Source organism: Peromyscus maniculatus, chromosome 20 (assembly GCF_049852395.1).
Source record: "Peromyscus maniculatus bairdii isolate BWxNUB_F1_BW_parent chromosome 20, HU_Pman_BW_mat_3.1, whole genome shotgun sequence".
Taxonomy (NCBI): Eukaryota; Metazoa; Chordata; class Mammalia; order Rodentia; family Cricetidae; genus Peromyscus; species Peromyscus maniculatus.
This window is the reverse complement of record NC_134871.1, coordinates 44,529,934-44,599,351: the sequence shown is the minus strand read 5'-3', so window position 1 is coordinate 44,599,351 and position 69,418 is coordinate 44,529,934. Positions and strand designations below refer to the sequence as shown.

General features: G+C 47.6%; 4 protein-coding genes and 1 long non-coding RNA gene across 8 annotated transcripts in view; 4 read left to right on the top strand and 1 right to left on the bottom strand.

The window, feature by feature from the left end:
* The window catches only part of LOC102924048 (cytochrome P450 11B2, mitochondrial), a 5,629-nt gene extending 207 nt beyond the window's left edge, over positions 1 to 5,422 (top strand). Inside the window, exons 1-9 of one of the 2 annotated variants that reach the window (XM_042265049.2) lie at positions 1 to 32; positions 430 to 585; positions 2,078 to 2,277; positions 2,397 to 2,600; positions 2,866 to 3,020; positions 3,887 to 4,053; positions 4,291 to 4,369; positions 4,456 to 4,644; positions 4,872 to 5,422. The exon at positions 1 to 32 is cut by the window's left edge and continues 207 nt beyond it. In XM_042265049.2, the coding sequence (XP_042120983.2) occupies positions 1 to 32; positions 430 to 585; positions 2,078 to 2,277; positions 2,397 to 2,600; positions 2,866 to 3,020; positions 3,887 to 4,053; positions 4,291 to 4,369; positions 4,456 to 4,644; positions 4,872 to 4,985 (1,296 nt within the window). In that variant the 3' untranslated portion in view covers positions 4,986 to 5,422. The remainder of the gene's footprint in view (positions 33 to 429; positions 586 to 2,077; positions 2,278 to 2,396; positions 2,601 to 2,865; positions 3,021 to 3,886; positions 4,054 to 4,290; positions 4,370 to 4,455; positions 4,645 to 4,871) is intronic. The other variant, XM_042265050.2, reaches the window with a different exon arrangement.
* Positions 5,423 to 12,517: 7,095 nt separating this feature from the next.
* On the top strand, positions 12,518 to 18,368 carry LOC102923554 (cytochrome P450 11B1, mitochondrial-like). Of its 2 annotated transcripts, XM_006989272.4 has the most exons (9): positions 12,518 to 12,756; positions 13,154 to 13,309; positions 14,816 to 15,015; positions 15,141 to 15,344; positions 15,603 to 15,754; positions 17,124 to 17,290; positions 17,525 to 17,603; positions 17,691 to 17,879; positions 18,255 to 18,368. In XM_006989272.4, exons 1-9 carry the CDS (start codon positions 12,518 to 12,520, stop codon positions 18,366 to 18,368), a joined length of 1,500 nt encoding a protein of 499 aa, XP_006989334.1. The 2 variants fall into 2 exon arrangements, with proteins under 2 accessions (XP_006989334.1, XP_042121044.1); XM_042265110.2 differs by lacking the exon at positions 17,691 to 17,879.
* Positions 18,369 to 35,715: 17,347 nt separating this feature from the next.
* Positions 35,716 to 38,920, top strand: LOC143269764 (uncharacterized). Of its 2 annotated transcripts, none has more exons than XM_076556096.1 (2): positions 35,716 to 36,166; positions 36,982 to 38,920. In XM_076556096.1, exons 1-2 carry the CDS (start codon positions 36,009 to 36,011, stop codon positions 37,235 to 37,237), a joined length of 414 nt encoding a protein of 137 aa, XP_076412211.1. In that variant the 5' UTR covers positions 35,716 to 36,008; the 3' UTR covers positions 37,238 to 38,920. The 2 variants fall into 2 exon arrangements, with proteins under 2 accessions (XP_076412211.1, XP_076412212.1); XM_076556097.1 differs by having other exon boundaries at positions 35,770 to 36,166; positions 37,714 to 38,920.
* Positions 38,921 to 41,755: 2,835 nt separating this feature from the next.
* LOC121824326 (uncharacterized) lies at positions 41,756 to 49,435 on the bottom strand. Its single transcript, XR_013046447.1, has 4 exons — positions 48,745 to 49,435; positions 47,371 to 47,442; positions 45,889 to 45,987; positions 41,756 to 42,198 (listed from the first exon to the last, which is right to left on the bottom strand). It is a non-coding gene; the product is annotated as an uncharacterized LOC121824326 (long non-coding RNA).
* Positions 49,436 to 55,916: 6,481 nt separating this feature from the next.
* On the top strand, positions 55,917 to 62,834 carry Gml (glycosylphosphatidylinositol anchored molecule like). The gene is made up of 4 exons (XM_076556095.1): positions 55,917 to 57,749; positions 57,880 to 58,022; positions 58,603 to 58,701; positions 62,392 to 62,834. The coding sequence occupies exons 1-4, from the start codon at positions 57,625 to 57,627 to the stop codon at positions 62,679 to 62,681; spliced, it is 657 nt and encodes a 218-aa protein (XP_076412210.1). The 5' UTR covers positions 55,917 to 57,624; the 3' UTR covers positions 62,682 to 62,834.
* The last annotated feature ends 6,584 nt before the right edge of the window (positions 62,835 to 69,418 follow it).

Here is a 69,418-nt window from a genome sequence, read left to right as displayed (position 1 = left end):
CAGGCCTTCCAGGAGCTGGGGCCCATTTTCAGGTGAGGGCCTTCCTGACCCATAGCTGAGCACAGACACAGCTTCCTGACCCTCTGGTTGCTCAGGCTCTGCAGAGTATGAGGTGCTGCATTCCCCAGTAGGCACCAGGCACTCCCTCCTTAGGAAGACAGGGAGGGAGCACAGGAGGTTATGGGCCTGATTCATGGAGACCATGGTTCTCCATGTGGACAGAGAAAGGCACTGCTCATCGCTGAGAGGACAGAGTGCCAGGAGTGCTGAAGTGGAGAGGAGTCAGGCAGAGAGTGGGAGGGCCCACCTGAGGGGAAAGCAAGGGCTAGAGAGGCTGAGGTGAGAAAGCACAGAGACAGGGCTGGCTTTGCAGGGTGCTCAGGTGGAGGGCATTCCACCCTCAGCAGGGCTCTGTTCTCCACCCCACAGGTACAACATAGGAAGTACACAGGTTGTGTCTGTGATGATGCCAGAGGATGCTGAGAAGCTGCATCAGGTAGAGAGTATGCACCCTTATCGGATGCACATGGAGCCCTGGGTGGCCCACAGAGAACAGCGTGGCCTGAGACGTGGCGTGTTCTTGCTGTGAGTGGACATTGAGAATGGGGAGGGAGGTGATTGGTGGCCCAGACATAGGATACTGGTCCTACTTGGGTAGGGGTGTGGAGACCAATCACACTCAAGTGTGGGTCCGTGCCATGCCATGTAGATCCTGGGCCTGAGAAGGCAGGTGGCAGAGGAATGCCTCCTGTCCCAAATTCCTAACTAAATAGGCTTTTTTAGGATGGGATTCTCACTCCTACCAGTTTCAAAGTTGGCCCAGAAAGAGGACCTGGTTCAGGGCCATAGCTAGCTTCTGCCATAGCCTGATGTCCAGCATTGTAGTCTCCATTTAGTAGGGGCAATTTCTCTCAGAGAGATATGTGGTAGACAGTTCTGGGGATGAAGGAGTGGAGAACAGGAAGCTGGGACTCGTGTGGGCTCACAATCAAACATGACCCGGGTAAGAGAGGGGCAAGTTCCCTTCTGCAGCTGGATACACATCTGGAGGGCTAAGCAGGGGTTCCTGGTGAATGCTTGTAGTGAATAGGCTGCCAAGAGGTCACTAGAGGGTGTGGAGGAGCCTACACAGGGATTTCAGGCTGTACACAGGCACACCAGCCCATGTCAGAGTGAATCTGTTTGTTAATAAAGTAGTTTTGGGAAAAGGGCGTATTGGTGAGGCACTTATCTGAGGGAATCTGGCAGGGAGACCCAATGCAAATGGCCTCTGTGGGCAAAGTATGAGCATGTGCCTCTGAGAAAGCAGGAAGCCCGTGTGTGTGTGCATGTATGCACCTGCTTATATTCTTGCATGTGTAAATGTGAGGCCATGTTTTTTGCCTTGACATGAAAGTGGGTGTTGTTTGCATCTGTGACTCTGTGTGTATCTACATCTTTGTGCATGTCTGTTGCCTAAGTATTGTGCACACAGGGACTTGAGTGTTTTTGAGGTTTTGTATGGGTACATGTATGTATGTGCATGTGCATGTGGTCACTGTCCATTGTTGCAGGCTTTAGCACACCAATGGATAGGCATTCTGCATGTGTGGCTCAGTGTGCAAACTCCTGCCTTTTATTCATTGGAGAACCTCCATGGGAGGCCCGTGCCCTGGGCTGTGGTTTGTGCATGTTGTGAGTGGTCCTCTGCTGTGGATCCTGCCCTAGGGAAGATGGGATCCCTTAACTGAGACAGGCAGATGCTGAAGACTCAGAGACCACACACTCTACAGGACTGACAGGGAGGGTGAGCTCAGCTGGGCCTTCTCCTCTGTGGGGAGGTGGTATAGATCAGCAGAGCTGACAGCAATCTCCTTTCTCCCTGGGTGTGGATGTGCCAAGTCCACCTTAGACTTAGTGACCTCTGTCCTACACATAGAGGCTCTATTGGAAGAAAGAAGTGGGCACAGGACCTGCAGAGCCTGCTTCTGAGCCTGACACCCTTTGCCCCAATTTCTTTGAGAAGCAGAAAGATGGGCACAAGCCTGGGCCAGGCCTTTCCTGGGAGGTGTCTGTAGCCCTGCTCTGTGCCCTGCAGAAATGGGTCTGAATGGCGCTTCAACCGACTGAGGCTGAACCCAAATGTGCTGTCACCAAAGGCCGTTCAAAAGTTTGTCCCCATGGTGGACATGGTAGCAAGGGACTTCTTGGAGGCCCTGAAGAAGAAGGTGTTTCAGAATGCTCGTGGGAGCCTCACCATGGATGTCCAGCAAAGCCTCTTCAACTACAGTATAGAAGGTATGTGACTGGAGGAAGGTCCCAATTTAAGGAGTCAGGGAGGGGATTGTAGGGAGGGAAAGATGAAGCAGTTTTGAGGGAAGGGGCTGCCTTGTCTCAGCGATACCATTTTTCTGCAGCGAGCAACTTTGTTCTTTTTGGGGAGCGGTTGGGCCTCCTTGGCCATGACCTGAGCCCTGGCAGTCTGAAGTTCATCCATGCCTTGCATTCCATGTTCAAGACCACCACACAGCTCATGTTCTTGCCCAGGAGCCTGACTCACTGGACAAGCAGCCGGGTGTGGAAGGAACATTTTGAGTCCTGGGATATCATCTTTGAGTATGGTGAGGGTCAATCACCTGGGCAGTGCCATGGGGTAGGGGACATCGGTCAGCTAATTGCCATTCACCTTTACTCATGGCGACACTGGGGTCATCTCAAATGATGGTGACTGCTGCTTCCTGTTCTTTTTCATGTTCCCACTAACCCTATGGCTGAACTGACCCAGAGGTTGTGGGAGAGGAGCAGGGGTTGTCATTGGCCATGAGAGTGGGGTACAAACAAGACAGTGGACCTGCCTGTTCTCAAGCTCCCATGTCACATCTCCAGCCAGCAGATGTATCTGGAAGGTGCATCAGGAGCTCAGACTTGGCAACCCTCAGACCTACAGTGGCATCGTGGCAGAACTAATATCCCAGGGAGCTTTGCCTCTCGACGCCATCAGAGCCAACTCCATTGAGCTCACCGCTGGGAGTGTAGACACGGTCAGGCCAGCCTGTGGGAATCCCCTGTGACTCCCTCCCTGTCTGCATCCTCCAAAGCATTTCCTGTGCACTGCAATCCCAGGCTGTTTCTGTCAGGAGACTGTTGCTCTAGGCTGTACCCAGAGGTACAGGAAGAGGGAGATCCTCAGGTGAAGGTGCAGGATCGGGTGCAGAGATCAAGGGAGCTCATGAAAGGGGACCCTTCAGGGCGGAGCCATTTGTAAGCAGCAACACAAAGCTCCTGGGGGTGGCTGGCTGCCTAAGGCAAGAGACAGGGAGGATAGATGAGGCCAGCAGGGGTGAGGGTCGCATCAGGAAGGGCCATGCATCAGGCTGTGGAGAGATGATCACAAAGTCAGCATGCCCAGGTGTAGCTCGGGGACAGGTTGGGGACATCAGCAAGAGACTTAAGAGGCTGTTTCTGTAGATTGGGTCATAAAGAGGCATTCTGGACATAGAGGCTCAGGACTCACGCCAGGGATTCTCACTGATGTAGGGAGGAGGTAGCAACGGGAACTAGGACCCATTTCAGGCTTGGGCAGTGAGGTCAGTACTGAGTGGCCTAGGGATGCCAATCACTATGAGAATCTAGGTGTGGGTGGCAGTGTCCCTAAGTGATGCTGAAGGTCCATCCCAGTAGGTACCAGAGCAGGCTGTAAGCAGCAGACCCTGCAGGAGCTGAGAGAGTGGCCAGGAATGGGATGTCTGTGGCCTGATCCTCAGGATTTAGGGTCATGGTTCCCAGAGTCCTACCCTGCTCTGGCCATGTACTTCTACCAGAAGGGGAAGGGGGTCATCCTTTTGTAGAAGGGCTTCCCTTTGTGGAGGACTAGGGACAGTGTCTGAGACTTCTCTGGCTCCCACAGACAACCTCCCCCTTGCTAATGACCCTCTTTGAGCTGGCTCGGAACCCGGACATTCAGCGGGCACTTCGGCAGGAGAGCCTGGCCGCCGAGGCCAGCATTGCTGCAAACCCTCAGAGGGCTATGTCCGACCTGCCCCTGTTGCGGGCTGCCCTTAAAGAGACCTTGAGGTAGGTGCTGCCTGCCCTTCCCCTGCTCTTCTGTCCCCTCTCTTTTCTGGGGTCTGAGGGCAGCCATGGTCTCTGCTCTTCTTCCTATGGCTGGACGCTAATGTTCCTCTGGAGGTTGGCTGAGCTCAGCGTAGGCAGGAACCACACCCTCCAGGGACGTGAGGGAGAAAGGTGCAGATGTGGACAGGAGAAGCCCTTCATCACTGAGGCCTCTTCTATTGCTTCCCCCACCTCCAGGCTCTATCCTGTGGGTGGCTTTTTGGAGAGAATTCTAAGGTCTGATTTGGTACTTCAGAACTACCATGTCCCTGCTGGGGTGAGTGATCCTCATATACCCACCAATTGCCCAGTTCTGCATTACCCTAGAAGGCAGTTGAACTTGCCCTTGGCATTTCCCCACAGACATTGGTACTACTCTATCTCTACTCCATGGGTCGAAACCCTTCAGTATTCCCGAGGCCAGAACGCTACATGCCCCAGCGCTGGCTGGAGAGGAAAAGAAGTTTCCTGAACCTGACCTTTGGCTTCGGGGTGCGCCAGTGCCTGGGGAGACGAGTGGCAGAGGTGGAGATGATGCTCCTGCTGCACCATGTGAGTGGCTCTGTGTGGGGCCTGTGGGATGGGGGTGCCAACGGGCAGTAATTGGACTAACAGCATAGGCCATCTGGGCTTCCTGTGGGAGCTGGGCTCTCAGGGCCCCACAGGAGGTCCTCTTTGCAGCATGGTGGCAGCACTGAGCAGCTTAGCTGGAGCTGGGCCAGTGCTCTGCCCTGCTGAGGAGGCCAGATGGAGCGCCCCTCCCCCCGCTTGTGTTCCAGGTGCTGAAATCCTTCCAGGTGGAGACACTCAGGCAAGAGGATGTGCAGATGGTCTACCGCTTTGTTTTGATGCCCACCTCCAGCCCCCTCCTCACCTTCCGGCCTGTCAGCTAGTCCCCTTTGCATCTGGGGTCCCAGTCAGGCCACCAGCCTGCCTCTGTCCTGACACCCAAGGTCTCGCTTCTTTGAATCGGGATGTTTGGAGGCCACCCTGTCATCTTCTGCAATCATGCAAGGATCACAGCTAAAGACCTCCAGGGTCAGGGACTGCAAGGCCAGGGAAGGGACTGGGGCGATCTTGGTGACAATAAGCAGTCCCTGCTGATGATTTTCCTCATCCTTTCCAACAGTCACTCCATGCACCTGTGGCCTTCCAAGGGCCTCAGAATAGTCAGAAGACATTCCCCTCCTTATGTTCCCCATTATTATGCCACGAGCCACAAAAATACAGGCTACATTTTTCACACATTACACATTCGAGCAAGCAATGAGTTTGTGGGGGCCAGATAGATAAGTAGACTATGTATAGACAGAGATATATAGATGTAGATAGACAGATAAAAAGCTGTTTCTGTGTTTTTGTTCAAGTAGCTTGACAATGGAGTTGGAGCATATGAACTGGTAACTCAGTAAAGCATATATAGTGGAGGGACATATGCACTTGCTAAGGACCAGGTAGTGGTGAGATCAGAGATGCAGGCAAGAGGACTTGCTGGACCCCTGATCATGTGTGAGGTCTCTCCGGGGATGGTTGTCTTCTTTCAGGAGGTCAAGGGCCAGTGTCCTTGGAGAAAGCTTTTATCTCCTGAATTGTCAAAGTGGCTCAGAGCACAAGCCTCTTGGGGGTTTCCTCAGAGCTGTGAGAGTCTAGGGAAAAAAGTTTTGTCCTAAAACAACTATTTCACGGAATATCCTGTTCTCAGTACCAAAGTGTGTCTACCTGAACTTTGTGTGCCAAACTCCAAAGTCCATGGCCTTTATGTATGAGTCACTGTGGAGACGGGGCCTTTAACCAGGAAATTCGTGTGAAATGAGGCTACTGGGCTGTGCCTAATCCAATCCCCCAGAGTGCTTCACAAGACAGTGTGGTCACGGGCACAGAGACAGCCTTTCCAGGGAAGACAAGACGTTGGTCTTCTGCGAGCCGTGGAAAGAAGTTGGGCAGTTACTGTTCTCTTAACTCCGTCACCTTGTCTTCTCTTGGTTGTGACATGTCACTTCTGTTGTTGAGTCTTTTGCCGTGATGGTCAGAGCCAAGCAATGGGACCTGCTAAGCAGGGAGCACCTGTGGCTAAGAGTCGCCTCACACCGAGGGAAAGGGTTCTGCCTCGTGGCACTACTGTGAGGTGGTGGGATTTTATGGGGTATAGCTCAAGGGAAGGAAGTCTGGGCATCAGGGATGTGTTCTGAAAGGGGCTGTGAGGATATGGGTCTCAGGCCTCCCATTTCCTGAGAGTCGCAAGGTGAGCCGTCTTCTCTGGCTGCCCTCGGCTTCTGACATGCTGTCTCACCACAGGCTCGAAGTGACTGGCCTGCGTGTTGTAATGATTCATTCTTTCATATTAATATTTTTTAAATTAGTGCACAAAACCTGGGTTCCATTGTGATGTTCTCATTCGAGAGTTCCTCATGATGGTTCATCTTGATTTCCACTTATAGATATGGCTCTACACCTGGGAACACCTAGAGACCTTACAAAGCACGGAGATTTAAAAGCTCCGAGTTTAAGAGAGTGACAAGAACATTGAACATGCTCAGACAAAAATTATAAATTCTTTTCATTCACAGTCACTCAAAATACCCCTTAGCAATAAATTAGCCAAGGAAGTGAAAAGTGACAATATTAAAAATTACAAAAAAAAAAAAATTAAACAGGATTCAATGTGACTGAACTGTTTTCAGAATTTCTCTCTGTGTGCTGATTTTGCTGCTTAGGCAGTGTTGCTGTGTCGTGTTTTGATTTTCTTTTGGATCAAGGCCTTTGCTGATCCCCCGACTCGTACTCTAAGTAGTGGTGTTCACTATGTGTTTAATATACTGTTTCCTTTTGAGAAACTCCACTCTAACTTGCACCGGTTACTTCCAGCCTTGTTTTCCTTTGCATCTATAAAACAGTTTTCATGAGGCGCTGGCGTTCTTGACCTTGGACTATGCCGCCTCTGGAGCTGTCACCCACAAATGTCTAATTTAAGCCTCCCGGGCTGTGAGCTTTGAGAGGCAGCTTATGCAGGTGACTGCACTGACTGACAGGCATGTTGTGTCGTAGGGGAGCGGGAACCCAAATCAGTCATTACTCTTCATCTCTTGTCATCCACGGCTCCTCACCCCATCGACGGTCTCTAAATAAAAGTCACATCAGGTTCCTACTTCTCCACAGCAATCAGGTCATGACACAGCTTTGGGTTCACCAACAGAAACAGAGCAAACTAAAGACACCTATAGGATCACAAGGAACCGACCAATGGCTGTAGAGACAATCTAGAGCCTGGAAGAGGGAAAAGAGAAGCAAGCCACACATTGTATAAGTCCCATGTCCTCTTGTAAGACACAAAAGTGGCCGGGCAGTGGTGGCTCACACCTTTAATTCCAGCTCTCAGGAGGCAGAGGCAGGTGGATCTCTGTGAGTTCAAGGCCAGCCTGGTCTACAGAGTGAGCTCCAGGAAAGGCTCCAAAGCTACACAGAGAAACCCTGTCTCGAAAAACCAAAAAAAACAAAAACAAAAACAAAAACAAAAACAAAAAAACCCCACAAAAGTGGCAGGATCCTGAAGTTTGGGCTTCTAGTCCCCTTATATCTTGATGGCACAGGAGACAGAACACGGGTAAAAGACAGATGAACCAGGCTATAAATCTTAAGTCCTTTCCTCCAGATGGTCTCCTTAACTTCCCAACACTCTACAACTTCCAAATCCAGAGCCATGAGCTGGGGACCAAGTGTTCAAAGACATGAACCCGTGGGGACATATCACAGACAAACCATGGTGTTCTGTCCCTGACCCCACCTCACAATAAGCTCATAGCCACCTCACAATCCAAAGATTTTCCAGGTGACTTTAAAAGTCCCTGTGACTTAGCTGTTGCAACACTGTCCAAAGGTCTAAAGTCTCTCCTGGGACTCAAGGCAATCTCTTAACTGTAACCCTTAAAAATAAAACACCAAGTAGTGCATTCCCCACAAAGGCTCAGGGTATCTGTCGCCATTCTAAAGGAGAAATGGGGGCTAGTCCTAGGTTCATCTCTGTTGTTGTGATAAAAACAGCCCAATTTAAAAAAAAAAACCTAGGAGGACAAGGGTTTGTTGGCTGAGAATTCCAAGTTACAGCTTATCATTGAGGGGACACCGAGGCAGGAACTTCACATGGCTAGTCACATCACATCCACAATCAAAAGCAGAAACATGTGCCCAGTTGTTCGATCACTTTCCGTCAGCTGGATTTCATTTGTAGAAAGTTTAGGCTCCTTGCCTAGGGAATGGTGCTGCCCACAGCAGCCTGGGCCTTCCCATGTCAATGAACTTAATTAAGACCTAGTCACCCATAGACATGGCCACAGACCAACTAAATGTCCACCATCCCTCATTGAGATCCTCTTCTCGGGTGATCCTAGGTGGTGTCAAGTTGGCAACTGAAGCTAAGCGTCCCAGGAAACAGGAAGTGAAGATCAGACCAAAGCAAGAGTGGAACTCAGCAGGGTAAACATGAAATGCTTAAGTTCGATGTTTTGTTGGCATCTTGAGCTCAAGATGGCATCATCTGGGCTCAGTGGGCTTGGCAAGCCCTACCTCTCCAGCTCTATTGATTGCAGAACGTTATCTTTATCGACCAAATTCTACTCAGCACCTGTAGCTCTTCTTGGAAGACATCCACATTTCTGGTATCTCCCATATCCTGAGGTCTCCATTGCAGTTTAGGATTCCTCCTCACTGCTTCCTTCATACCCCATTCAAGAGTTTCACATTGTCTGGCTTTCGGTCAGCAGCTTTCTGAAAAGTTGGCACGAGTTCCTTTTACCCTGCATCCCTCCAAAATCAGCATCATGTGGATGATGCCAGAGTCCTACTTCCAGCTTGAGGTACTGCCGAGGGTCCCTTCTACCACAGCTACAGTGGTTTCTGAACATCTCCCCGTATAAAACTGGGAAAACTTCCCCCTAGATGGACCTGCTGGAGACACATGCCCTGGGAGTTCTCTGTAAAGTCCCTTTCTTTTGGAATGGAAGTTTTCCAAATAAGTTTGCATTCTGTCCTGCATCTCAGTAAAGACTGGCTGTATAAGCGCCCCACAAGCATGGGGTCTTAGCCTGTAGATGCTGTTCCTCTTATTCAAGTGCTAGTGTGAGGGTTCCCTGATGTGTCAGTCTCTCTAACGGAATACCTTCCACTGACCTTCTATCCACTGTGTACAACATTAACTCTATCATACCTCTTTTTTCACCAAACCACAAGTTTGCACATCTTTCTGCATCCCTCACTGTAAATCTAACAGCAGCCAGCAATCCACACCAGCTTGAATGTTGTGCTCTCTTGAAACTGCATCACCAGACAACTTAGTCTATTACTTTTCATTTGGCCACATTCAAATTTCCAAGTCATGCATAGAATACAGCCAGAAGCTTCCTGGACTATAGCCCACAGTCTCTAAACCCAGTCACAACAAAGTCCTCGCTCTCCTCTAGAGCCTTACAAACCTGGACCTCGCTGCCGTGATACAAGAGAACATGAGACAGGTTTTCTTTTAAGACTCTGCAGAAGTGAGTCTCAGGGTGGAGAGAATGTCAAAGTGGCAGGTATGAAACAGTGCTTCCTATAGTCCCTAAACTAAAATCTACACCTACTGTCTTCCCCCCTCACAGGCTGGTACTCCAGAGGGTTACAGTCTTCCCACACTGAGCCAGCGCAGCCTCCTACCCAAAGTCCCTGTCGTCCCAGGCCAAGATTCCCCTCCCTCCCCTTTTTGGACACATGGATTCAGTCATGCAGCCGACTGTCTGCAACTCTTCAGTCCTAAAATGAACTGAGAGTGACTAGACAAGCAGGCACCAGCTGCTAGCCAGGGGAAGACAGGAACCTACTGCCTCCAACTGATTTGTAATCCTGATGGACTCTAAACATACCTCATCTTGAAAGCAGACCATAAGGATGCATTTCCTTTATTAACATGGAGAACTGGGTACCACAATGGTCTTGAGTGGGGTTGAGGTGGGAGATTAATTGGGAAGGGACGGAGATCAGGTCAGAAGATGAGAGCTGACGACATGACCAAAACAGAAAGGGAAGTGGAGGCTTCCCTCAAACACCTGGAGAGGGGCTCCATCAGAAGTTTCAGGGAGGTGAATAAGAGAAGGAGGTGACACACAGAGAGGCGGGGGTGGGTGGGTGGGTCTGGAGGAGAAAGAGAGCCTTCAGAGATAGCTCCGAACAAAGGGAGTACCTGACTTCTGTGGCTTTTCAGACACGGGGAGATGGGAAATTCCTCTTAGGCCCTCAGTGCCAAGGGCTCAGAGGCTGGCCATGACCACACATTCATCTGTCAGCTCCCGGAGGTTGGGGGCGCGCAGGGCTGGCTTCCATCCTCTATGGGATCTATGTGTTTTCACAGCAGGGACCTGTCTGCTGCAGGGGCACAGCTTGACTTCTGGGAGCCAGGCAACCATAGCACCTGTCATCTAAGGGAGCTTGGGAGCAAGCAGCTGTGAAACAGGAAGCAGAAGCCTGGCCCTTCATCTCCTGACAGGCGTCAACACAGGACACACAAAGCTGATATGGAAAGAAATGGGGCTGAGTGAGAGACCCAAACCCTCACCACTGATGTCCACTGTCTTCAGCCAAGCCCCACCAGGCAAACGGTCTATAGTGTCTCCAAACACACCAGCTTGTGTTCAAACACACAAGCCGGTGGGGGGAGGGGTATTTCTCATACAAATCATAACAGTGTGTTATTTAGCTCCGCTTAGTCATAAAACGATTTATACACGATTTAAAAAAATCTTCCTCTGTGCCCGACCACACCACCCCTTATCCCCTGTGGCACGTGAGAGAGCTGGCCCTGGGCGTGGGTGAGCGAGCCCTGCCCCTCACCGGCTGCAGCACCCATCCTGGGAAGCACACTAGAGCTGACCCTGTTGTCCTGGGAGCAGGTAGGTCAGCCCCGAGGGTTGGAGAGCAGGAGAGCTGATCCTCTCCCTGGAATTTCCCCTGCTGCAGCAATCAGGTGGGAGGGCCCTGTATCTTGTCTGGGCAGACAGTAGAGCTGGCCTTGGTGTTGTGAGTGTGGGTGAGCCAGACACGAGGACCTGAAAAGCAGGAGGGACCGTCCCCACTCCTTGCTTCAGGCTGCATTGGGTGAGCTAGCCGAGGCAGTTCTGGAGAGCTCGCACAGGTAGTGACGACCAGGGAAAACTGGTAGCTAACAGCCAGGCCCAGAACCAGGGCTACAAGTTAGCCCACCCCAACGCCCACCTCATCTTTGAACTGTTAGAGCACGTGAAAGGACAAACCTACAGATCCAAAACAGCGGGATCTCCACGACACAGGACAACCACAGGGTATTAAAGAGGAGCCCCAGTGAGAATCCATTTTCCCTGGTGTAGCAGAAGCCAGAGGCCTTGAGCCAGACAGATGAGTCCAATGATTGGTGGCAATGAACAGACTAAAGGGTAAACTTGGGTGAATCAGCAGGCCCCACTACAGCTTCCACAACGAGATTCTTCTCCCGCCCCCCCTTTTTGTTAGATTTGGTTTTCCTCTTTTAAATTTTGTTTTATTTTGTGGGGAAATTTGCAAGAGCAGAGGGAGGATTTGAGGGGTCAGGGAGATAAGTGGGATCAGAATGCATGGTGTGAAATTCACAAAGAATCAATAAAAGTAAAAAGAATTTTAAAATATCCTCTACTGCATGAGAAATATGTACATAAATATATACACATGTATACACATATGCACATACATCTGTGGGGGAGAGGTTTAAAGGTGTGTGTGTGTGTGTGTGTGTGTGTGTGTGTGTGTGTGTGTACAGGGTCTCGTACTAAACCTAGAATATTCACATTTGACTATATACTGGATGTCTAGCAAGCTCTGGCATCTTCCGGCCGTGGCTTCTTGAATGCTGGGTTACACCCTCGCACTGATGGGCCTAGCTTTTACCTTGATCTCAGGGCCCTGTACTCAGGCTCTCATGCTTGACCAAGCAAGCCACCCTTCTACCCTGTGATACATACATTTAATTATTAGTTTTCGGTTTGAAGAGAAATGAGAAATTTTCAATGTGAATCAGGGAAGCTAGTAAAAACCCACCTTCCTATTCAGGCTAGCGATCTTCAAGGCAGGGTGACTCATTCAAGGCTCCACAATAAGGCAGAACCTGTCCATCTGACTGCTGTCAACTTGGGGAGGAGAAAGAGGGTTGTGCCAACCAGTAGGAATTCTTCAGATGTCCGTGTAGACTCTGGACCTGGCCTCAACTCCCACCTTCCAGCAGGCATTGCAGAGACAGGACCAGGCAGAATGCCACCTCCTTCCTCTACCTCCAGCAGAGCCTTCAGCTCTGGATAGATTTCTAGGGCAAGTTCAGGGACTTTTGCAGCAGCGACCTATCAGTCAGCAGATCAAGGCAAGATAAAAGGACCTGGGCTGATCAGAGGAGGAAGCCATGGCACTCAGGGCGAAGGCACATGTGTGGCTGGCAAGACCCTGGCAGTGCCTGCTCAGGATGAGGGCACTGGGCACCACAGCAGCACCGGCCACCGAGGCACTGCAGCCCTTTGAAGCCATCCCCCTGTACTCCAGAAACAAGTGGCTCAAGATGATACAGATCCTGAGGGAGCAGGGCCAGGAGAACCTGCACCTGGAGATGCATCAGGTCTTCCAGGAGCTGGGGCCCATTTTCAGGTGAGGGCCTTCCTGGCCCATAGCTGAGCACAGACAGAGCTTCCTGACCCTCTGGTTGCTCAGGCTCTGCAGAGTATGAGGTGCTGCATTCCCCAGTAGGCACCAGGTTCTCCCTCCTTAGGAAGACAGGGAGGGAGCCCAGGAGGTTATGGGCCTGACTCATGGAGACCATGGTTCTCCATGTGGACAGAGAAAGGCACTGCTCATCGCTGAGAGGACAGAGTGCCAGGAGTGCTGAAGTGGAGAGGAGTCAGGCAGAGAGTGGGAGGGCCCTCCTGAGGGGAAAGCAAGGGCTAGAGAGGCCAAGGTGAGGAAGCACACAGACAGGGCTGGCTTTGCAGGGTGCTCAGGTGGAGGACATTCCACCCTCAGCAGGACTCTGTTCTCCACCCCACAGGTACAGCATAGGAAGAAGGCAGGTGGTGTCTGTGATGCTGCCCGAGGATGCTGAGAAGATATTCCAAGCAGACAGCACACAGCCCTGCCGCAATGTCTTGGAGCCCTGGGTGGCCCACAGAGAACAGCGTGGCCTGAGGCGTGGCGTATTCCTGCTGTGAGTGGACATTGGGAATGAGGAGGGAGGTGAGCCTGTAGTCCTAAACGCAGGATGCAGAACTGGCCGGGGTGAATGCTAAGACCGGGCATTGCCAAGAACAGAGTGGTACCATGTTATGGAGGTTGTGGGTCTGGGAAGGAGGGAGATGGCCAAGTAGGTGTGAGAGCAACTATGATGCTCCATCCAGGACTTGCTCTGAACAGGTCTTTCCCAGGGTATGCCTGTCCTTCCAACAGCTTATAGCAGTTCTCCAAGAAGGTGAGGGTGTAGAGGTCCACTGGCTCAGGGCCATAGCTTCTTCTGCCACAGCTTGATGTCCAGCCACACAGCCTGCATCCCTGGAAGTGACCTCACTCCCAGGGATTTGGGGTAGTCAGTCCTGGGGGTGGGGTAGGGGAGAGCAGGAGGTCGGTGGCTCTTGGGGGCTCACAATCAAACACTGAATGGTGTGGTGAGAGAGGGGGGAGCTCCCTCCTGCTGCCGGATGCACATCTGGAGAGGCAATCGGGGCTGCTGGTGACCCTGGCTACATGAGTGGCAAAGGGGTTATACTGCTGGGAGTAAAAAGGAAGTCAGGTCATGGACAGCTACCTGAGACCACAAAAAGAGCAGTGTTTTCTTAGTAATGGTTTAGAGAAATGAGTTCCTTAGAGCCTTGACTGAAATCGTCTGGAAGCAAGGATATTGTCAACAGATCATGGGGCAGGGCCATGTGTACATGTATGTGCATGTGTCTTGAATCTGTATATTTGTGGCATTTAACTTGTTAGTGTTTGTTTGAAAGTGTGACCACGTGATGTGTCCAGATTTAGGACTTCACTCTCTGAAGGAACGTATGCATGCCTCAGTGTGCACAGCTGTTCTCTTAGGTTTATACACCTAGGGACTAAAGGTGTTCACACATGTTTTTGAGGTCTTGTGTGGGTACATGTGTGTATGTACATGTGCATGTGGTCACTGTCCATTGTTGCAGGCTTTAGCACACCAAAGGACAGGCATTCTGCATGTGTGGCTCAGTGTGCAAACTCCTGCCTTTTATTCATTGGAGAATCTCTATGGGAGGCCCGTGCCCTGGGCTGTGGTTTGTGCATGTTGTGAGTGGTCCTCTGCTGTGGATCCTGCCCTAGGGAAGATGGGATCCCTTAGCTGAGACAGGCAGATGCTGAAGACTCAGAGACCACACACTCTACAGGACTGACAGGGTGGGTGAGCTCAGCTGGGCCTTCTCCTCTGTGGGGAGGTGGTATAGATCAGGTGGACAGAGCTGACAGCAGAGTCTCCTTCTCCCTGGGTGTGGAGGTGCCAAGTCCACCTTAGACTTAGTGACCTCTGTCCTATACATAGAGGCTCTATTGGAAGAAAGAAGTGGGCACAGGACCTGCAGAGCCTGCTTCTGAGCCTGACACCCTTTGCCCCAATTTCTTTGAGAAGCAGAAAGATGGGCACAAGCCTGGGCCAGGCCTTTCCTGGGAGGTGTCTGTAGCCCTGCTCTGTGTCCTGCAGAAATGGGCCTGAATGGCACTTCAACCGACTGAAGCTGAACCCGAGTGTGCTGTCACCAAAGGCCGTTCAAAAGTTTGTCCCCATGGTGGACATGGTAGCAAGGGACTTCTTGGAGACCCTGAAGAAGAAGATGCTGTTAAATGCTCATGGAAGCTTCTCCATGGACTTTTATTCCAGTGTGTTCAACTATACCATAGAAGGTATGTGACCTGGGGAAGCTTCCAGCTTGAGGGATACTGGGAAGGCAGAGGCTAAGAAGGAGAAAGTGAGAGACAGTATGGAGACCAGGAACTGCCTCAGCTCATGGATAATATTCTCTCTTCAGCCAGCCACTTTGTCCTTTTTGGGGAGCGGCTGGGCCTCCTTGGCGATGGCCTGAACTCTAGCAGTCTGAAGTTCATCCATGCCTTGCAATCCATGTTCAAGACCACCACACAGCTCCTGTTCTTGCCCCAGAGCCTGACTCGCTGGACAAGCAGCCGGACATGGAAAGAGAATTTTGAGTCCTGGGATTTCATCTCTGAGCATGGTGAGGGCCACTGACCAGAGCAGCACTGTGGGGGCAGGGGACAATGGTCACATGATTCCCATCAACTTTCATTTACTTTCAAGAGCAGGAATTGCTTAAGGACCTTCCCCTGTGATCCCACAGTGTGTTTAGGGTTGTATGACCCCAAAATGGTGGCCCACAAGCTGGAAGATTGAGGTGCTAGGGACATGATTAACTAGGATGATGTTGAGGGGCCTGTCCTAGCATCATGACTCCATGTTGTCTCTTCTTCTACAGTCACAAAATCCATCAAGAATGTGTATCAAGAGCTGGCAAAGGGTCGCCCTCAGTCCTGGAGTGTCGTATCAGAGCTGATATCAGAGGGTGCTCTGCCAATGGATGGCATCCAGGCCAATACTCTGGAGCTCATTGCTGGAAGTGTGGACACGGTCAGGATCCCACAGAGCATGAATTCCATCCTGACATCCCCTGGTGTTCCCCCAAAGCACAGTTCCCTCCTCACCTGGGTCCCTCAATCCTGTTCCCTCATCATAGCCATCCTCTGAGAAGCCAGGGAAATGTCTGAGCAAAGGAAAGGGGATCCTAGCTGGGGAGTTTGTGGACAAGACCTGTACATCCAAGTCCATGCACAAGTCAGGTTAGAAGAACCACACAACAGACTACCCCTCACTTCCTCCAATACATGAGTGTGCTGTGGGCCTAGGAGGATGGTGAGCAGCCCAGAGGTCTCAGGTGGACTGTGGAGCAGGTATCCCGGTCAGTGTGAACTAGAGGCAGATGCAGGGGAAGAAAGGATGAGGGAGCGATCAACTCCCAAGTTGCCCACTAACGCAGAAGGGAAAAGATCGAAGTGCAGTCAGGTAGAAAACGTGGGACCAGGTACAATTTTCCTGGCTATTGAAAGAGCCTTCTTCAAGGGACTGCTCTAGGCCAGTCTTCTTGATTAGGAACAGAGGCCTCAAGTTCTAGAGAAGAAAGAGTAAGAACAGAGCCCATGATGCTTCCACCATAGAGTAGTATTTGGGAGGGGATGAGGACCAGCACAGGGCTATGGGGGTGAGAAGCAGGAGCAATGTAAGCAGAGACCAGAGAGCCCATAAAAGTGAGTCTGAAAAGTCAGAGTTGTATGTACACACTCCAAGGCTTGGGGAGGCAGCAAGCTACCTGGAGCAGGGGACACAGGGTCGGATGAGGCCAACAGGGATCTGGTCCCCATTAGGAAGGGCCATGCACCAAGTCTTATGCCAATAAGCCAGCATAAAACCAAGCTGATATGCCTGATGTGGAGCATGGAGGCAGACCAGTCACTTTAGGGAGACACCTAAGAGACTGCTTTTGTGGGCCATACCATTGAAATAGGCATTTTGGATCTAGAGGCTCAGGGCTCATACCAGTCAGCGGTCAGTGTGAAGAGCTATGACCCATTAGAGGTTTGGACAACAAGGCCAATTAGAGGGGCACGTGGACAGCCAATGCAAACCAGGTATCGGGGAAGGTAGATGCGGGTGGCACAGTTTCCTTTAGTGATACAGAAAGGCCACGTCAGTGGGCACCAGATCAGTTGGTGAGCACTCCGTTCTCAAGGTGCTGAGGTGTTGGCCAGGTCTGGGATGTTAGGGGTCTTCCCTAAGATTGTAGGGCTAGAAGTTAAGGGGAACATTTGAGGGGGAGTCAGGGCTCTGAGGGTCCCACGTTGCTATGACCATGCAATTCTCTTAGGGAAGGGTATCTTCACAGTAGGGATACCCTTTGAAAGGGTCAGGGCTGGTGTCTGAGATTGCTCTCTGAATCCGGCAGACAGCAGTCCCCTTGGTAATGACCCTCTTTGAGCTGGCTCGGAACCCGGACGTTCAGCGGGCACTTCGGCAGGAGAGCCTGGCCGCCGAGGCCAGCATCGCTGCAAACCCTCAGAGGGCTTTGTCCGACCTGCCCCTGTTGCAGGCTGCCCTTAAAGAGAGCTTGAGGTAGGTGCTGCCTGCCCTTCCCCTGCTCTTCTGTCCCCTCTCTTTTCTGGGGTCTGAGGGCAGCCATGGTCTCTGCTCTTCTTCCTATGGCTGGACGCTATTGTTCCTCTGGAGGTTGACTGAGCTCAGCATAGGCAGGAACCACACCCTCCAGGGACGTAAGGGAGAAAGGTGCAGATGTAGACAGAAGCCCTTCATCACTGAGGCCTCTCCTGTTGCTTCCCCCACCTCCAGGCTCTATCCTGTTGCCAGCTTTTTGGAGAGAGTTTTAAGCTCTGACTTGGTGCTTCAGAACTACCACGTCCCTGCTGGGGTGAGTGATTCCTCCAGACTCACCAATGGCACTGTTCTGCATCTCCTCAAAGAGGAGGCTGACCTTGCCATTGGCATCTGCCCACAGATGGTCCTCAATGTGAATCTCTACTCCATGGGCCGAAACCCTTCAGTATTTCCGAGGCCTGAGCGCTACATGCCCCAGCGCTGGCTGGAGAAGAAAGGGAGTTTCCAACACCTGTCCTTTGGCTTTGGGGTGCGCCAGTGCCTGGGGAGGCGACTGGCCCAGGTGGAGATGATGCTCCTGCTGCACCATGTGAGAAGCTCTGGGTGGTGTCCGTGGGATGGGGTGTGGGATGGATGGGTAGGGGTGGGCGAGTAGGACAGACCTTCAGAATTTATCTGAGCCTGGGGTGTCTGCCTCACCAGAGCAGGCATCCAGGGAGGGAAGGGCCCTAAGGATAAGATCAAGTAGGATGGGACCTGCAAAGTAGTATGAGCAAGCAGAGCCTAGATGGGTCCTTAATGGCAGCTTGATGGGTGGGTGTGGTCTCCAGAGCCTGCCTGGGCTCTCAGGGCCCCACAGGAGGTCCTCTTCTCAGCATGGTGGCAGCACTGAGCAGCTCTGCTGGAGCTGGGCCAGTGCTCTGCCCTGCTGAGGAGGCCAGATGGAGTGCCCCTTGTGTTCCAGATCCTGAAATCCTTCACGGTGGAGACACTCAGGCAAGAGGATGTGCAGATGGTCTACCGCTTTGTTTTGGTGCCCACCTCCAGCCCCCTCCTCACCTTCCGGCCTGTCAGCTAGTCACACACCCTTTTTAGGTATCCCGGGAGGCCAGCAGCTTCCTCCTGTTCCGAGGACAGGCTACCCCTCATTGTAGTGGGTAGCCATTCCAGGTTTGATCTGGAAGTTCCAACCCCTACCGAGGCTTCGGTAACTGTCACGCCTACAAGGCGGGGCCAAGAGAGGACCCTGAAGACCTGAGATCCTGGATGGGCTGGCTCTCTTGGTTCCTGGACCCTGGATACTGGAGGTAGATCGAACAGAGTTCTCCAGAGAACACCGCCGGACTGCTCTACGCCTTTCCCAGACTCTGTAAACTGTCCATTCACTTGTAAGTTACCCCACAAAATAAACCTCCCTTTTAACTTCCTGGAATGGCCTTAATAATTTCACCAATACCTCATTTCTCCCTTGGGGCCCTATGCCTGTAGCCAGGCTGGCTTCTTGTCTAGGATCTGACAGGTGTGATTCAAGGTCAGGGGATGGCTCTGGGATTACTGTCCTTTCTCTGTCACACACACACACACACACACACACACACACACACACACACACACACACACCCCATGCACACCCAGCCTCCTACTTTGGTCATTCAAGTGAGCCCATATGCTGGCTTTGTCTGGTCCCAACCATCCTTGTCACTCTCTACCTGACCTCTCTCCTAAAATTCCTTTGTATTGTTTGAGTGTTGTGCAAAAGGAACCCAGCATCAGAAATGACATCTCATGTCAACAGTGAAAGCCTGTGATGTCACTCATGACACATTCTCATGTGCCAGGAAAGACAGAACTGGCCATGAAACTAATGTGTACGCCACACACCCTAGATGTCACATAGTATGGCTCTGACCTCAGGGACACAGTGAATGCTCAGTGATCACCCTACAGTCCAGACCGTGTGCAGATCCTGGGGATGCTGAGAAGAGCCAAGCGCTTCAAGTATGCCAGACAAACCTTGGAGAAATGTCCCAGTAACACAAGGGTCAGAAATTGGTTAGCCAATTTCATAATGGCTTCTGTACACATCTGTTCTGGTCAACAGATGAGCACATATCATAAGTCAGACTCACTTGGGGCACTGGAGCAGCAGTGTGTAATACCTTTTAGCCCCCATGTTCCTAGTCTACATACACCACTGGTCAAAGCACAGTGCACCATGCAGGGAGGGGATGCGCCCTGGGCCTCAAGCATGCCTAACCACACTCTCTTTGCCTCATTTCTTCTTAGCTGTCCAGATAAAATATAAACCATATCTCTTATGAACAATAGAAATGTGTTTGTCTTTGCATTGAAAAAAAAATCAATCTATCCACCAAGCAATCAAAATCCAACTGGTTAAATGATAGAACATGCTTATAACATTCTGTATAAGGTTTTAAAGCCCTCAATGTAAAAATCACCTTAAGGGCTGCAGAGTTAGTTGGCTTAGTGTTTAAGAACACTTGCTGCTTTTGCAGAGGATTTGGGCTCGGTTCCCAGCAACCATGCAAAGCAGCTTTTACAACAGCCTGCAACTCCTGCTCTCAAGGATATGACACTCCTGGACTCCTTGGACACCGGCCATGAACACCTAGATAAATAGCAAAAAAGAAATTGACTTTGAGAAGGAGAGAAACCCTCAAAACCCATGGTAAACCAGTAAAAACCTATGAACGGATACCAAACATCATACACAAAGAAAAGGCAAAGTAACCTCCAGCTTTTCCTGTCTGTATCATTCTTTCCCAGATGTGAAAACACTCTACTCAGAAGAAAACACAAGATGGGTGCACATTCACTGATGTGTGGCAGAACACCCCAGCAAGCTTCAGGCCTCAGCCAGACAGCACACAGGAGGGAAGAGCCTAAGGAATGCACACTTACCACACACGGCCAAAGGTATCGGGTCCCTGCCTGGAAGCAAAGCTAATGGCCGTTACTGGAAAGACTGGTGAAAATATTAATTGTCTTCTATCACTCAATTAAGTCCTTCTATAAAAGGGCATGTGAATACACACATGCATACAAGCATGCATGCATATGAAGAAAGTAGTGGGCATCAGATGTCTGCCTCTCCCACTTTTCAACTTATTTATTGAGACAAGGTCTCTCACTGAACCCACAGTACACAGCAAACATATCCCACCAGTGAGCTCCAGGTTACCACCCATCCCACTTCCATCTTCTATGCAGGGGCAGGGGGTCTAAACTCAGGACCTCATGAGAGCATGGCAGGCATTTTACCAATGGGCCATATCTTCAGCCCGTCAAGGTTCATCTTTTGTACTGGTGAACACTGTATTGATGACATGAGATGTCAGCTCCAGAGGAAGTTGGCAAAATGATGGGGTAAAGTCTTGGTCCCTGTCTACAACTCTTGGGTCATTCTAAAATGACTGGAAAAAGCAAAGCAAGTAGGAAGAAATACATGCCCGGGCTATTTCCTTGCCGCATTTAGTAAGATGAGCTGCGTGTCTATATAAAGTAGAGGGGTTGAATAAATGATGACCTGTTCTCAAGAGGTTGCAGGTCCTGCAGCTTCACCTTGCAGGGAACAAGATGTAGGAGGCCACAGAGACCAAAGCTTCCCCTTGTCCTTCTTTTCCTCTCAGATTTCAGTCACCCTTCCATCCCTGATCAGAAACATCAAGGGAGTGAGAGATGGCTCAGCAGTTCAGAGCGCTGGCTGCTTTGGCCGAGGACATGGGTTCAGTTCCTAGCACCCACAAGGCAGCTCAAAAATATCTATAGTTCAAGTTCCAGGGGATCAGCACTCTCTTCTGAACAACCGCAGTCACTGCACACATGTGGATCACAGACAGACATGCAGGTAAATCATCTACACACATACAATAACAGAGACATTTAAAAATAAAATGTGTATATGCAAACACACCCACTCATTCACATGCAAACAAACCCAAGGGCAGAGCACGTTGTAATCGGGGCCATTCTCAGGTCTTATGATACATCTTGCTGTTTCTAACACTTACCAAATTTAATGACGTCTGTATGACACTCAGACACAGCTCAGACAAAACCCCACATAGTTTTAGATGTGTGAATCTCAACTTGTCCATGTCTTGTGTCTTTGTCTCAAAGTCTTTTAAGACAGCGTTTGTTGATGTTACCATGAACAAGTTAAAATAACCTGTAATAAGTCAACCTGAGTCCACTCTTACCTTACTAGTGACATGAATCAGATAACCCTGTCATTTTTAGACTCTTGACCTTTTAAAGTTAATCGTAATATAATGAGGCTTAGAGACATTAAGAAATTAACAAATGAACCAACTAAAAGAAAGCTGTACCTTGGAAGGAAACTACAGTCCTTGGAAGAGAACTATATGAGAGATTTTAAATAATTTTGGATCATAAACTATGTTGTTACCAAGAAAGGCACAAAAACTGTGTGTGTTGTATAATATTATTTTAAGGTGTGTTACTTTTGTTAATGATGCATTTGTTTAACTCTGTGAAGCTGTATTTCTTTGCCTATCTAAAACACCTGATTGTCTAATAAGAACTGAATGGCCAATAGCAAGGCAGGAGAGAGAGATAGGCAGGGCTGGCAGGCAGACAGTATAAATTTAGAAGGAGAAATTTGGGAAGAGAGAATTGAAAAGGAGGAACAGAGAAGGAGGAGGACTCCAGGGGCCAGCCATCCAGCTACACAGCAAGCCACAGAGTAAGAGTAAGACTTACAGAAGTTAGAGAACGGGAAAAGCCCAGAGGCAAAAGGAAAGACAAGATAATTTAAAGTTAAGGAAAGCCGGCCAGAAACTAAGCCAAGCTAAGGCTGGGCATTCATAATTCAGAATAAGCCTCCCTGTGTGATTTATTTGGGAGCTGGGTGGTGCCCCCCCCCTAAAAGAGTGAAAAACATACAACAACATGTGTGTATTAACCTGTGCTTGTTGGTCAATTTAAAAATTTTGAAAACAGGGTTTGTGAATAAAACCATTATATTAAAAAAAAAACTCAAAAAGTCAGTTCTGAAACACCTAAAGTACTAATATTTTAAAACAGGCAAATGTTTTATGAGCTTAGGAGTGATCGTAAGTCTTAGCATCCACATTAAACTTTTTAAACATACACTATAAATGTTAAACATCAAACAACAAAATAAATCCTATGCCATATGACCATTGCTGCCAAGGAGACAGCTGATGAAAGTTACTTCCTTGGTGGTATGGACCAGAATTCTGGAAAAGAAGCTGTGTCAGCAAAGACTGATTAAAACTGCAGTTGGGGCTGGAGAGATGGCTCAGCACTGGCTGCTCTTCCACAGGACCCAGGTTCAATTCCCAGCACCCACTTGGTGGCTCACAATGACCTGTAACTTCAGTTCCAAAGGATCTGACACCCTCTCTGACCTCCACTGGCACGGCACGTACATGGTATATAGAGAGATGCAAGCAGGCAAAACACCCATCCACACCAACAAAACAAAACAAGTCCACAAAAAGCTTGAAATAAAAAAGCAAAACGGAACAACTGCAGTGATGTGGAGAGGTTGGAATGTTGCAGCTCCACAGGCGAATTCCCTCCCCTTCAGCTAGCTTTAGCCTCCAGAACAGACGGTCCTTGAGAGAACTAACATCCTATGACTAGTTGACAGAAACCTTGAATCTATTAACGTAACAGACCACTAGCTTCCACCAATTCAAAAGTCCAAAATGTCATCAGATAACATCTTGGGACTATAGAAATGCTTCCCCCATCTGCCTATAGCCGCCTCTCCACTGTACCCACCAATGTGTTTTAAACTTACCTTGATCTATGACTATCTTTATTTTGTAAAACTACAGAATCTTCATGAAAATGTTTCCTGCCACACCAATTCCAGTGTCGCCCATGTGACATAAACAATTATGTCTATAATAGCGGACAGGAGATACGTGTCCCACGGGACTAAGCTCCCTGGAGGTCCCTGGCAGAGTGCCTGCATTATGCTTCCTTCTCAAAGAAGATGTACTTCACAGATCATGAGCTCCCTGGGCTATGGGTTCTGTATTACTGCTTTCCTGATAATGTTCTAATTAATCTATGAAGCACAGCCAAAATTAATGAATGCTTGGGTTGTGAACTATGGAGGAAAGGGGAAGCTGGACATGGATCTTAATCAGATATAGCAGAATGAGCTATTCCTTAAAGACCCCAAGCCACTAGATAAAAAAAGTGTAAAGGTTTAGACACTTTTAGGGAATGAACACTCACCCACTAGAAATCCTTTAGGAATCCCAACTAAAGTGATTTATGGCAGAAGACGTTATCTCATAGGAGACAGATGGTGGGCCCCTCCGATGAGAAAGTTCAGCATGGAAAACTTAAGGACTACAGCAGAACCCTTCCCCTTACAGGCGTAAAAATACAAGAGTCCATATTCCAGCAGGTAAAAGGGTTTTATATTAAAAGAGGTATGTGATGGGGAACTAAAAAAAGACTTAGAGAGGGTCTACAGCATCCAAATTGGCTAAGTGGGTCATGAGAACCAAAAAAGTAAAAGTACACAATGAACTAAAAAGCTGCTAAGATAAGATGAAGGACACAGCTACAACCACAAGAAGTCTACACAAGTCTAGGGACTGTACTATGTTTAAAAAACACAGACTGCTCTTTGGGTCATAAAGTTCTTGTAGATGAAGGGATATGTCTAGCACCGATTAATAATTGTGTGCTTGCTGTTTTTTTTAAAGATGATGTAATTAAATTATTGCCAAGCTCTTGTTATTCCTTATATGACTTGATAGTTTTCTTTTCTGTATATAAATTATTGATTTACAGAAGTAAAATTACAACAGATTCAAACCACTTCTGAGTGTGTTGTCTGTCTGTCATTTGCTGAATCCTTGCCTTCCTGACTACCCAAGCCCTGGTTCTCCTACGGTCGTGGTACCCCCGATGGGCCAGTCCGTGGCAGTTTCCATATTGAAACATGGAATTTGGGGAAATTACAATCTGTGTTCCTGGGCCATGGTCACTTAAAACAGCTCCAGAGTAGATTATCTCTTATTCGCTTTAAGATGAGAGTTGCAATTTTGTGTGTGTGTGTGTGTGTGTGTGTGTGTGTTAGCAATAGCAATGCCCTGAAAAAAATATCATGGTTATAAGTCATTATGATGCAGATTCTGGGACCTGGGAGAAGTCACTTCTTTTCATGTGGACACAGCTTTATTTTTTTCCTATAAAATCACCCGCCATCTCTTCTTTATATAAACAAAAGGCTGGGAACATAAAAACTTGATGTTACAGTCCAACTGCTGCTGAGGCCACATGCATACCCAGAGGAGGCCATCCCCTCTCACAGTTATGATAGACAGCCTACAGAGACACTGTTTTTGGTCCCTAGCTAACAGACTTTCAGGTGCCAGGATTTATCACCTGTGCAAGCGAGTTTACATGAAAGCAGATATTGATGGCTACACCTTGAAGAGGTGAACATTGAAAATATTATGCCACTTCAAAGAAATGATATATATATATTTCATATATGAAACACAAAAAAATATACAATTCTTTTAAAAGTTTGTATAGAATGTATTATATATATACATACATATATATATATATATATATATATATATATATACCAAAGACCAAGCTTCATGCAAGTTCAGTCTTAGGTAATGTCCAGAACATAAAAATCAATAGAAACAGGAAGTGCAATAGTATAGGCAGGCTACTGGGTGAGGACAGCCTGGATGGCACAAGACAGGGGTCATGAATGTCCCTGAAGTTTATTTTGATGAAGGAGCATTTGAAAATTGACTATGGTGATGATGGGCATACCCATATACACAATATACAAAACACCTGTACTTGCATATTAAGTGGGTGAGTTGTGCATTATGTCATTTGTAGCTTAAAAAGCCACCAAACATAATGATTAAAGTTGCACAAAACAGGCAGGGAGCCCTCATCTGTGTTATGGCATGGATGGTATCATTAAAAAAAAAAGGCAGACTTAGAGGCCCACAAGATCCTCAGTGTGATAGGTGATAGTGCTTGCGATTGTCCACTTAGGTGTGGTACTAAGCATGTGAGGCACCTCAGTCGAAATGCTCTTGCAATGGTAATGTGCAAATATGATTGACCTTTACATCTGTTGACTGCCCGAATGTGGGTAGCCTCAGCCCAGTGTGTTGAGGGCCTTGTGAGCAAAGACTGACGGACCTTCAAATGGGATTTTCCTCTGCACACTGAAACCTAGACACTCTGTGCTTCTAGCCTGTGGGTTGAAGAATTTGGACTCACAGCTGCCTTGTCAGACCAGACCTAAACCCAAGCCTGATGCCCTGGCCCACAAGTTTAGAAAGAGCCAGATCTATCAGAGCCAATTATTATTATTATTATTATTATTATTATTATTATTATTATTATTATTATTATTATTTTGATTTGGAGACAGGGTTTCTCTGTGTAACTCTGGCTGTCCTGGAACTCACTCTGTAGACCAGGCTGACATCCAGCTTACAGAGATCCACCTGCCTCTGTCTCCCAAGCGCTAGAATTAAAGCCATGCACCACCTCCACCTTCAGAGGCAATTCTTTCAGGCAAATCTCTCCATCTATTTTGCTGATTCTCTCTGCCTCTCTCTGCCATGCTCTGTAGCTGTGCTGGTGTGCATGCATTGGCACAAATCCTGAGCATTTTAGACGTGAAGAGAACCCACACCCAAATAGGACCACATTCATGCACACATATACATAAAATATAAATATAATAGAAATTTAAAAAATAGCAGAGCCTGCCAGGGGTTAGTGTTAGCATTCAGGCATACCTGGCCCACCCTCTTTGGACCTGTCAGGATTTGCTTGCAAACATTTTAGGCAGATTCCTAGCTAATTCAGTGTCCTATGGCCCTATGTATTTATGTAGTCTGTGCACATGTGCTAAGTGGCTGTGTAGTCTCTGTATACATGCACTAAGTGCTAGTTTAATGCAGTGTGATGTTATTCATTAAGGGGGGCTATTTACCATGCGAGAAAAGCCATGAGGCACAACAAAACCTACTATAAAAGTTACTATGCTTAGGGCTCTGGAGATTGGGCAGGGAGAGATAGGAAGAAGAAGTAGGGGGCAGGAATCTGTGACCCACCTTTTATGGATTCCCCCACACATGCGTGTGTGGGCTCACATAGCTATGCCACGCATGAGCATAGATTTTGTGATCTCACAAGATGACCAAGCTTCCTGCCTGGCTACTGGACAGCACATGCACTGCCAGGTAGCTGGGGGAGTGGCCAGCAATTCCAACATTCCAGACTCTTTGCTTATTATAAAAAAAAATGTCAGGTGAATGAAACTGCTTCCTGCTGACTTGGTGGGCGTCGGTTAACTCTTGGGGGTAGGGAAGGGGGCTTTTGGGGTAGCTGGACATCCTGAGGTAGTAGATTGTCCTCTGTTGCTTTGGGAATCGTCCATCATCTTCTGCTGCTCTGTGGCTGCTTGGGTCTGACAAGCTGGAGTGGATCTGACCTGTCCAGGTGGATTCAAACTGGCTCTAGAGCTCAGAAGAATTTTTAAACATATTAAGAAGCAGCCACAGGGAATTTTAATTCTTGAGCTGGTGGCCATGATATAATGTTTAGTACTCTGCTATATTGGTTAGTGTTAGGTGTGTGTGTGTGTGTGTGTGTGTGTGTGTGTGTGTGTGTGTGAGAGAGAGAGAGAGAGAGAGAGAGAGAGAGAGAGAGAGAGAGAGAGAGAGAGAGAGAGAGAGAGAGATTTGGAACATGCTTTTAATTTTTTACCTGAGATAAGCCTTATCTGAGACAGATTTTAAGGCACCTGTTTCCTTTATTAGTTTAGCATGCAGGAAACACAGTTGATCAATGGTTGAGGGCATTTAACAATAATGGATTGTTATAGTAAAGTCTGTTTTTTGCAGAGTCCGAACACTTTTGAGTCTAGCGGTGTAAATACCTCTGGATATTACCTCCTGGGTTATACTTGATGGTCCTTGACCTCTGGCCCTATGGTGGTCCTGTAACAATTAGCTGAGTAGTTAATTAGGAGATGGAGCCAGGAAGGAAAAGCTTGTAGAGTGAAACCTCATTCTTCTGTAATTGGTGGCAAGGCTGTGGATCCTGGTGTCCTCTGGAACTTGAGAGAGAGAGAGCAGGGCCCTGTCTGTGTCCCTGTGCGTGAGGAGGAGAAGAGGCATTGTTGACAGGTCTGGAGTGAGGCATGTGGGGGGAGCAAATGAAATGAAAGCTCCTACCTTAGCTGGAAAATCTCTTCCCATTAGGTACCCCTGAGAGTACAATTAAGTGGTGGGGTCTGGTGAGGTGGGTAAGGCTGTCCCCCCTACCCTGACAATAGGGAAACAAGGACAGGTGGGACCCCAAAACTTCCTCAGGACTGAGTAAGTGGCTTAGTGTCCAAAAGGAAGGATCACCCCATACTGTCATGGCTATCCTGAGTTCCCTGGAAGAGATGGCACCTTTAATCCTCACCCATGGCCAAGCCCAGGAGGTCAGCTGGAGGGTGGTCTAGGTTTGAATCCCCCATGCCACAAGGTGCACAAGGGCAGTCAGCTGACCAGTGTCCCTCTTGGTGGCTCTTCGGACAAGGCCCAGTTGGTGGCCTGGGTGGGGCAGGGCACACACAAGCCCAGTGGCTTTCTCTATCACGTTTAAGACAGAGACCTGGAGGCTTCGGGCAGCCTATTGGATAGTGTGTGCCAGCATTTGGAAGTTCTGTTTACAGGCTTTCTCACCTCTCCCACGGTACACCTTAAATGCCACAGCTAAGACTTCTGCCTGTGGGAGGGGCCCCTTCTCCAGATGCTTAAGTTTAGACCTGATGTCTTGGAAGCTTAGGGAGACATGAGACAGATTTTATTTATTATCTCGAATTTCATTTTTTTTTTTGATAGTTTACTGGTCTGAGGGCAGCCTTATGAGGCCCCACTAGGAGGCAGGTTGTAAACTGATCTCTAGCTAGAGAGTCACTCGGGATAAATGAAGGTGGGAGCAAGAGTTGGGCAGTTGTAGCAGCCTGCCGGACATCAGAGAGTGGAGGGGAGGTCAGATAGGCGGAGGAAGCCTTGGGTCCCATGACTGCAGCAGAGAGAATAAACTAAAAAAAAAAAAAAAAAAAAAAAAAAACTAAAAAAAAGCAAATGTGATCCAAGCCTCCAATCTCAGACATTCCCGGGATCAGGGAAGGATTGGCAATTGGCACAAGTCATTCAATGCTTTGTCAAGCCAGAGAATGAGGGCCAGGGCATATGTAGCTCGAGGACCCCCCTAGTACCCCCCCCAGGACCCCCCCACCCCGGGTCTGACAGCATTCAATGCTTTGTCAAGAGAGAATGAGTCGGTGTGTACGCAGCCCAAGGGACCCCCTGGGGGTCCGACAGCAAGAAATATATCTCAAGCTGCAGCCCTGGGAAACAGCCAGGGATTGGAAAGGGAAAACTCACCAATGAGAGTAGCTGGTGTTGTGCAAAGTGGTCCAGCAGCCGGGCAAATGAAAAGTGGGCTGTAGTAGATGGAGCAAAACCTCGGTACAGGGGTCCCAGATGCAGAGCGCTGGGAGGGCCTGCTTCGTCTAGGTGTCGATGCTAGTTTTATGCTGTGCTGCAACGTTATTCCTTACGTGGTGCTGTTTACCGTTGGAAAAGAGCCACGAGGCACAACAAAACTCACTATAAGAGTTTATTAAGAGAAGGAACAGAGGGGGATGTGCTTAGGCCTATGGATGATGGTGCAGGGAGAGAGAGGAGAAAGAAGAAGAAGAAGAAGGGGGGAAGGCGTCTGCGACCAACTTTTTTTGGATTCCCCTGCACATGCGTGCATGGGCTCACACAGCTATGCCCCTCATGCACACAGATTATGTGATCATGCTGCATGCAAATTACGTGGCCACACAGCACACGGATTTCATAGGAAGTAAGGCCCCAGGATGAAGAAGCCTCCTGCCTGGCTACTGGACAGCACATGCCTGACCATGTAGCTGGAGGAGTGGCCAGCAATTCCGACACCAAGCCCCCTTTAAAAGGTGGACCCTGCCCACCTCTCTTCTTTTCCTCTTCCTCCCCCCTCAGCTCTTGTCTCCAGTGGTGCACTCTGTGTTTTTTCCTCCCCTCCCCCAACAAATCTTCCACATGAGTTCTGTCATGTGGTGTAACTTTTTGGGTCCCCTTGGGCCCATTCCCCCAAAGTTGCCTTCTGTTGTTTTTAAGTTATAACACTGGTGCCATGACTCTGGCAGGCTCTCCTAGTGGTGCCCCCTGCCCACAGGCGGTCTGAGGCACACTGGGACCCTGGACCCAGTCTATGCGCAACAGGCTCACTTTCCAGCTCACTGATCGCTGAGCACCCCACCCACCAGCAGCAACTGGGTAAGTTTCCCCTTCAGTCGGTGTAAACGTTTCCCTGAGTCCCAAGAAGTGACCCCTGACTGTCTGGCACCCCTCTGGTACTCTTAGATCCCACAGCTCCTCTAGGCCCTTGTTGCTTTTGTGACCCCAATCCTGACCCTTTCCTGTAGATGAGACTCCTCTTAGAGCTTGGTTTTCGTCTATGCCTTCTGGCTTCTGCAAAAGCCCAAAAGGTTTGGGTACCAGGCACGGAGTCTCCTCTGGCTTAGCCAGGCTAAGCCCAACCCCCAATGAATTGGGAGACAACCCTCTGAATGGCTTGGTCCTCATTTGGTCCTCCCTGAATCCTGGGGACACCCATGACTACAGGTTGCAGTGACTCTCTCCTTTCCTTCTCTCATCCATGGGAACAGTGTCTTCTGTGTCCTCTCTTTCCCCTTGGGATACCTCTTGGAAAACCTCCAGCCTCTACTCCTGGCACCTGACCTGAAGGACCCTAAACTTATGCACCTCTGCAAACAAATTTGGTTTCAATACCACTTAGATAACCAATCCAAATGGCCATGTAACAGCACCCTTGATGCCAACTTTTTTTTGGGGGGTGGGGGGGTTAGGTTTCTCTGTGTAGCTTTGGAGCCTGTCCTGGAACTCGCTGTCTAGCCCAGGCTGGCCTTGAACTTACAGAGATCCGTCTGCCTCTGGCTCCTGAGTACTGGGATTAAAGGCGTGTGCCACCACTGCCCAGAATGATCCCAATAGTTTTTTGGAACCTTTATGACTACTGTGAGCAATCAGGGAAATGGACCTTGCCCTGCATTCCAGCTTTCTCTTTTCTTTGCTCCAAGCCCGCTCTCTGTTCTTTTTTCCTGTTCCTCTACTTAGCTCCTGCTAGCTATGAAGCCTGCTAAGCTGCATTTCCCCCTTTCATTAAGTGAACTCTCTCAAATAGAGATAAAAACTGGAGTCTTATCTAGTTCTAGTCTTATCATCTAGTTCTTATCGACATTTAACTCTGCTCCATTCGTTAATCTCAATGTTGGTTGAGATTAGCAGCAGCAGCAGCAGCAGCAGCAGCAGCAGCCTGCCTCTGCCAAAGCTGTTACATCATCACCTATCACCAGGTCCCTTTCCACCACTAGCTAAGCGACATGTACACCCCTCGAAAGTACCCACCAGGCAGAACTCATTCTCTTTGCCCCGTCTCTTACCTTTTATTCCTCTCCTTGTCTCTGATTCCCTCTCTTCCCTCTTCTTTTCTTTTCTTGCTCCCTTCCTCTTGTCTGCCTGCCTCTCTCCAGCCCCCATTCCACTGCAGTCTTTGACTCTTCTGCTCTCCCCTTCCCAATAAACCTCTTGCACTAACTGTTGCACGTGACGTGTTTGCACAGTGGCATACCGTGGCGGGACCCACCAAAGGCACCCACCTCACTCTAGAACCCCACCTGCTGCTCCACTCGCAACAGATCCTCTCTCTTCCACCTGCCACAAATATGCTTTCTGGTCTGCTCTCCCTCTCCAAATGTCCTGTCTAGGTCTGCTGCAACATGAGAGTCAGAGATGGAGAAGCCAGCTTCGTCTCACTCAACACACACCAGTTCTCCCTTTCTATTAATTTATTCAACTCCTGTTAAAGATATATATGTGTGTGTGTATGTGTACGTGTATGAGACTTAGGTTTAACACTCTATGTGTGAATGTAAGCTGGCTTTAACTCTGTGTGTATGTGTATATAACTTGGATCCAACTGTACCTATCTGGGCATGTAACTGTTGTTTAGAAAAACATGTTTGAAACAGCAATCATATGACTCTCCTCCATCTCGGCTGGTGATCTCATCATGATGTAAGCAGCCACGTGGTTGGCAGCCATCTTTTACTAAGGTTAAAGAGTACATTTCTTAGCTGGGTGGCGGCGGTGCACACCTTTAATCCCAGCACTCGGGAGGCAGAGGCAGGCGGATCTCTGTGAGTTCGAGCCCAGCCTGGACTACCAAGTGAGTCCCAGGAAAGGTGCAAAGCTACACAGAGAAACCCTGTCTCGAAAAACCAAAAAAAGGACATTTCTTAGTCCTCATAAGCTTTGTTCATTGTATCTCTTTCTAGACTAAGGAAGCAACAAGTCTCAGATTGGTATGAACTTTTATAGGATGATAAAAATATATGGTTATATTTGTTACAACATACTGTGTATATCATTCAACTCTGGCATAAAATATACTCTATATGATGATAAATATTTAAGGTTATGAAGATCTATTCAGGTTAACAAAACCCGACTTAGAGATTTATACCTAAGTACTTATGTCTTTGCCAAGTGTTCAACACCAAGCTTCTAGAGAATTTAAGTAAGTGGCAACGTGTATTTGATAAATAAGGTATTTGATAAATAAGATAAATATTTTATAATGGAATGCCTGGTTCCCCGAGAGGGCTCTTCCCCAGAGTTGGGCATTTGGGCAGAGGCCCCCACGACCTGTCAAGGCCACACCCCAACTCACAAGCCTCCTTTCTCCTGTTCCGATTGCGTCCTGGGATCTTTCCCCTGTCACTTTTCCTTGTCTTCCTGGGAGACAGCCTTAACAGCTTGGTACAGACTTGTTCTGTGTTCACCCAGGGAATGGCTATAATGGTTTCTTTACTGAGCCCATTATCTGTGATTAAGAGGTTTCATTTTGATAATAGAAGAACTTCAATTCAAAATCATTATTGTAAGGCTAAACCTGACAGGAATGGAACATAAGGTCCTGGTCTTATGAAAGCTGCTAACTTCTGTTAGGGAACAAAAGTAAATAGTCAGTCACCCTTACAAACGATCAAGCTCTTTAACTGTAGTCATGCTAAAGACTGATATAATTAATTACAGGAATAAGCCTTACATATTCCTCTGTGTATGTTTTCAAAGTCAAGCTTAAAACAAGTAACTAGACACAAAGTTTATCTATTCAGACATACCTAATGGACAGTCCTCAAATGCTCAGAACTCTGCAGAATATGGCATTTAAAACATTTAATTAAAAGGCTTTTCATGATAGAGAGACATGCCAGCTCCTGGCAACACCCCTATTTTCTCCAAAGAAGATGGATGGGCACAGAAGAACCTCCACCTGGAAGTTGCTTCAAATGTAGCATTGAGCAAAAACTGCCTTTCACCTCAATTGCTGCCAAGACCCTCTTCAGAGCATGGGCAACAGGACACTGGAGAATTGACTGCCTCGAGTTGCCTAGACAAAGGTAGGCTGGTCCTTCCACAAGTTCCTACTCCACAGGAAAGTCTGTTGGCTCTTCTGAGGCCTGGCAGCTGGAGACTGATGTTGCCCTGAGACCTCTGCCCTCAACGACTATGGAGGACCTTGGGGTGGCTGTCTAGGTAGCCAGCAAGTAAATCTCTGTCATCTGCAATCACTAATTCAGGTAAAATTAATCCTTCTTGTGGAGAGGCCCCCAAACAGCTTGACCACACAGCTGCCATGACAGGCTTGGGGGCCCAGACATAGCTTCTGTGTCAGGCTTACTGGCAGGCAACATCCAGACCCAGGAAAAGCTATAAGCTGACACCACTCAGGGATCCACCCAGGGATGGAGAAGTACCTGACATCCCAGACATTCCGACCATTAGATAAGGTGGCCAGATGTCCCAGAGTCTAGCACACACCTATTTTGTTTTACAGATATCCCTAGACAATTGTCAGTCAATCAGGGTCCTGAACCCTGGAACTCCCCTCCCCCCAATCTCTGCTGTGATAAAAACCCTACCCTGCCTGGGCTCAGGGCTCTCTGCTCTCTCTACTTCCTGGGACAGACAGACAGGGCCCGGAGCTTGAAAGCAAAGGCTCTTTGCTTTTCCATGAGGGATTTGGTCTCTGTGGTGGTCTTTTGGGGGTCCCCGGGATCTGGGCAGAACACTTCTCAGGACTCTGATGCTGTTTGATGACTAGATTAGTCATGGCTTCGTCAGCTTAACAGCAGCAATCAAGGCATCAGCTGCCTTCCCAGTTCTGTGTGTAAAATAAAGGTCACGGGCCTCACTCTCCTAGGGCTAATACGAAGTCTAGATACAGTTCACCTTGCTACCAGACTCAAAAAAAAAAAGAAGAGATAAACTCACAAAACAGGTTTCAATGTAACTTTTCACCATCCTTTATTTAAGGAACTCGATTTGCAGTGACTGCTCTCAGTGGTCCGCCCCCTGTATCTCCTGGTGAATTAGATAAAAAGAAGGTGCTTTAAGATCTGTTGATGTGTTGGGGCTGGAGAGATGGCTCAGTGGTGAAGAGCACTGATTGCTCTTCCAGAGGTCCTGAGTTCAATTTCCCAGCAACTACATGGTGCCTCACAACTGAAAGACCCCCGCTCCATTATGAGGATATGGGGCGTTGGGCCGATGTTATGCCCCCCCAATAACTTGGCCTTAGAAACGCCATTCTGCAGGAATCAGAAAAACAGGAGTTCACAGCCATAGCCAGCTACCCGGCCTTGACAGAGATAGCTATGGCCAGCCTTGAAAAAGATAACTGTGGTCAGCAGCCTTGGGAGTAAGACAGTTGATATTTTATGGCGGGCCCCTGGCCTTGAGGAATAAGCAGCTGGCCTGGACAAGGCCAAATCAGCCACACACATATGACCCCAAGTTCACCCTGGCCTTCTTTGAAACAACCAATAGGGACCCTGTAACTATGCTTCTCGCTTCTGTAACCGCGCCTCTGCCCCTGGGATCCCATAAAAAGTCCCCCTTGCCCTAGGAAAGGGCGCAAGTCCTCCAAGAGACTTCGCCCCAGGTACCTGGTCTAAATAAACCCTCTTGCTTTTGCATCTGATCTGTGGTTTCGGTGTGTTCCTTGGGTTTGGGGTCTCTCCCGGAGAAAGATCTCAGCCGGGGGTCTTTCATTTGGTGGCCCGTACGGGGATTGAGACCCCTCCCTGGGACCACCGACCCACCATCAGGAGGTAAGCCGGCCGGCCTTGATTTATGTCATCCCTGTCCAGTCTGAGGGTTGTCTGTTTGTCTGAGTGTTAAATGTTGTTTGTTTGTCTCCGCGCCTGCGTCTGATAATCTGTCTGTGTCAGTGGATCTGAAAGGGGGGACCGACGGGTCTGGACTTCGCCACTGAACCCTGGGAGACGTCCTAGGGGAATCTGGGAACCTGGAAGACGTTCCACGGTTCATCTGAAGTGCCCTCTGTGGCACGGTCTGAAGACCCCTCTGGGGGCACGGTTTTTCTGGTTTTGCTTTCGGTTTGGAACCGAAGCCGCGCAGCGAGTTTTAGTCTTATTTATATTGGTCTGTCGTTTTTTTTTTGTTTTCTGTTTAACCGTTCTCCTCTTAAAAACAGCCATAGGACAGACTGTCATCACCCCCTTGAGCCTCATGCTTAAACACTGGTCAGACGTAAAGAAAGACACGAGCCAACAACAAAGGAGTCGTAATCAAGAAAAAAAAAAATAGATCACTCTTTGCGAGGCCGATTGGGTTAAAATGGATGTAGGATGGCCTCGTCAGGAAACCTTTAACCTCAGTCTTATTTCACAGGTGGAAAAAAAAAGTTTTTGCTTCCAGTCCCCATGGCCACCCGGACCAGGTCCCATACATTGCCATGTGGAGACTCCTGACAACAGAACCTCCCCCATAGGTTAAGCCGTTTCTCTTCCCCTCAGCCCCCTGGCAGCAGCAGCGCTCGCGGAATCCCGGGGCCGAGGAAGCCAGATCGGCGGATCCCTCCCACTCCCTGTTCCTCCCTAACCCCACACCAGCAAGTCTTTTCCTCTCCCCGCAGGCCGCTGCTCCGGCGCAGGCGGGCGCGCGGGCAGGCTTGCAGGCGGGTGCGGGGGAAAAGAGAACGCGCAGGCGGGCGCGCAGGCGGGCGCGCAGGCGGGGCTGCCGGGAAGCTAGGGCGCCGGGACGCCCCCTGCCCAGTCCCCGCAGGCCGTCAGCGGTGATGGCGGTGGCGGCGGCGGGTGCCGGAGCTCCCCACGCCTCCTCCCGTCCGCGCGGCCGCGGCGCGGTCGCGGGGGCCCGCGGCGGCGCAGGCGGGGCCAGAGGCGGGGCCGGCGACCAGCCGCCATGGAGCGCGGCAGCCCCCGGCGCGGCCGGCCGGGACCCGGGCGGCGGAGAGCCTGCGGCGGCAGCGCCCCACAGCCGCTCGCTCGGAGGGGCGGTGGATAGCGCGGAGGGCGGCCGAGCGGCGCAGTCGGCAGCGGCGGCGCAGGCGGACATGGGATGTAGCAGGGGCACGCAGGCGGGGCCGGGGATGGGGTCGGCGAGGGACCGCCCCCTGGCCGGCGACCCACAGCGATGTGCCACGACCGGCTCCGGCCCAATATGGGGAAGGTGACTAGGGGGCGGCGTCACCCATGGACGCCGAGTCACCCCGCCCCGAGTGTTACAACCCCCCCGACAGCGCCGGAGGGACCGGCGGCTCCTGCAGCGGCCCCCAAACAGCGGAGGATGAGTTCCTGCTTCCTCCCCAATTGCCGGTCGCCTACGAGGAAGGCGGGACAAAGCAGCGAAGGTAGGGAACACCTACATCTCTGGCCAGTTGCTCTTAGCGGGTCTCCAGGGGCTCTAACCCCCTACCGATTGGGCTCAGGTTACCAGAAAGAGACGCCGGCAGCGCGTTTTTAAAAAAAGGACTTAGAGAGACACGGAGGGAGAGGAAAAACAAACAAAAAAGTCCTGGCCACTGTAATGTCTCAGGGACAGGTCAGAGAGGGAGTTAGGAAGTTAGGACGGGAGATCAAAAAAAGAACACTGCTTGACAAAGACAAAGTGCTTACTGTAAACAGAGAGGACATTGGGCTCGTGACTGATCAAAAAAAGCCTCAAGGGTCTCGGAGACCTAAGCCAAGGGACCTCAATCTGGAAGATTGGGGAGGTCAAGGCCAGGAGACCCCCTCCCCCCGACCTAGGATAACTCTCAAGATTAGGGGGCAGCCAGTGACCTTCCTAGTGGACACCGGGGCTCAACATTCAGTCCTGACCCATACCGGAGGCTCTCTCAATGACCGCACAGCTTTGGTCCAGGGGGCCACAGGTAACAGGAGGTATCAAAGGACCACCGAGAAAAAAAAAAAAGGTTCAGCTGACATCTGGACAGGACCCAAAGGGAGCCCCCTACAAGTCCTAGCCCTTTAAACTGTTCGTGGACGAGAACTCAGGCTTTGCAAAAGAAATGTTGATACAGAGACTGGGGCCATGAAAGCCCGGTAGCTGCAGGATGGCCCGCCCCCTGTCTACATGTGGTAGCCATTGCTGTTTTGCTCAAGGATGCAGGGAAACTGACTTTGGGACAGCCATTAACTGTGTTATCCTCCCATGCGGTAAAAGCTCTGGTCCAGCAGCCCTCAGATCGAATGGTGTGCAGACCAGTTGTCTCCCTCAACCCCGCAACCCTGCTGCCTGGCTCACGGATGGGAGCAGCTTCCTCCAAGAAGGAGAACGGAGGGCCGGAGCAGCCGTCACCACCGAATCGGAGATAGTTTGGACCTCACCACTGCCACCTGGAACATCGGCCCAAAAGGCAGAGCTGATCGCGCTGACCCAGGCCCTCCGGATGGCGGAAGCCCGGAGGACCAGGAACTAACAAAAAAAAATGGGGGCGGAATGGAGCCCCGAGCGACAAGCTTACATCATAGATGGACAGAGGCCTTGCCTACCAAGAAAAAAGACCGCTAACGTGGTAACCAAGAAATTCCTGGATGACATCTTTCCCAGGTATGAAATACCCCAGATATTGGGGTCAGACAATGGGCCCACCTTTGTCTCCCAGGTAAGTCAGGAGGTGGCCAGGCTACTGGGGATTGATTGGAAACTTCATTGTGCATACAGCCCCCAGAGCTCAGGACAGGTAGAACGTGCAAATAAAACCATTAAGGAGACTTTAACCAAATTAACGCTTGCAACTGGCACTAGAGATTGGGTGCTCCTACTCCCCCTAGCCCTTTACCGAGCCCGGAACACTCCTGGGCCTCATGGCCTAACCCCGTTCGAGATCATGTATGGGGCTCCCCCACCAATTGTAAATTTCCTTTACTCTGATATCTCCTCTTTTGCCACTAGCCCTCCAATTGATGCAAAAGACGGTGCAAAAACCCCTGCCTGCCGGGAGCAACTGAACCGCCCGGTGATGCCTCACCCATTCAAGATTGGGGACTCTGTCTAGGTCCGACGCCATCAATCCAGGAACCTAGAGCCGAGGTTGACGGGACAGCGGCTTGGGTCCACACGTCACATGTAAAGACTGCCAAGGAACCCGACGAAGCTGAGGGCACCGAGACATCTAGTTCAACGCTCTCCAAACCCACTAAAGATAAGACTCACCCGGGGGTCCCCTTGATCCCCCTAATAGTCCTCCTGACATAAGGAGGGACATCACCAGAGAGCCTGTTTCCCTGACGCTGGCCCTGTTACTGGAAAAAATTACCATAAACAAAATAGCTGCTGGGGTAGATACAGGGACTGCAGCCCTTATGGAGACCGGCCAATTCAGACAGCTCCAAGTAGCCATGCTCAACAAAAATGATTTAAAAGATAATTCCAAAGGTCACCATGGTTTACGACCCTTGTCTCCACCATTATGGGCCCCCTAATCGTCCTCCTGCTCATTTTATTGTTTGGGTCATACATCCTCAATAAATTGGTGCAATTCACCAAGGATAAGGTTTCTGTTGCCCAGGTTTTGATCCTAACCAAACAATATCAGAGGCTCAGACAGTCAGAGATAGAGCTAACCCCTTATTCTCCATCCTAAAATGAAAGATTTCATTTGGTACAAAAGAAAATGGGGGAATGAAAGACCCCCGCTCCATTATGAGGATATGGGGCGTTGGGCCGATGTTATGCCCCCCCAATAACTTGGCCTTAGAAACGCCATTCTGCAGGAATCAGAAAAACAGGAGTTCACAGCCATAGCCAGCTACCCGGCCTTGACAGAGATAGCTATGGCCAGCCTGGAAAAAGATAACTGTGGTCAGCAGCCTTGGGAGTAAGACAGTTGATATTTTATGGCGGGCCCCTGGCCTTGAGGAATAAGCAGCTGGCCTGGACAAGGCCAAATCAGCCACACACATATGACCCCAAGTTCACCCTGGCCTTCTTTGAAACAACCAATAGGGACCCTGTAACTATGCTTCTCGCTTCTGTAACCGCGCCTCTGCCCCTGGGATCCCATAAAAAGTCCCCCTTGCCCTAGGAAAGGGCGCAAGTCCTCCAAGAGACTTCGCCCCAGGTACCTGGTCTAAATAAACCCTCTTGCTTTTGCATCTGATCTGTGGTTTCGGTGTGTTCCTTGGGTTTGGGGTCTCTCCCGGAGAAAGATCTCAGCCGGGGGTCTTTCACAACCACCTGTAAGGAGATCTGGTGCCCTCTTTTGGCCTGTAAGGACACATGCAGGCAGAACACTGTATACACAATAAATAAATAAATAAATAAATAAATAAATAAATAAATAAATAAATAAATAAATAAATAAATCTTTTAAAAAAAGGTTTGGTTATGTGATAATAAAAAGGCTTAAGTGGTGATAAAAAGAAAATGTTTTGAGACGGATAAAAGAATGAAACATGTTCCAGACTCTCCTCTCTCACTCTGTTACTGTTCATAACTTTTGCATTAACTGATGGAATTCTGATATGCTATTACTCCAGCTCTGGCAGAGCATTAAACATCATACTACCACTATATGACAACAGCCGCAAGCTCAGGATTTTAAATTCCCTTTGGTTGTTTTCTAACTACAAACTTAAAAGGTGCTTTACATTGGGCCAAACCATCTGTCACCATTTTCTGGATAGAAAAAGATGCAAATAGTAAATGTGATGGCTCAGGGGCACCTTTGGCCTTGACTCAGAAGAGCTGTACCCTTTAGATCCCCTGCCTGTGTGTGTCTGTCGCCTTGAGTTCCCGTCTGCACTCCAGGCTGGCCTTGTCCAGCTAGTTTTGGCTTGCTGCCCAGGCAGGAAGAAAGGACAGGAAGGAAGTGAATGAGCCTGGGAGGGATTGATTAGGTCAGTCCAACTGCAGCCCAGCCTCCTACATAGCAGCAGCTGCAGCATCCTGCAGGGCAGATAAACATGGGGTGGAGGGTAGATTCTGTGGCTCAGGAGAGAGACTGGGAAACTCTAGAATTCCTGAGTGTCGTGGTTGTCACGGCACAGGTGTGTGGGTTCACTCGGATCCATGGAAAGAAGACTCAGAGGCACCTTAAGAATGAATTTAGCCTTTGGTGGCTGCAGAGGGTCCAGCCTTGAAGGCGTGAAGCACTTTCCCTTCGCCTAGGGCATTTTTATTTTCTCTCTATTTACAGTTTAGCCAGTTAATTTCTGTACCTTCAAAGCAACCTGAAAGGAGCTCGCCAAGATAAAAATGCCAAGTGCAAATTCCTTGATTTCTCAGGTACCATGGTTTTCCAGGTTTCCTGAACCAAGTTCTGCATAGGGCTTTGTATCCTTAGGAGACTCTCCTACAAGATTCACATAGGGCGATAAGAGAAACAAAAGGTGCCGGTTAAACAAAGGATGGGGTAGGGCTAGGTGCTGCTCTCTGGAGCCAGGCCAGGAGTAGCCCAGCAGAAATGCAGCCACACCTGAGCAAGGGCAAAGACTGTGCACCAGGAGCATGGCAAGGAAGGGGAGGGGGAGCCATAGCCGCCCGGGAGAGGAATAAGTGAGAGAGAGAAGGAGCCTGAGGGGAGGGAAGGGGCACACAGACAAGAGCTGTGTAGTCTGAAATAGCTCAAGATAGAAAGAGAATGTTAACGCTTTCAACCGAAATCTTTTCTGGATCCCCTGTGACTCAAAGACTCGAGTTTCTACAACGTAAATGTCAGTACAGATTATAAACAGTGGAAATGCTAATGTGTCTAAAACTTACCTTCACACAAACTCAAAGAATTCTTGGGAGCTCCTGAAGTCAACTGGTCAGATGCAGTACTCAGTTAAGTACTATTAATTAACAGCCTAAGCCACCCCATATTTCCTTAACCTTGGGAATCCCCTCCATCAACTACCGGAACCTAAGGAAAAAAAAATTTTCCCCCTTAACTTAACTTTATCTTCTGCCTGGTAGCAACTCACCAGATCCAAGCAGTGCCAGCCGGTTCCAAAGAGCCTAGACATCAGTGAAACCACCAGCTACACCAGGATGTGGCCAGCAGCACCCCAGCTTTCTCAGGTGCGCCAAAGATAACCAATGTCCTCACGTCAGCAAGAAGCAGTCTGCAGAACTCGGTGTCCTCATTCCATCTCACCTACCACCCCTAACTCCTTACCTGTTTATAATAAACAAAAAGGAAGAATGTTCGCATTCAGGCATAGCCGGCCTGCCGCTTGGGGACCTGGCAAGATGCACTTGCTAACATTCAGGCAGATACCTAGCCAGCCCAGGGTCCTACAGCCTCATTTCATTGCATAGTCTGTGCGCATAGGATAAATGCCTGCTTAGTCTCAGCCTACTCTTTCTTCAGCTCTTGTGTCCAGAGGTGCACTCTGTGTCTCTCTCTTCCCCTCCCCCAATAAATCCTCCACAGGAGTTCTGTCATGTGGCTTGACTTCTGGGGCCCCTTGGGTCCAACCCACCAAGGTCTCCTTCTGCCATTTTTAAATTATAACAGTTAGCCATGAGTAACAACCTGTCACCTCGGTGAGAGCAGGTGGTGTGGGAGAGACAAGCCAGTTGCCCAGGAATTTGTCCCACAGCACAGGGAAAATACAGAGGTGACTGTCAGGCCCAGCAGTCCAGGTGCCACTGCTTGCCAGGTACCTTCCCTGTTCCCGTCTCCCATGACCTGAGGACTGAAAGGATCTGGCAAGGACTTAGTCATCCCAGCTGAGCTGGGGACCTGACTTATCAGCCTACATACTGACTGACCTCAGAACACTTCTGTCTTTTGTTCAAAACACTCATATACCAAGGCTGCCCGATGGTTTGGACCTACCTAGTGAGATGAGTATTTAGCCTACAGTGTTGAAAGGGTGCCAAGTAGCTGGAACCATGATCCATCCCACAAGGGAATTCCTAAGGATATAAAAGGGGAGTGAGCTTGTCTGAGTAGAGAACCCAGGCTAAATGCTTCCATACAGCAAGAAAACAATGGCCAGGGGCATTTTCAACAAACAATGTCTTTATTTCTTTCCTACAACAAGCTACGAAGGGGCCCAACAGATGCCCTGAACACTGTCTCTGCTTCACAAGGAAACAACAAAGAACAAAGATGCTTTCAGCTGGGGGAAGATGGGTTTACCCCAAGGAGGGGCTCTCAGGTCAGTATGATGCTGGAGAGGATTAAGGAAAGGTTCAGAAGAAGGTTGAACTCGCCCAGACACACAGCTCTTGCAATTGGCCCATCATCAATCACAATAGGGGGTGACAAGTCCCTCTCTACATTAGAAGGTCCTCCTTCATTGCAAAGGTGGCCAGAGCAGCACTGGGTATAGTAGAAGTAAGTGGTTGGTGGAAGCTTTCTAGGGGTTGGTGGAGGCTGAAAAAGCACAAACGAGCAGTCGTCTACACAGTTCTTGTGGACTAGGAGCTGCCGAGAGTCCATACCTAGAAGAAAAGAGGAAGAAAATGACCACCTTCACATCTTCATTGTAAATCCACCACCACAGTCAACCACAGCTGGCTCCATAACCTTATATTGAGACTTTGTAGGCAGATATTTCTGTCCCACCAGCCAGCTTCCAAATAAACCACATGGAGACTTCTTATTAATTATGAAAGCTCAGCAGATAGCTTAGGCTTGTTTCTAACTAGTTCTTATAACTTAATTTAAACCATTTCTATTATTTACCTGCTGCTACATGGCTCATGGCTTCTTACCTCATATCCTACATGTCATGCTTTCTCTGCCTCTGGCTGGTGACTCCACCAATCAGAGTGAAACTTTTAAACAGTGTAAAAAATGATTATTTCACAACTAGACATTGTCAAGAATGCTTGAGAGAAATCATACAAGTACACAAGAGGGCCTGATCGCTCCAGTAACAACTCCTAACTTACCTTTCTATGCATTGCTACCATCTTTACACCTGTCACTGTCCCTCCCCAGCTGAAACTTCAATCTCAGTTACATACAGCTATGTACATGAAACATACAGCTATGCAAATGCAATACCCTGTTCAGTTTGGTTCTAATATTACCCTAAGCATTACCAAGGTCTAGAATGAAACACTGACCAGAAGCTATGCTCTTTGAGGCTCCAGAGAGGATTAAGAGCACAAAGAAGTGTCCGCATTCACGACTCCAGAATAAACACCTTCCCAATCCCCACCTGGCTTTCCAAGCTTTGGCATTTATGTACAGAGCACAGGGGTGAACGTTAGTAGAATTGCACTTTGCCTTGCCATTGGGACTTATGAGGAGAGGGATAGACATCACCTAGTCTCCTCACCTCCTACACCTAGAGAAAACTCTCAGGACTCATGGTACCATATCCTCTAGTTCTGCCTCAAGAATGTCATGACTCAGAATCCGTTCATTTCCTCACTCGTTAAACAAATATTGAGTGTTAGTGGGTCAGAGTACACAGGAAATATTGGGAGCATTCTGTGGGCAAGGACAATGAATGTGTAGAGTCCCAGGCACATACATCTAATAGAATGGCCTGCAATGAAGCTGGTATTCTGTGTGGCACTATGAGAGCCTACAATGAGAGAAGTGACTTGTAGACCTTTCCTTAATTACCATTGGGGCTTATAAAAAAAAAATGATCAGAAATCGCAGAGAATTCTTCTGAACACGTCCTGTCCCAGGCACAGCTTCCTCCTCTGTCAGCCTGTACCTCAGCAGTCCACTTCATAGTCGACGGACCCAGGCTGACATTTTTCCATCACTCCATGCCCTCAGCTTCCACAGAGGTTTGGTGCTCCACATGCTGTGGGGTTGACACCTGTAGAGGGGCGCCACTGGGGTCTCACGCAGGACGAGTTGGTCTCCTTAGATGCCTGCCTCTGCCTTCTCATCTCCCTTCACACATCTCTGGCAGCCACTGACCTTTCTAATCTCCCACTTCTTTTTCCTTTTCACCTGTTCCTCTGTGTGTGTGTGTGTGTGTGTGTGTGTGTGTGTGTGTGTGTGTGTGACACACATGCTACCCACATGCATGAGGAAGTCAGAGCATAGCTTTCAGGAGCGTCCCTCACTGTCCATCTTGTTGAGATGAGGTCTCCCTCCTGCCTCTACTGCTATGCTTACTCCAGGCTAGCAGACCTGCTCTCTTCCAGCTGCTTCTCCTACCTCTGCCTCCCACTCACAGTAAGAGTTCTGGGATTACAGATGCATGTTCTCCAGCACAGATTAGATTGCTCAAGCAAGACTCCATAGAGAACGAGACTGCCATCTTCTCTGGTTTCAGCCAATGGAGTTCTGTCAAGTGAGCCCCACTGGCAACACCCTGCCAGAATCCCTGGGCTGAAGGCTTGAGGCTTTGCTATTGCTTGTTCCCCTTGGAGCCTGAGCCATTATTTAGTTCTTCTGATGTGGGACTCACCCTGACTACTTTACCGTCCACAGCCCTGAGACTCGTCTGCTGTACAACAGAAGGACCTTGTGATCAAGATCCAAGCAGCCCCCTCCCCCACATAAACTCTGTGTCAATCCATAGTTAAGCTTCAGCTCTCTGTCAGCAATGTCTACTCATTTTTGATGAGTCCTCTCTTCACAAATCATCCAACTCCCAATATTTCCTCATTCCAGGGTGGCCTCCCTGCCTACTGGGCTGCTTAGAAAGGTTCCTTCCTGTCAAGGAGCCAGCAGGTCCTTCCCTCACAATAATTCACAGCTCAATTGCACTGTGATGGAGAAATAACTCCACATAGCTCCATTTATGAGGACCTTGTCGATGCTCAACATCACACACTGCCATTAATTCCATGAGCTCGTGTGAGGAACCATGGAAAATGTATGCATTTGGCCATTTCTGTCTTGGTCTCATATGGTGACTTCCATTTGTTAATGGTATTATCAGGTTGCCTGTGGTGGACGTTGGCAAAATAAAGCCTAAGGGGCAAGTCCAGTCCCTCAGCTGCCTCTGGAAACAAATCACTGTTGGAACAAATCAGCGATGTGTTAACTAGGGCTACTTCCCCCCAGACAGAGGCAGGAGTATTGAGACCATTGCTGTCTGCTCTTTCCAGTCAAAGTTCTTCTATCCTCCATCTAGAGCTGTAATGAGTTTAGCCTTTGTGCTGTTGAGTCTAGACACCATGGCAGGGGGCATTTAATTGGGAACTTCAGAGCTGCCTGATTGCCTACATTTTAGAAATACCATCCCATTCCCTGCCCATTCCTCAGCCCGGTAGCTATTTTCATCATGGGTTACTTGATGTACACGACTGAAGATTATTACAGCTTCTTTGCAATCTCTCTTGTCTCCTCCACAAAAAATCATTGCTCATGTAAGTAATATTTATTTTGCCTGTTGTGTGCCCTGATTCAACTCTAGTTTTTCCATCTCAGATGGCAGGCATCACCCTGAGAAACTGGCATCTCACTGCTTGAATCTGGCTAGTTGGGGTGTGTGGTGGTGTGAATGAGAATGGCCCCCCATGGGCTCATATGTTTGAATATTTGTTACCAGTTGGTAGAACCATTTGGGAAGGACCAGAAGGTGTGGCCATATTAGAGGTGTGTCTTGGGGGGGGGGTGCAGGACAGGCTGTGGGATTTCAAAAGTTTAGCACCTTTTACAGTTAGTGCTGTCTCCTGCTTGTAAATCCAGGTGTGAGCTCTCAGCTGTTCCTGCCACCATGCCTTTCCTACACCCTTATAGACTCCAACCCTCTGAAGACAGAAGCCCAATCAAATGCCTCATTTTAGATGTATTCTTGTTCAGGCTCTTTTATCAGAGCAATGGAAAGTAACTAATACAGGATGTTAATGCACAAAATCAGAAACTAACATGTATGCAAAGATTCACAAAAGCTGAACCAAGGTGTCTGCCCATATGAATAGAGAGACCTCCTGGGACAAAGTCATGGATGGGCCACAGTAGTCTCATTCCCTGGATACTCGGGATGTGTAGACTGTCAGCCTACCATCAACCACAGGCTCTTGGCTCCATGAGCAGATGTACATTGCCCTATCAGTGGGCTGAACACAGCACCTGTGAACAGGCTCTCACTTCAAGGAGCTGCCAGAAGAGTGGTGGATCTGGCTGCAGAGAGAACAGACTGAGCCTGTCCCCCAAACTTGTGCAGGTAGGCTTACTCACCCTGTGACCAGAATACAGATACTTACGTATGGCAATTACTGCACAGCGTCTCTGGTTGTTAGAACAGGTTTTCTCTTGAGGGCATAAGAAGGTGTTTGTGAATGCACACAAATAGCACATAAATTCTATTGAGGATGAAAAAAAAAAAAAAAAAAAACTACTGTTGGGTTTTTCCCCAAGAAGTCTTTTCACCATTATACTCCCAACATAGCTCCTTCCCAATACTGTTCTCTGTATAAGCCACCTATACAATGCCTGTAGAGCTCAGATCCTGCCATAGTCTAAGGCAAGGCCAGACCATCATCAGAATAGCAGCAGACCCATTAGGAACCTTTCCTTTTTCTAAAGGGCTGGCCACATGTAAACAGCTGAGCACTTCAAAGAAGTCCATCCCTCCATGGAACAGTGGCCACCCAGGACACCACAATCCTCCAGTGTTTCTCTGGACTCAGCACCCGCTGTCCCTGCTGGGAAGTGCTATGGACAGATGCTCCCTGGGGTCTCCTAGTCAGCAGCTCTCTGTGGCAGTCTTCAGTCTCCTCAGACCTGTTCAAACTCAGGAGTATCTTTGAGTCTCAAGTTAACCTAACAATACTCATGCCACCTGGTTCTGGTGAGCCCAATCCCAAACAAGCCTTCTTATAACCCTATTCAGCTCTAGGTGGAGCTTCCTTCCATCCAACACACTGGGAGTCTTGAGATCATACTTAACTTGCCTAGGTTTGATGACCATGTCTAACCCACTGGTACTGTTGCCCAACCCACTGGTATTGTTGACAGTGGTGTGCACCCATGGGAGGAGTCCCAGGAGAATTATCAAGAAGAAGGGGTGCATCATCTCTAAGAGACAGGTGAACCTGAAAGTGAAGGGAACCATGTCCATCAGTGAGGGCCAGGCTCCTTGCTCCAGGTCCATGTCCTGAGGATCAAGGCACAGAGGAGGCATGCCGGGTCATGGCCTTGGCAGTCTTGTCCTACTTCTCCTACCCCAGGAGTTTCAGGTCCTTGTCTCCTCCATCCTTCTCTGCTCCATACTCAGAATCTGCTTCCCACTTGTAAAATGGTCCTGATGGGTCTGCCATCTTCCCCCTTCTAGACCGTCTTCCTCCCATGGGCATAGTCCATATCCTCCTCTCCTATCTGGTCTCTGCCCTAACATCGGATTTCAGGTTATCCTACCCTTGCTAGAAACCTTTCCTCATCTTCTTGCTTTTCCATTCTAGAATCATCCTGCAGAATCCTCTGGGGTTTCCTTATGGAATTGTCCCACTGGGCTGGATCTTATCATCTCATATCTGGAACATGGATGCTTGCTTGGAATCTATTATGCCCTTCTGGAATGCTCCAGGCTAGTTACTCAAGTTCTGCTAGATTCTCTCAGCCACTGGCCCCACTAGACTTGTCTGTACTCAGGGGAATGTTCTAGAAGGCCCTGCCTGAGGAAGATGAGCAACATCCTCTTTCTGGAGACCATCCTGGAGACTGTCCCCACACAAGGGCCTCTGTACCTTCACTCCTTCCTTCAGGCTTCAAGCTCTCTGGAGCGTCATTCCTTCACTCACATCATCGCAGTGATTCGCCTGTGAGACCAAAATGAGCCATCTTAGAAATAAGACCAAAATGTTTTCACCCTAAAATTAAGGCCTAAGATTTCTCCTTTTGAGAACAGGCCAGAAGTTACTGAGACCAGTCAGTTCAGATTCCAGAAATCAGGAAGTGTAAAAATACAGAGTCACAAGGTAGTCAGGAGGTAATGGCTGCCGGACTATGGAATGTCCTCTCCCTGGCCCCCTAGGCAACTGCTTGACCATAGAATGTCCCAACCCTAGTTTCCATAGTGACTGTGTAATTACCAGATGCCCCCATCTGGGGGCAGCCAATGAAAAATGGTGGTGGGTAACTACTTCCTTAGAAGGAAAACTGAATTGTGATTTCTGGAATTCCTAGACACAAGCCAATCAGAATTGTACCTGTACTAGCACCCCTAAATGATGTAACCTTGTGACTTTTCCCTTTAAAAACTGAGCTTGCAGACAGGTGGGCGCTTCCTCCAGCCTACACTGCGTTGGATGTATTGGACGAAGTCCCTGCCTAGGCTTGTATTGCTTTTGGATATCCAGAATTAAACCTTGCTTTTGCATTCCGGCATGCTCGTCTTTGGTGGTCTCTCTGGGGGTCACGATCTGGGCACAACACACCCAAGACTGAAAACCCTCACCTGGCATTCCCCTGCAGGGCTCTGAATCTCTATTGTTCCCACCCCTCAGAACCTGGCACTCTCTTGGTGCTCCTCCCTCAGGAACTCTACCTTGGTGCCTCTGCTTCCAGATGACCTTATATTGGAGCTCTGCTCCTAGGTTCTGATCCCTGACCATCTCCTGGTGCCCTATCCTCAGGCCTCTGGACAGAGTGGTGTCCTTCTCTCAAGCCTCTGGCCAACTCCCTCAGGTGCCCTTCCCTCAAGGCTTCAACTGACTCAGGGCTCTTCTTACCATGTCTTGAAGCACTTCCTTAAAAGCTCCAACTCTCTCTCAACCTCTCTTAACGTCCTTCCTCAGGCCTACAGAAGTCTTTGGAGCCCTTCTTTCAGGGCTTCAACTCTCTTGGGTTGCCCCCTGGAGTACCTAAACCCGTTTCTGGAGCTCCTCCCCCCGGGATCCACCTTTGTCTTGGTGCCTCTTTCTCGGCCCCCAACCCCAATCTCTATTGACACATTCCTCACTCAAGGCTATAACCATCTTCTGATGCCCCTCCTTCAGGGTACCTGGCTCCCTTTCCTCAGAGTTCAGATCTTCCTTTGTCAACCTTGCCTCTGGGTTCCAACCATCTCTTTGTGCACTTCTTTTAAGTCTCTCTCTTAAGACCTCTCTTGATGCTCCTACCTCAGGGCTCTAACTTTGTCTTGGGGCCAGTTCTCTGTTGGCACCTCTCCTTCAGGTTTCTAGCTCTCTTGGTGCCCTTCCCTCAGGGTTCTGAGTCCCTCTTCTAACTCCTCAGATCGCCAACGGTCTTTTGGTGCACTTCCGTTAGACCTCTGACCCTGCTTTGGTGCTCTTCCCTCATGGTTCCGACTCTCTGTGCTCTTCCCTCAAGGCTCCAATCTTCTCAGAGGAGGACTCCCAGAGAGGCTCTGAAAACTGAGGGACGGGTGTCAAGAGAGGTAAATCCCTGAAATACGGGCACAAAAGAAGAGTCCAAGTCTCAAGAGGGGAGTGCCTGAAGAGCTTCATAGTTCTGAGGGACCAGCCAAGAAAAGCAGCGCGTCAATGTGGGGCCCCTGAAGTGGATCAGAACCCTAGGAAGTATAAGAGAGGGTCGCAGCCCAGAGGGAAGCACTTCAAGAGAGGGTCCAACCCAGAGGGGAAGTTCACCAAAAGGTTCTGAACTTTGATAGAAAGGCACCAACAAACAGTTGAAGACTAGAGAGAAGCACACCAAGAGAGGGATGGAGTGCTGTGGCGCAAAGTGAACAAAAGAAAGATGGAGTACTGAGGTGTTAGAACCATAAGTGAAAAGCACCAAGAGAGGCAAAATCCTAATGGAACTGCACCAAAGAAGGTCGGAACCTTGTGGGAAGGTTCAAACCAAGACAGAGTCGGAACTCAACGGAAGTGCACCAAAAGACTGTTGAAAATCTGAGAGGTTAGAAGAGGAATTCTGGAACCCTAGGGAAGGGCACTAAGAGAGTTGGAACTGACAAATTCCTGGTTTGTCTCTCCCACACCACCTGCTTTCACTGAGGTGACAGGATGTTACCCATAGCTAACCCCTGGCAGTCTCCACTAATTTTCAAATTTTTATTACATGTATATTTTATATATATGTGTGCATGCATGTGGCCCTATTTGGGTGTGGGTTTTTTTCACGTCTAAAATGCTCAGGATTTGTGTCAATGCATGCACACCAGCACAGCTGCAGAGCATGGCAGAGAGAGGCAGAGAGAATCAGCAAGATAGATGGGGATATTTGCTTGAAAGAATTGCCTCTGAAGGTGGAGGTGGTGCATGGCTTTAATTCTAGCACTTGGGAGACAGAGGCAGGTGGATCTCTGTGAGTTGGAGGTCAGCTTTATCTACAGAGCTAGTCCAGGACAGCAAGAGTTACACAGAGAAACCCTGTCTCAAAAAAAAAAAAAAAAAAAGAATTGGCTCTGATAGGTCTGGCTCTTTCTAAACTTGTGGCCAGGGCATTAGGCTTGGGTTTAGGTCTGGTCTGACAAGGCAGCTGTGAGTTCAAATTCTTCAACCCACAGGGTAGAAGCACAGACTATCTAGGTTGCAGTGTGCATATGTGAATCTCATTTCAGTGTTCCTCAGTCTTCACTCACAAGGCCCTCCACAGACTGGGCTGAGGTACCCATAGTCAGGAAGTCTACAGAGGTAAAGGTCAATCATATTTCCATGTTACCATTGCAAGAGCATTTCGACTGAGGTGCCTCACATGCTTTGTACCACACCTAAGTGGACAACCACAAGCACTATCACCTATCACACTGAGGATCTTGTGGGCCTCTCAGCCTGCCTTTTTTTGTTTTTAGTGGCACAATCCATGTCATAACACAGATGAGGGCTCTGTGCCTGTTTTGTGCAACTTAATCATTATGTTTGATGGCTTTTTATAAGCTACAAGTCACATAATGCACAACTCACCCACTTAATATGCAAGTACAGGTGGTTTCTATATTGTTTATATGGGTATGCCCATCATCACCATAGTCAATTTTCAAATGCTTTCTCCTCAAAGTAAACTTCTGGGCCATTTATTGGTGTTTTTTGTGGGTTTGTTGAAGAAAAGGATCACTCCAAGATGAATTTTGGCTTAGCAATCAGCTGCGGAATCAGCTTCTGGTGAAATGATTGCCCATAGCTTTGCAAAAATCCTTCTTTATTGTTATACAGTTTACACCTCTTAGCAAGTCCAAACCTCCTATCTGGAGTTGTTTGACAGAACCATTTGCCCAAGGAATTCTCAGCCATGAGACATCTTGGTTTTCCAAGTCTTCTTAAAACTAAGTTTTGGAAAGTCTCTGAATCCTTCGGGAAGGACTCAGACAAGAATCAAATATTTCAAACAAAAGGAAAGAAGCACAAAAGGCAGTTCAAGGTCTAGGTTCTAATACTGAAGAATTCAAGCCAGATGCAATGCTCTGTGGGATCTCTAGTTACATCTCCCCCTTCTGTTTAAACTACAATTAATTATGTTGGAGGTTATGTAGCTGTACTGTAAACACAGCCTTTTCTCTATAGTTTTTTGTCTTACAATCTTATACAAATAAGCAAAAGTACATTTTAAAACCAATCAAGTCATTACTGCTAGAACAAGGGTAACATCTGCTAGAGCAAGAGCTCTATTAAAGTGATGACAGGATTGAATGAGGCTGATGTATAAGCCTTTCCAGAACATCCCTTCCCGTCCCATCGGATAAGGAAAGTTTTTGAAAAAGTTTCCTTAATTTCTTGTTGTAAATCATAAATCATTTGAGAAGAAGTGGAGTGACCCATCAAAGACATCTTAACCTTTTCCCAGTCTTGCTTGCTATTATGAACCTTAAATGTAATATAATAGAATGTAGCAGTCCAATCACATTTTTATTTCATCTGTTCCCCCAATATTTCTAACGGATCTCTCAATAGTATAACGGCTTGTATCAAATCAGGTATTTCATTAACTATCTCACTATCTGTGTTATCTTGTTGAGTCCAAAGTTCTGTAGAATGCTTATGCCATCTCTAATGAACTCAGCAGTTTGAATTTCCTCATGAAGTGCCAGCCAGTCCAGCCATAGCGGCAGAAGCAGTCTGTGCAATAATCAATCCAGTCATCTGATGAGTTCTTCTTAATCTTTCAGTGGGCTTCCGTACCAGGATTATCACAAGTGAGTCTTGCCATGGCCTCAACAACTTCACTACTAACCAGATTGCCAGCCTTGCTCTAAGAATGTCTGAACTTATAGAGATTACATTTGCAGACTTACTAGAATTAACATGGGTATGAAGAGTACAGCACTCACAAGTGATACTATAATTATTAGGTTGCCATTGTACAGACCTTTTCAGTAACAAATAATGATATACATGCTATAAAAAGGCAACTTTATTTCATCTAAAAGACAAAGAATACTTATCATCCTTGATGTTTAACTTTCTTTTCCACTTTTTTGTTTGTTTTTTTGTTTTTTGAGACAGGGTTTCTCTGTGTAGCTTTGTGCCTTTCTTGGAACTTGCTTTGTAGACCAGGCTGGCCTCAAACTCACAGAGGGATACGACTACCTCTGCCTCCCAAGTGCTGGGATTAAAGGCATGCGCCACCACCGCCCAGCTTCTTTCCCATGTTTTAAGAGGGCAGATGGATGGTACTTGCTAATTTTCACAAGTTAGTCTGAACTGAATTGCCAAATTGCAGGAGAGGACTTGACATTCCAACTCCATGTCATTGGATAGGTTCATTAACAGTAGAACTAATTGCAATAATTCCATTCGAACTATATCTGTGCCGTTTCAATTCTGAGTGAAAATCCTTTCCTCCAGGAAGCCATACAGGCTCCAATCAACAATGTATCCATGAGAGGTATTAGTAACCACTCCAGGGTTCTTACTCTTACACTGTTCCAATGGACTCAGTCAGATTCCTTGTTGGTATTTCACATCTCACAAAATGGCAGATTTATAGAACTAGTGGCATTAATCTCCTGTCCTCTGAAATCAGATGTATGAAGCATATAGAACTTATTATGATAGTACCAACTACTGGGTAGTACCAACTACAGATAACCACACTTGAAAGTTATATTTAGTCATTGAATTCCATTACCCATACAAATAGGAATTCTTTGCATGCCTACAGTATAATTTATGATTTCCTTACCCTCCTTTGTAGGCTTAACAGGTCCTTGGTTGTCATAAGGACTAGGAAGCCAAGAAAATTCACTAAGTACCACAAGAATATCCATATTTCCCCAACTTACTCCTATGTTAATTGGAGGATTAGGAATATATGCCCAATATGTATGGTTCGTCCCCAGAACCTGTACAGTTACCAGAGACAGTACAGCAAGGAACAAAGTTGTAGCATTTAAAGATTTCTCAGGAAGTTGAATTATCACATCCCCTTTGTCACACAAATTCTGAAACAGGTGGGAGGATCAGCCATCCATTTTAAAGGCTTTGCATCTCTTTTTCCCCAGAGTCACCTCACCCATGTCAGTCGCCAAACATCCAAGAGACTTCCCTCGCTCGTGTCAAATTTTTATCAATGTTGATGATAACCACAACTTTTTGTCTCCTGCAGAAACATGAGCATATCCTTGGCCTCAACATAACACCTTTCTGGTTTCCATTCTGATATTAAAACATCCTTGCAATACACAGGCTGACTGAATTCAGCAGTTTATTCCACAATCCAATACTTTCAGCAGCTCTTGTCCCTGTTAAATTAGCATTTAAAAAAATTAAATTAGTAAATCATTATGCAATCTATCTCTGGGGGTCCTCATATCCCCCTTCTGTTTAAAAAACGATCTCTTGCCAGATGGTGGTCTCCCCAGCACTGGGGAGACAGAGGCAGGCTGATCTTTGTGAGTTCGAGGCCAGCCTAGTCTAAAGAGTGAGTTCCAGGATAGCCAGGACTGTTTCACAGAGAAAACATGTCTTGAAAAAACAAACACAAACAAGCAAACAAACAAACAAACAAGCAAACACATAAATAAATAAATAAATAAATAAATAAATAAATAAATAAATAAATATGAAAACAATTTCTGGTGGAGTGTGACTAGATCTTTCAACAACTGCTTGTCCCGTAGGATTATACAGTATCTCTGTAATGTGTTTTATGTTATAAAGTGCAAAAGCATTGTTTTATTTATTGAAAACATAAGCAGGGACATTATCAGTTTTAATTTGTATTGGTATACCCATTATAGCCATTGCCTCTAATAAATTTGTAATCATATAATGAGCCTTTTCAGAACTCAAAGCACATGCCCTTGAAATCCAGAGTATTTATCAATGGTATGATGAATAAATTTTAATTTTTAAAATTTTGTACAATGAAATACACCCATTTACAAATTTTTATCTTTTGTGTACCTTTAGTATTACTCTCTGCAGGAGAAAGGAACTTGCTTATGCAAAGAACAAGTAGGAGAGGTTTTTTTATAATCCCTTAGCTTGTTGCCAGGTAAATGAAACAAAATTTAAGCATTTACTATTTCTTTCTGTTGTTTTCTTTGTTTGTTTTTGTTTTGAGACAGGGTTTCTATGTGTAGCTTTAGCTGTCCTGGGACTTTCTCTGTAGACCAGGCTGACCTCGAACTCACAGAGATCTGCCTACCTCTGCCTCCCAAGTGCTGGGATTAAAAACAAGCGCTGCCACTGCCTGGCACCAGCCTTTACTGTTAACATGATGTTTTTATGAAATTTTGAAATTTTTCTATCAATAATTTATCCACTTCTTCATTTCCGTTTGCTAATGGCCCAGAAAATCCAGGATGAGAATGAAATATTGTGAATAATTTCTGTCCTGGATTGCTTGTTGCAGTTGCATGAATAGCAAAGTTAATTTTGAACAGTCTTTTGGTGCACTTCCGTTGAGCTCCGACTCTGTCTTGGTTTGAACCTTCCCACAAGGTTCCGACCTTCTTTGGTGCAGTTCCATTAGGATTTTGCCTCTCTTGGTGCTTTTCACTTATGGTTCTAACACCTCAGTACTCCATCTTTCTTTTGTTCACTTTGCGCCACAGCACTCCATCCCTCTCTTGGTGTGCTTCTCTCTAGTCTTCAACTGTTTGTTGGTGCCTTTCTATCAAAGTTCAGAACCTTTTGGTGAACTTCCCCTCTGGGTTGGACCCTCTCTTGAAGTGCTTCCCTCTGGGCTGCGACCCTCTCTTATACTTCACTTCCTAGGGTTCTGATCCACTTCAGGGGCCCCACATTGACGCGCTGCTTTTCTTGTCTGGTCCCTCAGAACTATGAAGCTCTTCAGGCACTCCCCTCTTGAGACTTGGACTCTTCTTTTGTGCCCGTATTTCAGGGATTTACCTCTCTTGACACCCGTCCCTCAGTTTTCAGAGCCTCTCTGGGAGTCCTCCTCTGAGAAGATTGGAGCCTTGAGGGAAGAGCACAGAGAGTCGGAACCATGAGGGAAGAGCACCAAAGCAGGGTCAGAGGTCTAACGGAAGTGCACCAAAAGACCGTTGGCGATCTGAGGAGTTAGAAGAGGGACTCAGAACCCTGAGGGAAGGGCACCAAGAGAGCTAGAAACCTGAAGGAGAGGTGCCAACAGAGAACTGGCCCCAAGACAAAGTTAGAGCCCTGAGGTAGGAGCATCAAGAGAGGTCTTAAGAGAGAGACTTAAAAGAAGTTCACAAAGAGATGGTTGGAACCCAGAGGCAAGGTTGACAAAGGAAGATCTGAACCCTGAGGAAAGGGAGCCAGGTACCCTGAAGGAGGGGCATCAGAAGATGGTTATAGCCTTGAGTGAGGAATGTGTCAATAGAGATTGGGGTTGGGGGCCGAGAAAGAGGCACCAAGACAAAGGTGGATCCCGGGGGGAGGAGCTCCAGAAAAGGGTTTAGGTACTCCAGGGGGCACCCAAGAGAGGTGAAGCCCTGAAAGAAGGGCTCCAAAGACTTCTGTAGGCCTGAGGAAGGACGTTAAGAGAGGTTGAGAGAGAGTTGGAGCTTTTAAGGAAGTGCTTCAAGACATGGTAAGAAGAGCCCTGAGGGATAAAGAGAGAGCCTTGATAGAGGGTCCCAAATAACAGAGTTCTGAGGGGTCAGAAGAGAGGGTCAGAACCCGGAGGGAAGTGTATCAAAGGAGTCCAGCCTTAAAGAAAGGACTCCAAAGACTGAAGAACCCCAAAGTCTTGAGAGAGGGGTGCTTAGAGATCCTCAGTGTCATGAGGGAGCAGGAGCTATGGCAAGAAAGGGAGAGACCTAAAGGTAGGACCCCCATGATAGTCAGATTCCTGAGGGAGGAGCTGCAAGAGAGGATCAGAGCCTTGAGAGAGTTTTGAAAACTTTTGAGGTCCTGCCTTTAGATAGTCTCCTTCCCAGGGCCCAAGAAGAGACGCTACGAACGGCAGCAATAATCTGCGGGAAGTGAGTCTGAGTACTGAGGACAGCATGCTCTTATGTCCATCCACTTTATTCCTTTAAGACAAAATTCTATCTACACAGCTTCAGTTCTGGTCTCACATTCGGCTACTCTCTGTGACTTTTCTCCCTGTCCTCTCATTGTCCTAGATCTAAGCTCTTTTGCTCTCCACCTCATCTCAGTACTCTGATCCTCCATCCATTTTGTCCTTTTCTCTCCTACTCTCCTGATCCAACACAATTCACCTGCCATCTCCAAACTCTCTGCCTAGCCTCTTCCTGGTCAGGTGGGGCAACCCTGCTGGGAGCTAGGAATTCTGCCTCAGTACTTGACTGCACCTGGTGTGCAAAAAAAACCCTTTTGCTCTAGAGTGCCACTTGGTCTGTGAGAGGGGGAGGGTCTGAGCTTCATTTGCACAAGAAACAAAGCCATGCACTTTGCCTCCAAGGCAGTGTCTCCAGAAGGATGTTTACCCCAATTCAGGAAACCTTTTACATCAGGGCCTAGGATGCTTGAGAAGTATTTCAGATACATACACTGTTAGGACTTCTTGGAAGCATACACAGCATACAAGAAAATCATTGCAGGAACTGGCTTATATGTATACAAAAGCTAAAATATCACGCAGACTCTTTAAGCCATGGCTTGACCTTCAGAAAAGTCATTGGCCTTCCAAGTAGTAGCTTGTGTGAGAGTAGCTGGATTCCATTCCATTTTCCTGCAGCTTGTAGAAAGAGATAATTGCCAAGAGAGCTTGAGAGCCCTAGGGAGAGGTGCAAAAGAGGGAGAAAACAGAAGGTGGGGCTGAGAGTTGATCAGAACACAAATGGAAGGGCACCAAGAGAGATTGATAGAGGGGGAGAGAGGGGGAGAGAAGGAGAGGAGAAGGAGACAGAAAGAGAGAGAGAGAGAGAGAGAGAGTCAGTTGAAGCCTTGAGGGAAGGGCACCTGAGGGAGTTGGCCAGAGGCTTGAAAGAAGGACACCACTCTGACCAGAGGCCTGAGGATAGGGCACCAGGAGATGGTCAGGGATCAGAACCTAGGAGCAGAGCTCCAATATAAGGTCATCTGGAAGCAGAGGCACCAAGGAAGAGTTCCTGAGGGAGGAGGACCAAGAGAGTGCCAGGTTCTGAGGGGTGGGAACAATAGAGATTCAGAGCCCTGCAGGGGAATGCCAGGTGAGGGCTTTCAGTCTTGTGTGAATCACTCGGATGATGTGAGTGAAGGAATGATGCTCCAGAGAGCTTGAAGCCTGAAGGAAGGAGTGAAGGTACAGAGGCCCTTGGGTGTGGGGACAGTCTCCAGGATGGTCTCCAGAAAGAGGATGTTGCTCATCTTCCTCAGGCAGGGCCTTATAGAACATTCCCCTGAGTACAGACAAGTCCAGTGGGGCCAGTGGCTGAGAGAATCTAGCAGAACTTGAGTAACTAGCCTGGAGCATTCCAGAAGGGCATAATAGATTCCAAGCAAGCATCCATGTTCCAGATATGAGATGATAAGATCCAGCCCAGTGGGACAATTCCATAAGGAAACCCCAGAGGATTCTGCAGGATGATTCTAGAATGGAAAAGCAAGAAGATGAGGAAAGGTTTCTAGCAAGGGTAGGATAACCTGAAATCCGATGTTAGGGCAGAGACCAGGTAGGAGAGGAGGATATGGACTACGCCCATGGGAGGAAGACGGTCTAGAAGGGGGAAGATGGCAGACCCATCAGGACCATTTTACAAGTGGGAAGCAGATTCTGAGTATGGAGCAGAGAAGGATGGAGGAGACAAGGACCTGAAACTCCTGGGGTAGGAGAAGTAGGACAAGACTGCCAAGGCCATGACCCGGCATGCCTCCTCTGTGCCTTGATCCTCAGGACATGGACCTGGAGCAAGGAGCCTGGCCCTCACTGATGGACATGGTTCCCTTCACTTTCAGGTTCACCTGTCTCTTAGAGATGATGCACCCCTTCTTCTTGATAATTCTCCTGGGACTCCCATGGGTGCACACCACTGTCAACAATACCAGTGGGTTGGGCAACAGTACCAGTGGGTTAGACATGGTCATCAAACCTAGGCAAGGTAAGTATGATCTCAAGACTCCCAGTGTGTTGGATGGAAGGAAGCTCCACCTAGAGCTGAATAGGGTTATAAGAAGGCTTGTTTGGGATTGGGCTCACCAGAACCAGGTGGCATGAGTATTGTTAGGTTAACTTGAGACTCAAAGATACTCCTGAGTTTGAACAGGTCTGAGGAGACTGAAGACTGCCACAGAGAGCTGCTGACTAGGAGACCCCAGGGAGCATCTGTCCATAGCACTTCCCAGCAGGGACAGCGGGTGCTGAGTCCAGAGAAACACTGGAGGATTGTGGTGTCCTGGGTGGCCACTGTTCCATGGAGGGATGGACTTCTTTGAAGTGCTCAGCTGTTTACATGTGGCCAGCCCTTTAGAAAAAGGAAAGGTTCCTAATGGGTCTGCTGCTATTCTGATGATGGTCTGGCCTTGCCTTAGACTATGGCAGGATCTGAGCTCTACAGGCATTGTATAGGTGGCTTATACAGAGAACAGTATTGGGAAGGAGCTATGTTGGGAGTATAATGGTGAAAAGACTTCTTGGGGAAAAACCCAACAGTAGTTTTTTTTTTTTTTCATCCTCAATAGAATTTATGTGCTATGTGTGTGCATCCACAAACACCTTCTTATGCCCTCTAGAGAAAACCTGTCCTAACAACCAGAGACGCTGTGCAGTAATTGCCATACGTAAGTATCTGTATTCTGGTCACAGGGTGAGTAAGCCTACCTGCACAAGTTTGGGGGACAGGCTCAGTCTGTTCTCTCTGCAGCCAGATCTACCACTCTTCTGGCAGCTCCTTGAAGTGAGAGCCTGTTCACAGGTGCTGTGTTCAGCCCACTGATAGGGCAATGTACATCTGCTCATGGAGCCAAGAGCCTGTGGTTGATGGTAGGCTGACAGTCTACACATCCCGAGTATCCAGGGAATGAGACTACTGTGGCCAATCCATGACTTTGTCCCAGGAGGTCTCTCTATTCATATGGGCAGACACCTTGGTTCAGCTTTTGTGAATCTTTGCATACATGTTAGTTTCTGATTTTGTGCATTAACATCCTGTATTAGTTACTTTCCATTGCTCTGATAAAAGAGCCTGAACAAGAAAACATCTAAAATGAGGCATTTGATTGGGCTTCTGTCTTCAGAGGGTTGGAGTCTATAAGGGTGTAGGAAAGGCATGGTGGCAGGAACAGCTGAGAGCTCACACCTGGATTTACAAGCAGGAGACAGCACTAACTGTAAAAGGTGCTAAACTTTTGAAATCCCACAGCCTGTCCTGCACACACCCCCCAAGACACACCTCTAATATGGCCACACCTTCTGGTCCTTCCCAAATGGTTCTACCAACTGGTAACAAATATTCAAACATATGAGCCCATGGGGGGCCATTCTCATTCACACCACCACACACCCCAACTAGCCAGATTCAAGCAGTGAGATGCCAGTTTCTCAGGGTGATGCCTGCCATCTGAGATGGAAAAACTAGAGTTGAATCAGGGCACACAACAGGCAAAATAAATATTACTTACATGAGCAATGATTTTTTGTGGAGGAGACAAGAGAGATTGCAAAGAAGCTGTAATAATCTTCAGTCGTGTACATCAAGTAACCCATGATGAAAATAGCTACCGGGCTGAGGAATGGGCAGGGAATGGGATGGTATTTCTAAAATGTAGGCAATCAGGCAGCTCTGAAGTTCCCAATTAAATGCCCTCTGCCATGGTGTCTAGACTCAACAGCACAAAGGCTAAACTCATTACAGCTCTAGATGGAGGATAGAAGAACTTTGACTGGAAAGAGCAGACAGCAATGGTCTCAATACTCCTGCCTCTGTCTGGGGGGAAGTAGCCCTAGTTAACACATCGCTGATTTGTTCCAACAGTGATTTGTTTCCAGAGGCAGCTGAGGGACTGGACTTGCCCCTTAGGCTTTATTTTGCCAACGTCCACCACAGGCAACCTGATAATACCATTAACAAATTGAAGTCACCATATGAGACCAAGACAAAAATGGCCAAATGCATACATTTTCCATGGTTCCTCACACGAGCTCATGGAATTAATGGCAGTGTGTGATGTTGAGCATCGACAAGGTCCTCATAAATGGAGCTATGTGGAGTTATTTCTCCATCACAGTGCAATTGAGCTGTGAGTTATTGTGAGGGAAGGACCTGCTGGCTCCTTGACAGGAAGGAACCTTTCTAAGCAGCCCAGTAGACAGGGAGGCCACCCTGGAATGAGGAAATATTGGGAGTTGGATGATTTGTGAAGAGAGGACTCATCAAAAATGAGTAGACATCGCTGACAGAGAGCTGAAGCTTAACTATGGATTGACACAGAGTTTATGTGGGGGAGGGGGCTGCTTGGATCTTGATCCCAAGGTCCTTCTGTTGTACAGCAGACGAGTCTCAGGGCTGTGGACAGTAAAGTAGTCAGGGTGAGTCCCACATCAGAAGAACTAAATAATGGCTCAGGCTCCAAGGGGAACAAGCAATAGCAAAGCCTCAAGCCTTCAGCCCAGGGATTCTGGCAGGGTGTTGCCAGTGGGGCTCACTTTACAGAACTCCAGTTGGCTGAAACCAGAGAAGATGGCAGTCTCGTTCTCTATGGAGTCTTGCTTGAGCCATCTAATCTGTGCTGGAGAACATGCATCTGTAATCCCAGAACTCTTACTGTGAGTGGGAGGCAGAGGTAGGAGAAGCAGCTGGAAGAGAGCAGGTCTGCTAGCCTGGAGTAAGCATAGCAGTAGAGGCAGGAGGGAGACCTCATCTCAACAAGATGGACAGTGAGGGACGCTCCTGAAAGCTATGCTCTGACTTCCTCATGCATGTGGGTAGCATGTGTGTCACACACACACACACACACACACACACACACACACACACACACACACAGGTACAGGTGTAAAGGAAAAAGAAGTGGGAGATCAGAAAGGTCAGTGGCTGCCAGAGATGTGTGAAGGGAGATGAGAAGGCAGAGGCAGGCATCTAAGGAGACCAACTCGTCCTGCGTGAGACCCCAGTGGTGCCCCTCTACAGGTTTCAACCCCACAGCATGTGGAGCACCAAACCTCTGTGGAAGCTGAGGTCATGGAGTGATGGAAAAATGTCAGCCTGGGTCTGTCGACTATGAAGTGTACTGCTGAGGTACAGGCTGACAGAGGAGGAAGCTGTGCCTGGGACAGGACGTGTTCAGAAGAATTCTCTGCGATTTCTGATCATTTTTTTTATAAGCCCCAATGGTAATTAAGGAAAGGTCTACAAGTCACTTCTCTCATTGTAGGCTCTCATAGTGCCACACAGAATACCAGCTTCATTGCAGGCCATTCTATTAGATGTATGTGCCTGGGACTCTACACATTCATTGTCCATGCCCACAGAATGCTTCCAATATTTCCTGTGTACTCTGACCCACTAACACTCAATATTTGTTTAACGAGTGAGGAAATGAACAGATTCTGAGTCATGACATTCTTGAGGCAGAACTAGAGGATATGGTACCATGAGTCCTGAGAGTTTTCTCTAGGTGTAGGAGGTGAGGAGACTAGGTGATGTCTATCCCCCTCCTCATAAAGTCCCAATGGCAAGGCAAAGTGCAATTCTACTAACGTTCACCCCTGTGCTCTGTACATAAATGCCAAAGCTTGGAAAGCTAGGTGGGGCTTGGGAAGGTGTTTATCCTGGAGTCGTGAATGCGGGCACTTCTTTGTGCTCTTAATCCTCTCTGGAGTCTCAAAGAGCATAGCTTCTGGTCAGTGTTTCATTCTAGACCTTGGTAATGCTTAGGGTAATATTAGAACCAAACTGAACAGGGTATTGCATTTGCATAGCTGTATGTTTCATGTACATAGCTGTATGTAACTGAGATTGAAGTTTCAGCTGGGGAGGGACAGTGACAGGTGTAAAGATGGTAGCAATGCATAGAAAGGTAAGTTAGGAGTTGTTACTGGAGCGATCAGGCCCTCTTGTGTACTTGTATGATTTCTCTCAAGCATTCTTGACAATGTCTAGTTGTGAAATAATCATTTTTTACACTGTTTAAAAGTTTCACTCTGATTGGTGGAGTCACCAGCCAGAGGCAGAGAAAGCATGACATGTAGGATATGAGGTAAGAAGCCATGAGCCATGTAGCAGCAGGTAAATAATAGAAATGGTTTAAATTAAGTTATAAGAACTAGTTAGAAACAAGCCTAAGCTATCTGCTGAGCTTTCATAATTAATAAGAAGTCTCCATGTGGTTTATTTGGAAGCTGGCTGGTGGGACAGAAATATCTGCCTACAATGTCTCAATATAAGGTTATGGAGCCAGCTGTGGTTGACTGTGGTGGTGGATTTACAATGAAGATGTGAAGGTGGTCATTTTCTTCCTCTTTTCTTCTAGGTATGGACTCTCGGCAGCTCCTAGTCCACAAGAACTGTGTAGACGACTGCTCGTTTGCGCTTGTTCAGCCTCCACCAACCCCTAGAAAGCTTCCACCAACCACTTACTTCTACTATACCCAGTGCTGCTCTGGCCACCTTTGCAATGAAGGAGGACCTTCTAATATAGAGAGGGACTTGTCACCCCCTGTTGTGATTGAGGAAGGGCCAATTGCAAGAGCTGTGTGTCTGGGCGAGTTCAACCTTCTTCTGAACCTTTCCTTAATCCTCTCCAGCATCATACTGACCTGAGAGCCCCTCCTTGGGGTAAACCCATCTTCCCCCAGCTGAAAGCATCTTTGTTCTTTGTTGTTTCCTTGTGAAGCAGAGACAGTGTTCAGGGCATCTGTTGGGCCCCTTCGTAGCTTGTTGTAGAAAAGAAATAAAGACATTGTTTGTTGAAAATGCCCCTGGCCATTGTTTTCTTGCTGTATGGAAGCATTTAGCCTGGGTTCTCTACTCAGACAAGCTCACTCCCCTTTTATATCCTTAGGAATTCCCTTGTGGGATGGATCATGGTTCCAGCTACTTGGCACCCTTTCAACACTGTAGGCTAAATACTCATCTCACTAGGTAGGTCCAAACCATCGGGCAGCCTTGGTATATGAGTGTTTTGAACAAAAGACAGAAGTGTTCTGAGGTCAGTCAGTATGTAGGCTGATAAGTCAGGTCCCCAGCTCAGCTGGGATGACTAAGTCCTTGCCAGATCCTTTCCGTCCTCAGGTCATGGGAGACGGGAACAGGAAGGTACCTAGCAAGCAGTGGCACCTGGACTGCTGGGCCTGACAGTCACCTCTGTGTTTTCCCTGTGCTGTGGGACAAATTCCTGGGCAACTGGCTTGTCTCTCCCACACCACCTGCTTTCACTGAGGTGACAGGATATTATCCATGACTAAGCCCTGACAGTCTCCACTAATTTTCAAATTTTTATTACATGTATATTTTATGTATATGTGTGCATGCATGCATGTCTAAAATGCTCAGGATTTGTGCCAATGCATGCACACCAGCACAGCTACAGAGCATGGCAGAGAGAGGCAGAGAGAATGAGCAAGATAGATGGGGATATTTGCCTGAAAGAATTGCCTCTGAAGGTGGAGGTGATGTAAGCCTTAAATCCCAGCATTGGAGAGTCAGAGGCAGGTGGATCTCTGTGAGCTGGATGTCAGCCTGGTCTACAGGGTGAGTTCCAGGACAGCAAGAGTTACACAGAGAAACCCTGTCTCCAAAAAAATAAAAATAAAAATAAAAGGATTGGCTCTGATAGGTCTGGCTCTTTCTAAACTTGTGGCCAGGGCATCAGGCTTGGGTTTAGGTCTGGTCTGACAAGGCAGCTGTGAGTTCAAATTCTTCAACCCACAGGGTAGAAGCACAGACTATCTAGGTTGCAGTGTGCATATGTGAATCTCATTTCAGTGTTCCTCAGTCTTTACTCACAAGGCCCTCCACAGACTGGGCTGAGGTACCCATAGTCAGGAAGTCTACAGAGGTAAAGGTCAATCATATTTCCATGTTACCATTGCAAGAGCATTTTGACTGAGGTGCCTCACATGCTTAGTACCACACCTACGTGGACACGCACAAGAACTATCTGTAATAATACAGTGGAGAGGCTTTGGTGGGTTTGGACCACGGTGTCCTGCAACAGGTTGGCCACACCATGCAGACATGGCAGATGATGGCGTGGTGGAGTGGAAAGTTACTCACACAGCAGATATGACATCTCCATGGGAAATTCATTTTGGGGGGGGGGGATTGTAGTGGTATTTGCTCCACCATGACCTTGAGGCATAGGGCCTGAAGGAGGAGGTGCTTCCTGCCATTGTATGTGACCTCTTAAAAGCGGAGGGAGAAGGGTCACATGCCCCTTTTCCAAGCTTCTGCCTAGGAGGCAGATTCACTCCTGTTCAGCTGTCTACTCTGTTCTATATTCACTAGTGTATTTCCTCAATTTACTTTAATAAATTTCTCTAATACTTCTTAAAGAGACTCCTGTGGATTTATTGCTTTATCTGGTGCCCAACCACATGGATCTGAACCCCACACATCCCTACTGGGGTTACTCATGTGGTCAAACCCTAAGGTATGTGGGTGGCTCCTAGTGAGTTTTCCCACCATGCAGAGCCTGCAGGAACCCCTGGGACCTGCATGACCTCTGCTCAGGTGACCATCTTCCTACAGTCATTGTGGGTGGAGCCTGTAGGCCAGGCAGCTCATGTAGCAGTGCTTCTTGAAACCACTGCCAGAAGCACAAGCATTCTGTAGCCCATAGAGCACTGCATCAGAGAGAAAGGTGTCTATGCTAGGCACCTTTCTAGTTCCATATTTGTAGTGGCCAGATTGGGTCACAGACCCCTTCCTGGTTAGAGACTACCAGCAGACTGTTCCTTTACTTTTAAAACTGTTCCACGTAGCTGCTGTCTACTCCATCTTTTGAAACTCCCGCAGCCACCACAGAGCGCATGCGTTGTACTCGTTTCTCGAAACCCCCAGAGACCACCAAGGAGCCGGTTTCCCATGCAAGCACATAAGGGTCCTTTTATTCAGGTTCAACCTGGGCCACCACACGGCAGATGCAAGGAAATGTGGTGGCAGCCACGAGCCCAGGTGTAGAGAGTTTTTATAGGGAAAGACCAAAAGCCAGGAATTGGCAGCTTGGGACTGAGTAGACGGAATATGGGGCGAGGTGATTTTTTGAAACTATTGGTCTAGACTTTGGGCCGAAACCACATTTGAAACCATTGGGTTAGACTTTTGGCTGGGAACTACAACCTGCTGTATAGGATTATGTGGCCTGCTCAGCAGGGTTATCTAGATATCTTCAAGGGCCATAAACTACAAAGAGGATGTCTGCAGGAGGATACTGCTCTGTATCCATTCAAGTTGCCATGGCACATTCCCAAGGTCCTTCCTGGAACCGAGTACAGCAGGTGGTCTGAGATGGTGGACCTTTCCCTAAAATGGAGCCTGTAAAGTTAAGTCTAGGCCTTCACAGCACACACAGTCTGTCCTGCAGAGTGTCTGCAGGTTTCCCAGGCAGCACTTCTAATTGTTCATTTGGTGTATTGCCTCATCTGTTATGATCCCACAGCTCTGGCTGGTACTCAGAGGTACTACCTGGGGCTTGCTTGGGTGACTGCTTAATTCACTGGAGCCCATTCAAGGATCCTGAGTCAGCTTGCACCAGACCTGTTTTGGTGCTACACCTGCGACACTTACTGGTCAAGCAATGATACTACATCCAAAAACCACTGAACAAACCAGCCATTCATCTAAGCTAATTAATTACACCTGGAACATCTGGACTCAAAAGAGAATCTTTTGAGGATTTTTCATAAGGAAATTATTTGATAATTTTACACTTTAAACTGATTAATAAATAAATTAATAAAAATTTTCTTTACAAATTTTAAATATTTCTCAAAAAGTGGCAGATAATTTCACCATTCAGGAATTTAAAACCTTTTTTGCTTGTACTATGAATGAAATATTACAGGACATATATGACCTTCCTGGGATGTATATAATGTTCACCATAATAGCAATTAGCATAGTGATTCATCTCATATCATTGAAAAATCGGCTTAATAATAACAGCAAAAGTGAGACATTAATGGGACTGATAATGCTAATACAGAATGCAAAAGAATACTTACACCTTTAAAGTTCAGGTCAGCATCCTTAGAAGAATAGATTCACTATAAAATGGTGTTGAGTCTCTTAACTATGGTAATAAGACTTGTATAGAAGAGGCGATTTCCAAAGGTGAGAGGAAGCATCAAGGTAACAAATGTTTTAACTGTGGTATACCAGGTCATATAAGAAGAAATTGTACACAGGGTGCTCTTAGAAGCAATGCTTCTTATAGAAATAACCCAAAGAGAAGACCCCAACCTTCTGGATTATGCAGAAGATGTGGCCAAGTCTGACACTGGACCAATGAATGCAGATCAATAAGAGGCATACGAGGCAACCCTTTACCATCGGGAAGTGCCTCAGGGGGCCTCTTGCAGGCCCCCAAATCTAACATTGTCCTAACATTTCTAGTCACTGTAGAAGAAATTTCTCCCAAGGAAAATTAAATAACCCAGTGACTAACGTAAAGAATGATACTGCACTGGACGATACAGCAACTTTGATAGATGAGCCAAAAATACCATAAAATGAATATTTTGACAGATTTCCATAAATGAACAAAGACCAAATCTTAAAGTGTGAATTAATAACATTGTCCTTGAAGGATTAGTGGACACAGGTGTGGATATGACTGGAATTACACCAAAATCATGGCATCCGAATTGGCCTCTTCAAGAGGTAGATGTCCAATTTCTAGGGATTGGAACCCTATCTCAGGTAAAACAAAGTCTGAGAAGGGTTCATTGCATAGGGCCAGAAGGACAAAGAGGAAGGCTGAAGCCATGTGTGGCAAATGTAGCAGTGAATCTTTGGGGCTGAGATCTGTTATAGTAATGGAATACCCAGATTAAAATTCCTCCAATCTCAGGAGTAGAATATAGACCAATTCATGTTTCTTGGAATAATATTATAAGATACTATAAGGAACAGCCACCAACCATTCAGGCTGTACATAAGCAGAGCACAACTGCCATTGAACTCTCAGAATTACCAATGGTCCTATCTTTAAAATAGTTAACTGATAAACCTGTCTGGGTTGGACAATGGCCTATGACACACAAGAGAAGCTACAAGTTTTAGAATAGCTGGTTCAGGAGCAGTTAAATGCTCAACACATTGAAGAATCTACCAGCCCTTGGAATTCTCATGTATTTGTTATTAAAAAGAAATCTGGTAAATGGAGAATGGTGACAGATCTGAGAGCCATAAATAAAGTAATATAGCCTATGAGCTCCTTACAGAATGGGATGCCCTTGTCCTCTCTGTTACCTAAAGAATGGCCTTATAGTTATTGACTTAAAAGACTGTTTCTTCACTGTACCTGTATGAGAAAAGGATAGAGAAAAAATTGCCTTCACAGTACCTACTTATAATAATTCCCAGCCAGTCAAGAGATATCAATGGAAGGTTCTCCCACAGGGAATGTTAAATGCCAAAACTCCATTACCTGCAGGAAGTAATCCTAATGGTATACAAAAAAATAAAATTTGGCAGATGGATGTGTTTCATTTTGCAGAATTTGGAAGATTAAAATATGTACACCACACCATTGACACCTACTCAGGATTTCAGTTGGCAACTCCTATGAATTCTGAAAAGACTGACTCTGGGATTACACACCTATTAGAAGTTATGGCCATCATGGGAATAACTGTATAAATTAAGACTGACAATGCTTCAGAATATGTCCCAAATAAAATGAGAGGTTTTTTTCTTATTACAATATAAAGTATGATACAGGTATACCACACAATCCCACAGGCCAAGGGGTCATAGAAAAATCCAACCAAATTTTAATGTATATGCTAAATAAATCTGTGTTGCTCCTGACAACACGGATCTGATCCCAAGAGAATGTTGGGCTTCTAGAAATCTCTATTTGGAAGTTTGTCTTCTTCTTGGCACAAAATAGCCTATTGGGCAAAGAAAGGCCCTTGCCTCGACTGCTGACATTATGAACGCTGTCCTTTCCAGATGAGCAGGACACAAGGAAAAGTGACTACTGAACTCTACCTAGACAGGGTGAGATGGTCTTTCAAAATTTCTGCTTCTGAAAATGGTCTTTCAGATATTCTAGGCCTGTAGCTAAATTGGATGCCCCAATGATGCTGAGAAAGTTTAGGTTACTGTCCAGGCTGCCAGCTGTCTATGTCTATTTTCCCAAGAATTTTGGAAATTGTTTGTTTGCATTTTCCATTTTCTTGGGTATTATTACTTTCCTTCTCAGGACTTTTATGGAGCTAGATAGTTACAGTTACAGTCTTATTGTATCTTAGCTAGAACATATTTATACTAGAGTTAGAATCTTCAAGATAGGAAATATTGGAGTAATTTTGGTAATTTGCCATTTACCCATATTTTGGACATTTCTGGACATTTAGCATGTCTTTCTTGTTTGATGTTATTCTTGTTGGTTATAGTTCCATTTTTGTTTATGTTATTACCATTTGTTTTTTGTGGACAATACTTGACAATAATTCTTATTGTATATAGTTTGCATTAAGTTAAGAACCTTCAGCTGGGCGGTGGTGGCACAGACCTGTAATCCCAGCACTCGGGAGTCAGAGCCAGGCAGATCTCTGTGAGTTCGAGGCTAGCCTGGTCTACAGAGTTAGTCCAGGACAGGCTCCAAAGCTACAGAGAAACCCTGTCTCAGAAGAAAAAGAAGAAGAAGAAGAAGAAGAAGAAGAAGAAGAAGAAGAAGAAGAAGAAGAAGAAGAAGGAGAACCTTCTTATTTAGACAAAAAGGGGAAATGTAGTGGTATTTGCTCTTCCCATGACTTTGGGCTATAGGGCCTGAAGGAGACAGTGCTTCCTGCCATTGTATGTGACCTCTTAAAAGGAGAGGGGGAAGGGTCACATGCCCCTTCTTGCTGTTCCTGCCTGCTAGGTCGATTCGCTCCTGGTCAGATCAGAGGACAACTTCAGTTGTCTACTCCATTCTGTATTCATGAGTGTATTTCCTCAATTTACTTTAATACATTTTCTTAATACTACTTAAACAGACTCCCATAGATTTATCGTTTTAGGGGAGAGGAGAGGGGATGGAGGGAAGGAGAAAGGGGAGAGAGAGAGATAAAGACAGACAGACAGATGATAGATAGATAGAGGTGCACCCTACCTCTGGCAAAAGGAGGAAGAGAGAGAGCAAAGGGGGAGGAGTTTTTTTCCTTAAAGGGGATTTCATATAGGATTATGTGAGGATGCTGGGTGGGTCCCAAGGTTGAGTACAGAATCCTAAAATTCCTCTATTTTGATTATTCTAAAAGGTTGAGTTATGGATAGCAAGTAGAGGGGATGAGGGCAATGAATTATTGAGACTGCTTCCTGCTGACAAGGGGCAAAGTAGGGGG

Excerpts from the sequence above, each read along its gene's own strand:
- LOC143269764 (XM_076556096.1), top strand. The coding sequence starts at position 36,009 with ATGGACGCCGAGTCACCCCGCCCCGAGTGTTACAACCCCCCCGACAGC. Across the intron at positions 36,167-36,981 it reads GGCGGGACAAAGCAGCGAAG|CTCTGGTCCAGCAGCCCTCA; the intron begins GTAGGGAACACC and ends ATGCGGTAAAAG.
- Gml (XM_076556095.1), top strand. The coding sequence starts at position 57,625 with ATGGGAGGAAGACGGTCTAGAAGGGGGAAGATGGCAGACCCATCAGGA. Across the intron at positions 57,750-57,879 it reads AAGGACCTGAAACTCCTGGG|GTTCACCTGTCTCTTAGAGA; the intron begins GTAGGAGAAGTA and ends CTTCACTTTCAG. Across the intron at positions 58,023-58,602 it reads GGTCATCAAACCTAGGCAAG|AATTTATGTGCTATGTGTGT; the intron begins GTAAGTATGATC and ends CATCCTCAATAG.
- LOC102923554 (XM_006989272.4), top strand. The coding sequence starts at position 12,518 with ATGGCACTCAGGGCGAAGGCACATGTGTGGCTGGCAAGACCCTGGCAG. Across the intron at positions 15,755-17,123 it reads TTGCTGGAAGTGTGGACACG|ACAGCAGTCCCCTTGGTAAT; the intron begins GTCAGGATCCCA and ends TGAATCCGGCAG. Across the intron at positions 17,291-17,524 it reads GCCCTTAAAGAGAGCTTGAG|GCTCTATCCTGTTGCCAGCT; the intron begins GTAGGTGCTGCC and ends CCCCACCTCCAG.